General features: G+C 34.8%; 6 protein-coding genes and 2 non-coding genes across 8 annotated transcripts in view; 4 read left to right on the top strand and 4 right to left on the bottom strand.

The window, feature by feature from the left end:
• LOC104233130 (growth-regulating factor 8) overlaps positions 1-1,539 on the bottom strand; it is a 2,599-nt gene extending 1,060 nt beyond the window's left edge. The window contains exons 1-3 of the mRNA XM_009786455.2: positions 969-1,539; positions 684-854; positions 297-576 (exon numbers count right to left, since the gene is read on the bottom strand). Coding sequence (XP_009784757.1) covers positions 297-576; positions 684-854; positions 969-1,239 — 722 coding nt within the window. The 5' untranslated portion in view covers positions 1,240-1,539. The remainder of the gene's footprint in view (positions 1-296; positions 577-683; positions 855-968) is intronic.
• A 15,071-nt stretch (positions 1,540-16,610) lies between these two features.
• On the bottom strand, positions 16,611-18,075 carry LOC104233131 (protein BRANCHLESS TRICHOME). Its single transcript, XM_009786456.2, has one exon. The coding sequence runs from the start codon at positions 17,849-17,851 to the stop codon at positions 16,841-16,843; it is 1,011 nt and encodes a 336-aa protein (XP_009784758.1). The 5' UTR covers positions 17,852-18,075; the 3' UTR covers positions 16,611-16,840.
• Positions 18,076-21,591: 3,516 nt separating this feature from the next.
• On the bottom strand, positions 21,592-24,170 carry LOC104233132 (endoglucanase 1-like). Its single transcript, XM_009786457.2, has 6 exons — positions 23,911-24,170; positions 23,399-23,809; positions 23,217-23,309; positions 22,821-22,982; positions 22,612-22,723; positions 21,592-22,361 (listed from the first exon to the last, which is right to left on the bottom strand). The coding sequence occupies exons 1-6, from the start codon at positions 24,127-24,129 to the stop codon at positions 21,871-21,873; spliced, it is 1,488 nt and encodes a 495-aa protein (XP_009784759.1). The 5' UTR covers positions 24,130-24,170; the 3' UTR covers positions 21,592-21,870.
• Positions 24,171-30,820: 6,650 nt separating this feature from the next.
• Positions 30,821-30,903, top strand: TRNAL-UAA (transfer RNA leucine (anticodon UAA)). The gene has a single exon. It is a non-coding gene; the product is annotated as a tRNA-Leu (tRNA).
• Positions 30,904-31,747: 844 nt separating this feature from the next.
• Positions 31,748-31,820, top strand: TRNAA-AGC (transfer RNA alanine (anticodon AGC)). The gene has a single exon. It is a non-coding gene; the product is annotated as a tRNA-Ala (tRNA).
• A 2,951-nt stretch (positions 31,821-34,771) lies between these two features.
• LOC138876437 (uncharacterized) lies at positions 34,772-35,269 on the bottom strand. The gene has a single exon (XM_070155357.1). The coding sequence runs from the start codon at positions 35,267-35,269 to the stop codon at positions 34,772-34,774; it is 498 nt and encodes a 165-aa protein (XP_070011458.1).
• A 13,851-nt stretch (positions 35,270-49,120) lies between these two features.
• LOC138876438 (secreted RxLR effector protein 161-like) lies at positions 49,121-49,444 on the top strand. Its single transcript, XM_070155358.1, has one exon. The coding sequence runs from the start codon at positions 49,121-49,123 to the stop codon at positions 49,442-49,444; it is 324 nt and encodes a 107-aa protein (XP_070011459.1).
• Positions 49,445-70,890: 21,446 nt separating this feature from the next.
• The window catches only part of LOC104233134 (probable lysophospholipase BODYGUARD 3), a 4,611-nt gene continuing 3,412 nt past the window's right edge, over positions 70,891-72,089 (top strand). The window contains exons 1-2 of the mRNA XM_009786459.2: positions 70,891-71,895; positions 71,989-72,089. The exon at positions 71,989-72,089 is cut by the window's right edge and continues 228 nt beyond it. Coding sequence (XP_009784761.1) covers positions 71,304-71,895; positions 71,989-72,089 — 693 coding nt within the window. The 5' untranslated portion in view covers positions 70,891-71,303. The remainder of the gene's footprint in view (positions 71,896-71,988) is intronic.

Below are 72,089 nucleotides of genomic sequence, written 5' to 3' on the forward strand. Positions count from 1 at the left end.
GATACCCACATAGGAAATTTAAGTATAGTCACATCACATATGAATGAACATGGAAAATTGAAATGTTCGAAGGCAGCCCGGTCTATTAAGCTTTCGCTATGTACGGGTCCGAGAAAAAGCTAGACGACAAGGCATAACTTTACCCTACATTTCTGCAATTTGTACGAGGGACTATTTTCACGGCTCGAATCTGTAACCTCTAAATCACATGACATCAAGTTTACCAATTAAGCCAAGTCTCCCTTCAAGATTGAAATGTAAGATTCAAAGGAAAGATCTTTCAAAAAACTACACACCTGGTTTGTTCAGAGAGTTGCACAGTTGGAAATTGTAAAGAGCGGTGGTGGTTGCGAGTAGTAGGAGGAGGAGGGTGTCGATTATTGGAATTGTTGTTGTTGGTATTGTGAATTTCCACAGGCTTTCTTGAACGGGGTTTGCTTTTATGAGCATGACGCTCACAATATTTCTGATCAGGAGCTACATCCCTTGTGCACCTCCATTTTTTACCGTCTGTTCTCTTACACCTCCATGGCTCTGGATCTGACCCTCTTGAGAACTTCAAATCCAAACCCGATGCTACACATACAAAACAAACATTCGCACCCTTTTAACATACAAATAGTGCAATAAAAAAGGTAAAGAGGATACATTAATATAGACAAATTTAAAAGGACAAGATTTACTGTTAGATTGAGGGAGGTGAGCTGAAGATGGATTATTAGACAAAGGTAGGAGTAGCTGGGGAGGAACAGGAACGGAAGCCATTATGTATTTGCATATTATTGTCTGTCTTTGAAACTCCTGCAGCTGCGACGCTGTAAAAGGAGCTTTTCCAGAAAGAAACATGCTTTCTCCTGCAAAAACAAAATAATCCCAAAACCTCAAATCTTGTTTTTTTCTTCTGCAACTCTTCTTTTTTGGTACCCAAAAAAAAGAGAATATGTAACAGAGAGATTGAAAAAACGTACTAGCAGAACAGCTGAAAGGTTGCAAAGCCCTAGATGAAAGTGCTGCTGCAGCGTAGCTATCGCTCCCCACAAAATCCCCGGGCCCACCGCCGCTTCCTCCGTCATCAGCAAGACAAGTACTATTACTGCTAGTCTCTTTATCAAAAGCAGCCAAGTGAGGATGAGAAGAGGGGGACATGAACATAGTTCTTTTATAAGGGTATGAAGATGGTGATGATTCAGTGGTTTTCATCTTCAAATCCAGAAGCTCAGTGTTTTCGCCGTTCCCCATATTCTCCAGCAAAAGCTCTCTAATTTACTACAGTAAACTCCAAAAAAAAAAGTTGTAGCTAAAAGCCCTGGGATTTTTTAAAGCTAGGTAGAGCCAAAGCTGAAACAAAGTTTTGTTTTCTTATCTAAAAAAGAGACAGAAATTGAGATAAATAAGTACAGATTACAGAGGCGGTTCAAGAGTTGTAAAGATTAGCTTAAGTTGCCGCCATTTTACAGCAGATATTTGCTGCTGCGTTGCTTCCTATAGTTCCAACATTCGAACCCCGTTGTGGTATTACGGGACAAACCCATTAATTGGTCCCCTCGTGCCTCATCCTTCTACCCCAACTATTATTATGTAAGTCATATTCCAAATATAAAAGACAAAATAAAAATATTTTGAAAATAAAGGAGTAAGAAAATAGAAGAATTGCGCGTTGTTGGACTACCAAATACCTTCTTTACTAAATTATGTAAGAGGGGCGGAGCTAACCTATTAGGTGCTGAGTTTGGTCAAATTCAGTCATTTTTGCGCAATCAATATATATTTGTATCGAGAAGTTTATTAAATACATATTAATATTTAATTGTGAATCTATTAACTAAGATGAGCTGTGGGTTTTGTTGGATTTAAAATTTAGATTCGGGTTCAACTAATTAGATTCGAAAGAAATAGAGTCAATCTTAATTAATATGAATATCCAAAAATAAATTAATCGATATTGTAGTTGATAATATATATGTTTGACCGAAAGGCAATAGATGTTGAAGATACTAACAATGTTCAATGACCTAAAAGGTGGAGGATGACATTAAATAGTATTCCCTCTGTTACAGTTTATGTAAACCTATTTCTTTTTTGGTCCGTTCTAAAAAGAATAACCCCTTTCTAAATTTGGTAACAATTTAGCTAAAGGTTACAATTCTATCTTTAATGAGAAACTTTTATAACCACACAAATACTCTAGGCCCCCTTTTGAGTTGTTTAAGACCATAAATTCCAAAAGTCTTTATTTTTTCCTAAACTCCGTGCCCAGTCAAATATGTTCACATAAATTGGAACTGATGGAGTAATAAATAACAATGAATGGCAATCAAGTAAATAAGAACATGCAAATCACCCGAAAAGGTGTGAGATTTGAGGATATTCCTTCTGACAATGATGAATGATTGATGAGCTTTCGAATATTCAAGTAGTTATTGGATTAACTGGAAAATTTATACGAGAATCTTAGTGAAAAAGATATTTCTCGTACCCTTGCAGATAAGCCAGATTCTTCTTTTAAAGTCAATGTGTTTTCTTACAAGTGAATATCCCCCTATCATTGTGTCTCTTTCTATTTATAAGGAACATATTCCTAAAAATCATAATAGTACAGGTGCAGAAAATATCAACTAGAATATTCTTTCTTTTTTTTGTCTTATCCCAAAACTAGCCCTTACAACTCTATCTAAGATGCTCGACTTCGACCTTAATCTATGATGACTCTTCGATCGTTCCCTTCGTCACTTGAGAGACCACTTGGATCTTGGGCAAGTCTTTTTTGAAGTCGAACTGATGATACGTGGCAGTTTGCGAGTGCCTCCTTAATATTAGCATAGTTGGATCATATCAAAGGTAATTTTCGGCCCATACAAGTTCCATAGAAAATTTATAAGCTTCAAATTCTGGGTCTGCTTCTATAAGAAAATAGAAGGAATACGTATTATTGGACTGTCAATTAGTATCTTCTTTTATAGTTTACTATAATTTGAAACTAAAAGGATTTCTCAATATAGAATTGAAAATAGACGCTATTCCACAAGGATTAATTTCTACTTCAAAAATTATTCCAAGCAAAGGAGGAGTTAGAATTTAAACCCTATGGTTTTGTATTTTAGAACAATGATTTCAAATATTAATAACTAAATTTAATATTTGTACATATTTAATAAACTTTTTAAAATAAATACACAGTCTAAACAAAAATTATTGGATTCATTCGAACTCGTTGCGAGACTACTAGCTTCACCCTCCCTTTTGGTTAAGAAAAAATTAGTATCCCCGATGATAATACGACTAATTTAAGTTAGAGGAGTTTTACTTTTCTTATTAACTCCTTTGTTATTGGGATGCGAGTGAGCTCGTGAATATTGAAAGAGGCTTGGGTATTAAAATAGAAAACCTTTATAGAATTGCAACCTTAAGCCTAAATTGTGTAAACTGGAGCTGTCTACTATTCTAATTCCATAAGAAGAATTTTAGGTGCAAATAGAAAATCACATGAACCAGATACCAGATTATCAATTTGGAAGTGGCAAAAAGGGAGATTCCTCAGGCTCACTAGATATTAGTGACGCATAGTTATTGCTATCTCGCAATACAACTGTGTTTTGTGAGACAATTATTAAAAGGGAATTTAAACTTTGTAAACACTTAATGTAGAGAAAGACATTCCATTTGTCCAGAGGCGGATCTAGGATTTAAAGGTGGTGGATGTCAAAATTTTCTTTAATGTACACCTTATAATAACTACTAATATATAGTTTGTTCGGAACGTTTGGCCGGTTCATTTTTTTTAGTTTATTTGGGCAATATAATAAGCACTTTATTTGCAAATATAAAAATTACATCAATTTTCCAGACCCTACTTATAGAATTTCATTGGGTATATATATGTTATTATTGTCGTATGAAAATTACATCCCAGACATTAAGAAGCAAACATAATTAACATTTTAAAGAAGGAATCACACTTTTATTATTAATAATACAAGTAAAATCATTATTTTCACTAGGAACTATATTTTTTTGTATGCTAAAAATAAATTTGCGCAAGTAAAATAAAATCTTTAATAAGGGAACTCCACCGATCAGAATAAGAAAAATAAAAAAAATATCTTCAATAGATAAATTATACCCAATAAGTAAATGCAGAATTAGATAAACTATAAGATCTATAAAAAAAAATCATAAATCTAATGCTTGTGAAATATTCATCATAATTTATTACTAAAGAGATTTAAATTGTATTTAACAATCATAGAATAACACAAATTTTTATGTTATAATTAAAAAATTATAAATTAATTTTGATCTCAATCTAAATACCAAGACTCAAGTTTTTCGATTTTGAAAGAAGAAAACTAAAAGATTCGAGATTAAGAGAAATACTTATATTATGAAATTTTTAAATTTTGGAGCCTTTGTTTTTAGTTTTCTTGCTAAATATCACAGATTACGTAATAGAATAGAGGGAAAAAATAAAAATAATAAACGACAAATATGAAATTGGGGGTAGCCAAAAGGAAAATGACCGGGAGCAAAGAATTAAATAAAAGCACAACGAAATGGGAAAGTAAGAGAAGGTTCAAGATAAATTCGAACTTGAATTTTACACACGAAAAAAGCTTTCAAAAAGATTTATCAATCATGACACATTTGTCTAGTATGTGAATGGGAGTGACAAGATCATATATTTAACCTAATTTAAATTTTTTATACATAAATATATGATAATTTTACCAACCGAGTGGGTGCCCTACCACCCCACCCACAAGGGTGGATCCGCCCCTGCATTTGTCATAAACTTAGAGATTTTAACTAAATAAACTTTTAATAGTATATGACCAAACCTTCCATAAACAAGGTTAGTAAGGGTACACGTTTATGTGTACTCTATCTATAATTGTTAAAAGCTTAAAGTCAATTCACTTGAAAGAACTGTACCCCTGCATTTGAAATTTATTTATGTAATTAATTGACCAAAACAGAGGTAAAAAGAGGAGTAGATTAGACAGGAAACAGAAAGGAAATTACTGTAAAAGTAAAATAGTCAACGCCGAAAAAGAGTAAAATAGATGGAGTAGTTGAAAGCATCGTAGAAAGTGTTAGTAGGAAGAAAAGCAAAGTAGCCGTCGTTGTAACGAGGCGTGGTTTGATTCATTGAGGTGACGGTGATGTGCGTGACAACAAATACGTCCATATTTATTTACAGTAGGGCAATGCATGCCTATTGCTATATTTGGCATTGGGAAACGTAATTTTGGAGGCCCACTGTGCTTAGATGAAGTGGGGACCAAAACCTGTCCACGTCTAAGAGCCCCATGGGTTTGGTTTATTGCATTTAAGCCTCATCCTTTTGATGTTATTACATTTAGCGTCATCCTTTTACAACATTGCACTAACTACAGATATTTTTTGGTACAAAATCAATGAGTGATGCTAAGTAAGCGTTTGAACATAAAAATTATAATATTTTAATAAAATAATATTTGAAGTTAAGTTTAAAAATTATATTTTGACGTATATTTCACTTAAAAAATATTACGTACAATTTTATGAGTGGGAAAAAAAATATCCCGAAAACTGAAAAGTCAATCACTTTTTGATCTTTGAAAAACTCATTTTCGAAAAATCTTCAAAAATTTACAAATTTTCTTAGACAAATATGTCTTTGGAAAAAAAATCCAGAAATAACGCAAAAAAAGTCTATGGAGAAACGGTCCTTAATCGATCGCCATTTGAGGTAGCAGTGCCTATTATCATCCAATCCTTCATTTATAATTTGGTACTTCATCTGTCTCAAATTATCTGTCGTGTTTCTCTTTTATACGTTTCTTAAGAAAATATTAAATAGGAAAGTTTTTTGACTATTTTACCCTTATTTATTTCTTAAAATATAATCTCTCTTCATTTTATACTTACTCATAATTAAGGTATTTATAATCTTCAAGAACAATTAAACGAATAATTTGGGAGTGGTGTTGCATTTGTTAACGAAAATGTCAATTATGTGACCTCGAGACGAGTTACATAGTCAATTAAAACCATAGTAGGTAATGTCATAGGAAGTGGAAGTTAAATTTGATTACGTACTTAGCATTTCAAGTGTAATGCCACATAATCTTTCCAACTGTTTGTGATAATATATACTAGAAATCTCCTCATTGAAGCTGATCACAAGAAACAAATATTTTGTAGTTAGGGTATTACAGTTGTGTGACATTTAAGACTTTCAAATGGCCAATTGAATGGTTAAATACTTGTTATATAAGCTTTAGATGTATTTATTAGGAGTCACATGTTCAATTGTCTAATTAGTTATGTGCACGTGTGAGTTGAGTGATGAGTGTATATATGTATTGTTTCCTCCTTGAATGAAGATATCTGAATTTTATTTTGCATCATCTCTTTTTCCTTCTCTCTTCTCTGCTATCTTCTAGAATGTGTGATGACCTCCAATGGAGGTTCCTTATTCTAACATGGTATCAGAGCAACGAAATACTAAATTGATACTGCTTCTTCTTCACTCAGCCGATTCACAATTATAAGTTATAGAAAAATTTGACATAGGAGATACCTCTATACCTCAAATTGACCATCGTCATCCTCTCTACCTTCAGTCGTCTGATACATCTGGAGAAATTTTGATAAATATCAAGCTCACAGGTCTAGAAAATTATGGATTGTGGAGTAGGTCGATGCATTTGGCTTTATTTGGGAAGAACAAGTTAGGTTTCATAAAAGGAATGTGTGAAGAGCTTGTACAAAGGCGACTTAGCAGATCTGTGAGAGCAATGTAATGTTGTGGTACTTTCGTGGATTGGAAGGAGTGTTTCGCAAGAATTACTGTCGACCATAGTCTATGCATCAGATGCTTCAAAGGTGTGGGCTGAGTTCAAGGAAAGGTTTTGCAAATCGAATTTGACCAGATTCTATCATCTTTGGACTCAAATTGGAACCCTAACTCAAGGTACAGATTTAATTACTACATATTTCACTAGAATGAAGGACCTTTGGGATGAACCAGGCACCTTGATACCAGATCGTAAGTGTAATTGCAAAGAATCAGAACCATTCTTTGAAACATTCTATCAACAATACCTAATGCAATTTGTTCTGGGATTAAATGGGACTTATGCTCATGTTCATAGTGAAATAATATTGAAAACTCATGTACTAACAGTAAACCAAACATATGCCTTAGTAATACAGGAAGAGAGCAATGGGCTCTTGGTGTAGTGGACTTGAATAAGGAACCTATTAGCTGGAAGAGGACAAATGATGAAAGGAAAGAAACCTGGTGTAATTTTATGAACACTGTGGGTATAAGGGATATCAAAAGGAAAATTGTTACAAAATTATGGGGTACCCACCTGATTTCAAAAGTAAAAAGAAACCAATGCAGGGTACTGGTTTTAGAACCTATGTGAACAACACAACAATTGAGGGAACTAACTCTACTGAAGGTCAATCACAAGGCCATTTCCTTACAGAAGAGGAGTATAATCAGGTGGTGAATTTGTTAAACAAATCAGCATCATCTGGTGACTGTAGAGCCAATATGGCAGGTATTGTTTCCCTGCTATCCAAAACCTGTGGAATTGAATGTATTATAGATTTTAAGGCATCTCGTCATATTATTTCCCGTAAAGTAAAACCAGTTGACATTAGGAAACTAGGGAATCTGGAAGGTAGAAAAGTACAGGTGCCAAATGGGAACAAGTCACAGATAACTGATATAGGAGATGCAAAAATTTTAGGAGGTCATAGGATCAAAAAATGTCCTACATGTGCTAGATTTCAAGTTTAATCTGCTTTCAGTAGTCAAGCTAACCAGGTTTAATTCTTTCCGAATTTCTGTCTTCTTCAGGGTCTTTATAGCTGCAAGGTGATGGGGATTGATAGAGAATCTGATGGTCTCTACCTTCTCCAGAAGATACAAAACTAGTATTAGGAGCAGCAGTAATTAAAGGGAGACATGACAAAAAAATGTGGCAATCAAGAGTAGGGTATCCTTCTATGAAGGCAAAGCAACACATATCTGTTTTGAGAAATCTAGCATATGAGTATGTCCAACAGGAGTGTCAAGTATGTCCAATGGAAAGCCAAAATAGATCAATATTACCTGTTAGTAGCAGTAAATCAGAGTGTATATCACGCCCTGAATCATGGTCTGAGCGTAACACGACACTCAGTGCCTTATTGCATGTGACCGAGCGAACCAACTAGATGGATGGATCAACATGTGGTATAAATGTAAGCTGAATATAAACATGCAAGATGTTAATCTACTAAAGAGTTTGACTGAAATATCATAAATACGGAAAGTACTGAAAAGTCTGCAAGTATAAATGAGAAACTGGCAAGGCTAATACATAAAAGACTACTAACATCTGACTGACTAGACTATAGTCTACGAAGCCTCTAAAGAATACTGAAATGCGAATTGTAAACATGGACAAGGTACCCGACATACATTCTTAATTGAAATACTATAAAGACTGAAAAAATGGATAATGCCCTAAAAGACTAGGGGCCACCAATAGTTGATACAAGATGTCCTAGCAAGTAGAATCGTCAACCTATAAATCATTACCTGCATCGCGAGATGCACGATCGGAGCAAAAGGGACGTCAGTATATTTGAATTGTACTGGTATGTAAAACAACTGAAAGAAAGAACTGTAAATACTGAAATTGAAATTTTGAGCTGATAACTGATAAACTAAACTGAACAAAGGAAGTAAGGAAATGAATACTCCCTCTTCTGAATGATGAACTACTTGTTTATCTGAAAAAATAAACTGTGGCCTTAGGCCCAATATATATGTGCACAAACTGCAGCCTCGGTCCCAAGTATACGTATACATAACTGCAGCCTCAAGCCCAAAAATGCATAAAGTATAAACTGCGGCCTCAGGCCCAAAAATGCATAAAGTATAAACTGCGATCTCATGCCCAAATACAAGTGTTCAACATTCAGGATTTAAAATCAGGAACTGAGAATCATACTGCAATACATGGTACTGAAATACCGAATCATACTGAGGTACATGATACTGGAATGCTGAATAGAACTAGACTGAGACATGTACTCATAATAAAATAATTTGTCATACCTGATACTCATAAGATATTGAACGAAATATGCAACTACGACATCTAGAGAATAGAAGTTCTACAACTATTCATAGAACTGAGGCATAATTACTTTTTGAGAAAATCCGTAATAGTCATAAAGAATGAAACGTAGGGAGAATTATAAACATTCCCAAACGTAGAGAGTTAGCCTCACATACCTTAACTTTCTGCTCTTTAGCGTAATACAACGTTTGTCAACCCTTTCAATTTAATATATAGCAGTTCAAGTCAAAGGGATTCCATATTAACAATAATACTCATATTTTGGTCACTTGGGCATTTTATCAAATACTTTGGCAGGTATAAAGCTTTATAGCCCTTATTAATGGTGTTTCTACACCCAACAACCTATTATCTTCCTCCTAGATAAATTCTAAAATCTCAAATGGTTACAATCAACATAATTCTTCATCACCTATAAGATAAACAACACCCTTAACCAACAATCAACAATTAGTAACCCAAACCTATAATTGTTCATGCTTTTCTGTCAAAACCATCAACTCATATCTCATGAACTAGAGTCTATAATAATTAATCCACTACTATAATCAAGTAGAGGGTGAAAATATTACCTTTTTTTATATTCAAACCTCTTGAATTCGAGTTCTATAGTTTCTTTTCTCAACAATGATGTCCCAATCCAAAATCTAATGATTTCAAAGGTTTACCCATGTTAATAAGGTGTTGAAGAATTGAAATTAACTTAGAATCACCATTAGAACTCATCTTGGATGGTGGAGGGACCTTGGGTGAGGTTAGGTTCTTGAGAGCTTCCTTTTCTAGAGCAAGTTTTTGTATTTTGGGGTGTGGGAGATGAAGCAGGGCTTTTAAAATGACCCCTCGGGTGCGTTCCCGCAAAGCTGAAGGCCCAAACGCGCACCTGAATGTGCATTAAGGGATGTAGCACTACTACAAATGGGCGGCCACGCACAAGACCATTTGGGCGCGCACCTGAGCACACATACTGTGGATTATTCAGTAAAACACACATAACTTTTTGCACAGAAGTCTCTTCAGGCTCTATTGTATATCACTGGAAAGATATTTCAAAGGTATACAATGTTTATATTTTAATTATTCTCAAATTCCTAATATATTTACATGAAATTAGGTTGGAACACAGACCTTCCATAAACTTAGTCGATTTTTGTCGAATCTTATGCACCTTACCTTCCGTTTTGATTCCAAAATAACTATTTTCATCCATACTCATCCCAATAGGGCTTCACATGTCTAAAATGTCATACTAATTGTCACACCTCCTTTTTCACCAGCGCCCGCAGGGGCGTAGATGGGAGTTTTTCCATTTAAAGGACAACCGAAACAGGATTTGTTCACTTAATTCAGAGTCGCCACTTGGGAGATTTATGGTGTCACAAGTCACCGGTTGAATCCCGAATCGAGGAAAAGAAATGACTCTGTATTACAGTCCGCGAACCAGAAATCCGGATAAGGAATTCTGTTAACCCGGGAGAAGGTGTTAGGCATTTCCGAGTTCCGTGGTTCTAGCACGGTCGCTCAAATGTCATATTCGGCTTATTTATCTGATTTTAATACATGCTGAACATATGTGCAAATTTTAACTTTTTACCGCTTTTATTATTACTATTTTTAATGAGAATTGCAACGCCGTGAAAACACATCTCGAACCCCGTCACATCAATGCACCTGTGGTTATTGACACATTCTAACTCCGTTGAGATTTGGATTTGGGTCACATAAATGTGCACCCGAGTTTAAGAAAGTACTTTATTAAAAGCGCGCATAAAGTGACTAGCGCGTTATTATTTTGAGGAAAGCTGTGAAATTCATTAGACGGTTCGTCCCGAATCTAAAGTATTTTAACGCAATATTTATTGAGGGCCCCACAACTTCTGCGTTTTATTTGGCGAGGTTCGTCTCATTTATTATTTAAAGGCTAATCCTAAAACGACTATTATTCTTCTATTTATTTGTCTTTAAAGAAATAACAAGGGCCCTAATTAGTCAATATTAGAAAATTCTATAGTCTAGTAATTGAAAATTAGTAGACCAAATGCCATTTCAACTTTTGGGCCCAATGGAACCCAATCCAGGCGATGGACAAGGGTTCTTATTAAATGCGTGGTATTGGGCCTAGGACAGGCCCAAGCTAGATTGGGCGAAATCAGCCGCACAGACGGGGCTAAGGGGGCGAACCCTTGCAGCCGGGCAAGCCAAGGAACAGCTCACAAATGTGCTCCTCATTTAATCAGACATATTTAAACAGTGGATACGTTTTGCTTCGTAATTTATACTTTCTTCCTTCAGCTTCCTGTTATTAGAGCAGATATGAAATGTGGTACTCGACATCCCTTTTTAGGGCTAATTGAAAAGAAAGGTAACTACTGAAGGTTTATATTATTATTGGCTTACTTTTTCAAACATATTTACAACACAAGATGATAGGCAACTAGCTGAAGCTAACCCAACTTATTCTACCAATTTAAATGAATCTAATTACAACTAACACTTAAACTGCAGAAGAAAGCTCATATACATTTGAGACAAAATGATTAACATTCCATGCTAATACAAACAGTTTTTAATTTATTAAAACAATTTTGATCCACCTAGTACAACTCTAAGCAAAGGTCTTAATAACGTTAAGAAGTCAAACGTTCTGATACGTAAACTAGAAAACTAAATTAAGTGGTCTCATGCTTCAATTACAGGTTCATTCTTTGCATTTCAGTTCACAATTACCCAAGATTAAGCTGTGTACCTGGAAATTAGTTACAATGGAAGAAGAAGAGATCAACCACAACAATGCAACAATAGCAGCAATAAACAATAACACCAGCAGGTTGACAATCAACAACAGCAAACAGGGCCAAGCTCAAGACCAAACCACAGTCACAAAGCCCAAGAAGAAAGAAGCTTAACCAAAACACTGAATCTACTAGAAATTAAACTAGGCAGTCATAGGACACCTTTCAGCACTCAGATAATACCCAGCCCCCTCGAGTAAATCACCAAATATCTTCAAATGCCCTGAACATCCAAGCACAGAACAGGAGCAGAAAGATTTGAACTACTTCTGCTCTTGAGATCAATGGAACAGTGTGAGCTGGTTGTCTAAAGCACTCTCTCAAACTCTTAAGATTTCAAAGTGTAGAAGAATTCCACTTTAAAAGCTCTCAAGAAAACTGATTCTCAAACCCTCTCTATGAGTTCTAGTTCTCAGAAACTGATTCAAGAAAGAAGACCCTCTCTCAAAGACTGAAACCCCAGGACTCTGTTAGCAATGCTCTTCCAATACTCTAAAAAAAAAAATCCCCCCATGTTTTTTCCTCTTCCAGCTCTCTGTCCCAAGTCCCTCCACTTATACCCAAACACTGGCCTTACCAGCTCTCAAGAGCACTCAGGCAGAATTTAGAAATTGATTCTGCCCATGATCCTCTTTTAGAACTCCACTAGAGTATGTTTTTTTTCCATTATCCCTTATCTTTTCCTTATTTAAAGTTCAAACAGGTATGGACAACATATTTTAATCAATGCCTTTTAAACATCCCCATACCATTATGTTTTGTTCCCCACTAATACATTAGATTAATGGTTAATTAAGTGTTTTACTGACAACCCACTTAGCAAGACCATTTTGCCAAACCTTTAAACCCCAAATTACCCCTGAAATTACTGTGATTTACTGTCCTAGTCCAATCCCCTTTCAATCTGCACCCAAAACCTATCGGCTATAACTCATTCCCTAATCAAATAACTAAGTTGATTCCTAATTGATCACCAAACTACAACAGGTATAACCAATTTAATTCAAATTCACTTTGCAGTTCGAACTTAAAACTCAGATTAGATCAAATGGTATACAAATGAAGGCCAATGAATCAGGACAAAACATATTTGAACATAACCAGGTTAAAACTTCTAACCATGATTGACACATTACGTGGGAATGATTAACTATATTCACAACTCTAAACTAAACAAAATAAATGAAATACTGTCATATACTGGACGAAAATAAACTGAATTTATATGTAAAATGATGAACAACAAAAAACAAGGAGCCAAACATCACAGAAAATGAGACCATTTGAACTAGTAATACTAGTAACCAATTACAAGACTAGACACAGTTTTTGTACAGGAATATTACGGACACTGACTTTTACAACCAAACTAAAAAACAAACATACTCAAACGATTCAACATATGCCAATCGACCAAGATGAGAAAACTGGACCAGAAAAAGGTCCGAAAGAGGAGGAGGATTAACTGACATAAATGACGAACTAATCAGTCAGAAATAAAACAACAACAAAAAAAAGGCAAACAAAAGAAATACCTCGAAACTTCAAATCAAACCCAATCCGTTTAAGTCTGAACTTTGTCTTGAAACTTTGAAGCCAAAACGGACCTTAATCGAGTGTTCTCGTCTGAAAACACTCGACTAAAGTCGGTTAAGACCTCAAATTTCCTCTTTACTCGGACATGTACCAGGTTTTGGCTCTCTAGGGTTCTTCAATAGATTTAAAATTCGACCAGTTCTAGCAAGATTCGAGCCAGAGTAAGGGTGATTTGGGAATGAGGGAGGTCAGATGGAGCTGGGGTGTGAACTTGAGACTGGTTGGGTAGGTTTAGGGTTTTGCTCGAATCTTCAATTGAAGATTCGAAACAAACCGGGCTGATTCGAGGTTAAAGGGATAGGGATTTGTGTTGAGGGTGGTTAGAAGGTTCAGGGGTGTAAATTTCGTGGTCACCAGCATCGTTGCCGCCGGCTTTCAAGCGAAGAGGTATGAGGGCGGGTAGGGTTTGGTTGGGTCGTTTGGTTCGTCTCTGAAAGAGACGAAAGGGTGAAAATGAGGCGGGTGAAGGGGTTTGGGGTGTTTTGACATATTGAAAACAAGTTGGTTAATCTGGGCCGTTGGATGATGGGAACCAACGGTCCAGATTAATTCACTTAAGACAAACTGGGTCATTTAGTAGTAACGGGGTCGGGGCGGGTACAGGGAATGGGTCAACACGGGTTATGGGAGGGGTGATCTGGACCGTTAGATAAAGTAATATCAATGGTCCAAATTGAAACGCCTGAAACGGCGTCGTTTGGTTGAGGCTGGAGACGAGTCTGGGCTAGTTGGGCCAGTTTCGAATGGGTTTGGACGGTTTTCTCATGGGTTTGGACTGGTTTTGTGTTTGGGCTGGGGATTTTTGGCCCAGATCTTGTTTCCTCTCTTTTATTAATTCTCTCTTTACTTTCTTCCTAAATTATTTTCTAAAATTATAAACCAAGTTAACTTATTAAAAATACTAATTATCGTCTAATAACATTTATCACATATAATTAAATTCCAATTAACAATAAAATCACACAATTCAACATTAAATGCTAAAAAATGCAAAATACATTATTTTTTATGATTTTTCATTTTCGTAAAACAAGTTACTTAATTAATCCTATCTGTAAAAATTAAATCCTAAATGCACATGCAACATATAATTTTTCGTATTTTTTTCATTAATCAAAACAAAATAAACATGCCCATCCAAATACAACAATTAACCAAAAACGCAACGAAAAATTCTCAAAATTGCACAGGTGCTGGTTAGTGTGGTTGTTTAAGACAATTTTTTTGATGTGCTGGTTATGGGCCGTTTTCTCAGCCTTTGGATAATTTATTTTTTGTTGTGCTATTTTTTTGTGGGCTGTTTTCTCAGCCATTAGATAATTCCTATAACTCTCCTGTTTAATGCTTTATATTCTGTTTAGTTCTTAGTTTGTTCCCTTTTTGCTGATGCCAGAAAGGGGGAGAAAAAGTATATATTGTATCTGCACAGGTGCAGTTCGTTGGCAGGAGTCGACTCTAACAATGGACTAGTCAACTGCATGAACTGAGGGGGAGTACCATGGACTAGTCAACTACATACATTAAGGGGGAGTAAAACAGGGAAGTCAACTGGTGTTTACACCTACATATTATTTTGTCATCATCAAAAAGGGGAAGATTGTTAGTCCAGTTTTAATGATGCAAATAATATACCTATGCAGGAAATCAATTACAGAAGGATAAGGAATCAAGAAGATACTACAAGATCGCTGGAGTCAATCTTGATGCTTAAGGAAAGAAATCAATCAGCAAAGATTATAAACCAATCTGCAAATCTAGATGCCTAAGGAAAGAAATCAATCAGCAAAGATTAACGGACAACTGTGAATCAAGCAAGCCTAAACTTAAGGCATGAATCAAGGCCAACATATCCGGAAGATCGAAGATCCTGTAAAGATTGATAAGCGGCTAATTTCGAAAAGACCAACAATCAAGGAGCAAGCCTTCATTATATACAACTGATAAAGGAAGGATATCAAGGAAGAGCAACGACTAGCTATCTTATTCTTGGAAAGAATCAATCTCTTTCCAAGGATCAAATCTCTTGGGTTGTCAAGCCTCGACCTTCACCAAAGTATTTATACCCAGCTTTAAACCTTAGACACATATACTATGATCGAACCAAAAAACCCTCTCTTTGTTCTACTGCAAACAAACATTGTAGTTCACTAAGATCTGCTATGTAACAAGTTAGAGAAAACGGAGAGTATAACACTGGTGAGACATTGTATCAAAAAGAAACGAGTGTTAGAGGAACTATATTATCAAGTCATTTCCACTGTACTCGGAGAAACACATTTACTAAAGAGAACTCTCTTGCAACCCAAGGGGACTGGACTAGGATTCACATTGAATCCGAACCAGTATAAAATTCCGGTGTCTTTAATTCTTGCATTTACTTTCTGCATCTTACTTTCTGTCATTATAATTGTTAGGTTATTACATCTAGTCGACTATTTGATAAACTAGTCAACTAATAACCGATTAAGTTTAAAAATATGCAATCCCCCCTGTACTTTCAGAATACACCTACCATTTTTAAAAATTCCTATTCTAATTCAAATTCATAGGGTAGTATTTACAATCCTTCTTCCCTTAATGAAAAAAAAATCGAACTAGTCAAGAATTGAGTCTAATTGGCGCTAGATGTATCATTTACATCCTAACGAACAATGTACATCCCAAGTACGGTAGTAGTAATAAACTATGCGAGTGATGCAAAATTGACATTATAACGAGTATATGACCTCAACTCTAGTTTTTACCACATTCATCATTAACGGGTAAGTATTTCTTCCTTCTAGAAATTGCACCAACAAAAAGAATAGCGTCGGCAATGATGCTTGGGGCTACTTAAATGATGACACCTTGCTTAATGATGAAACTAACAATTGCTCATCTGGAAATGTCGAAATTTCCCCCGTTTAGAATATATATGCTACTATTACCTCATCAATCATATTCATTCTCTTTATTGTTACTTTTATTTAAATGGCAACAATAAAAAACACAGTTTTTTCTCCACAAGATCCAAGTAAATTATGAGCCATTTTTAGGACATTCAGTTGTAAGATGAATAGTTGAATATGTTAATAATAATATGTGTATGAGTCCATAGTCCGCTCCAATAATGATAGTATGATACCAAGGGTACAACCATGATCATCTAGCTTCCAAGTGAACTATAGATCATACTTCATATAAGATTTTACATTTACATTATAACAAAATCACATAAACTCATATATCACGAAAACAATATATTCTCGCTCTAGGCCTAAGAGAAAATTCAATCAAGACTTAAAGAAGAAAAAAAATGGCACACCAAAGTTACAAACTTTATGCATATTAGCTTGTCATTAGACCATTGGATCGAATAGGACACTTCTGTTTCAGTAATATCCTTAGCTGAGCCTTTTGACACTCCAATTTTGTACCCCAATGTCTGCTCTTAGAACTAATGGCTCGGACAACCTTTGGAAATTCGACAAATCCTTTGATCCCTCGTTTGATATGTGGATTTTCAGGTTCTGGTGATTGGTTTCTTCTATGAATTGTCACTTGGTAATTAAAAGAAGCACTGTTTCCCTGACTTGTACTATTGCAAATGGACTTCTGATCAACTATTTCACACCTTTTCTTTGTTTCTTGATCACATGCAGCTGATGAGATGTTATGGTTCATGTCTTGTTGAATTTTGGCTTCAGTCTTGGCATTAGATGGCAACATTTTTTTAGTTTCTTCCAATTCTAACAACTTCTCTTCTAATAAAAATTTAGCATCATTAAGCTTCATTTGGACTCGTTCCTCTCTCATAACCTCAGCCATTCTTAGCATTTTCCTCTCTTCTTCCGTTTCTTTCCTCAATCGACTGATCTCTGCTCTATCCAACGATATATGATTGGCAAGTTCTTCACAGACTCGCTCCAATGCTTCTCTCCCTTTTCTCTCTTCAGACAACTCTCTTGCAATCTTCTTGTTCATTGATTCCAACTTTCTACGTGCCTTTCGCTCATGTTCTAACTTAGCCTTCAATTCAGCGATTTGGGCTCGAGACATTTCAAGCTCCGAATCCATGAAAGGTCTAATAAAGGTAAGATCCCAAAAAGATGCTGCAATTTTCCTAGCAGATATGGGGAGGTTTAGTCGATGAATTTGCTTATTGTTATGACTTTTGAATAGAGTGTGGTTGGTTTCTTCTTGATGTGGAATTGTGGGGTTGTGACGTTGCTTTTGTGAATTATAGAAAGGGTTCTCGTACAGTTTCCAGGTTGGACATATAGAAGTAGGGATAATGTGATCATCTGAGATACCAAAGGACTTATTTCTGGGATTTTCTTGGTTTCTGATCATCATCATCTTCTCTTCCAATTGGGACTGTATTTTAGCCTTTTAGTAGAAGGTGGGGAGTTTCTTGCTTTTCTATATCACCTTTGCTGCTGTGCACTCCTTGCTTTTTCTAATCCATTTGAGCTAACTTTCTTGCTTTTGCTTTATTACAACCTTTTAATATAATAGGAGTAGGGTCATGATGTTCTATCTTATTGCCCTTTCAGCTGCTAAAAATTGTAAAAAGTGGAAAAAGATGTTCAGCCTCACATGTACCTCTGCTATTTAATGTCACTTATAGAGGTGCCCACTTTCTCACTTAGTCCTCCCCCCCCCACCAACAACCCACCCCACACCCCCTTTACATCACTCTTTCACTCTCTTCGGTTGTATATTTTCTTGATCATATTGTAAATTGAAATGATTTTAATATTTTCATACATAGCTTGTGACATGGAATTTGGTGGTAGCAAATTGTTATGTCTCTTAATTAGAAATGGAGTAAAAGAGACTGCATATTCCAAGAACCATAGGATGCTTCGCTTTGACGATACTATTAAAGCAATGATTTACGTGATTTGCAATCATGTTTCATTATTTAAGAATCTTTCATTCAAATCTGCCTCAACTGTAATTGCATTAGTATTACAAAACAGAACACTCTTATTATTATAAAAAGCTATAATATCATACTTCTGGTCCTGAGGTAGACGCACATAAATAGTTACTTTTTGTGTGATCGTGGGCAAAGTAATGAATTTCTCTAGGGGTGTTCAAACTTGAAAGAAATAAAAAAGAATTCCAATAAATGATGTTCAATGTATGTTATATATCTTTATACGTCAGTGTAATTTTTCAACGACGTGTCAATTGACCATCCTTTAAGACATGTAGCTTCGCTCTTGCGTGCGAGATGAATAAAGAGAGCAGTTTTATCTTGATCAAATGGCATGTAGGATAATTTTGTCTATTACAACTCAGGATGCTCTGTCCTATGGAGCTTTTAGCGAGAAAAGGGTAAAGTCATATGATTATAGTGATAAGAGGATTGAGGGAGGGGTCCAAATAGTTGTCTAATGATTGTACAAATTTTCCACATGGATGGTCTCCCTTTGTGTTTCTTCTGTGTCGTCTTCCTTCATTAGCGTGATTTAACACTTGGTTCAATCACCAATACTTAGGCAATAAACTTGTTAGCATGTGCAGGGCCGTGGTGATGTATTTTGCAAGAATACTTGTCCAGAACACAGCAACTTTGTGGAGGGGCAATAGAAGCAGTTTGTGTTTGACTAATTAATTTGAAAAATACTTCTGAGCAGCAATTAATGTTTGACCAAACTTTTAAAAGTGCTTCTAAGTGTATTTTTCTCAGAAGTGGTTCTCAAAAAAGTTCTTTTGAAAAGAAGTTACTTTTTTCTGCTTATCCAAAATTGATTTTGCTTCTACTCAAAAACACTTTTGTTTTTCTTATAAAAACTTGGCCAAACATTTCAACTTTAAAAAAAATAAAATACTTTTAACTTTAGATAAGCCTAGCGAAACATGCGATTAATCGGAAAGAGACACTCATGATACAATGCACTTGGAGTTAGATTTGGACCGATAAAACTTAGCCGCATATCAAAAGAGAGTAGCAATAAGTGGCGCTAATTAGATTGAAGAAAAAAAATGATTGTTGCATAGTACAAATTCTTCTATTCTACTAAAGTTTTATACATAAAAATGTACCTAGAAATGATATCTATGGTGAAGTTGTTATCGGGGAAATGTAACTCAATTGATGTGTTTTTCGTTATCTTTTTAACTTGATATGATGATGACAGAATGAACCGGAGAAAAATGGAGAAATCAAGAACAAGCTTATAAATAAGAAAGAGGAATAGCCCCTTAAAATGCCACACTCACTAAAGGTCTACAGTAGGGGACTAGGAATATGTTCCATAAACAAGTTCAATGTCCATTAGGGCCAGAGAGGATGTCAATAGCCCCAGCATTACTGGCTTGAAGTCAATAGTCATTCTATACATAAGCACGAGGGAGAAATTCAAAAATAGCCAGATTTACAACGGGTCGTTCAAATATAGCCCAGTTTCAAAAATAATCGAAATTTAGCTACTTTTCATGTAAAGATAAATCTGAGCGAAAACACTGTTCAAAATCCGGAAAATACGCAAGTATATTATACTGGAGTTCCAGCATAAGTATGTTTGAACTCTAGCATAAGTACACTAAAACTCCAGCATAATATACTGGAGTTCCAGCAAGTATAATTGTCCAGTATAATATACTGGAGTTTGGAGCATCGGTGCTCTAGTCTCCAGTATATTATACTGGAGTCAGCAAAGTATACCGGTCCAGCATAATATGCTGGAGTTCATACACAGATGCACCGAACTCCAATATATTATGCTGGATCGATCTCTGTTGCAGCAAAATAGTGGCTACTTTTCATTAACTTCGTAAATGCTAGCTATTTTTGAATGACCAGTCCAAAAACTGGTTATACCATGATATTACCCCTAAGCAGGATATCCACAACCACAAGATCAGAGGCCGATGGAGCATAGCTTTTATACGTCCAAGTAAATTTGTTAAATGGGTCGACCCGATGCGATCTGGATCGTTAACACTTAACCCGTGTGTCTTTAACCGGACTGGTCCGATTCACTTTCTTATAGGGGATCTGAGTTTGACCCATTAATGAGATAATTTTACATAAATACAACTCACACACGTGACTTGCAATATAATAGCCTAGATATCACTTTGCAAATCTATAGCCCAATATCTAATATTTTAAATTGTGTTATACAATTAAGTGCAAATCCTTGAAAAATAAAACTTAGTAGGATAAAAGAGATCAAATCAACGAAAAGCTTACTTTTACTAATTTTTCAAATTTGACTTCTAATTTTTGAATATAAACGTAAATTCTATTTCTTACAAATTGAATTACTTCAAATTTAAAATACTTAAGAACAAAATGAAGCAAACACAGGATCTCATGATTAACAAATGATAAAAATTTAATACTTTATACATATACGAACTGGAAAGTAATATATGAACTCTTGAAATTTATTAGAATAAAAATGAAAGAAAAATTATACTTTATTAACATTAAAATTTGAGTAGCATACGGAATTAGAGAATGGGAAATGGGGGTTGAAGGAATTTAGTTTCTTCTTTTTTTAAATAGGTGTACTTATATAGAAAATTAATGGCTTATCGGGTCGGTCTGGGCCGATTGAACCGCAAGTCAACTATCGGTTATGGTCGTTTCGGTTCAATGAGTTAAAATATTACAGCCCGGCCCAAACCCCCTAGATTAATTGGTTGGTCCAGTTAGGGGTTAGCGGGTCGTAGGCCAGTTGAGGGGTCCATTTTGATGGGTTATTTGGGCCTGCTCATGGGTTGACCCGGCCCATTTGATAGGTCTAGGTCCAAGTGCGTCCAGTATTTTTTTTACATATAATATAAGTATACATGTAAAAATTCACTAAAATAATAACCTTTGAATCAATTGTTTCAAAAGTACAATGAGTTGATACTAAAATACCTCAAATCACCAACCATTATCCATTGAGTTAAAAATGGTGATACTCCATTAGTGTTGAAAACTGTTGGTGCTAGAGTTTACAGTTAAACTAATTTAAATGAACACTTAGGTTCAACCAATGTGGAGTTATGAATTTGGCATCATAAAGGGACAAAACCTAACTTGAGCAAGGAATACCGTTATGAGGCTTGTACATATGACACACAAAGAGTTAGAAAGCCAAACTTAATAATAAGATATCAATTTAGCAGTCATCCGAAAATTCATTTCAAGCATTTTAAGGGTCAAGAATCCCTCTGGAAATCTCATGTTTACATGCTGAATGCATAAAAGTAAAAATAAGAACATAAAATCCGAATATCTAGTGTAACTTTCTTGTCACAATTATCTTGAGCGGCCATAGGACCATATGGATTTCCCGATCCACTTCCTCTGCTACAAGACCAAAGGCTGAACTCCAGTCAACCAAATATGTTATCCAATATACTGCTTAGATAGATTCTGCAGATAAGAAAGCAAGAGCTCCAACTAGTGGTGCATTAATATATGTAGCAGGCTCTGATTGCTCATAATTATTCCTGTCGTCTTCGAAGTTATCTTTACTGTCAGGACCACCTACGATGGCTCCGACAAGAATGTTTGGATTAGGCGAGCCCGAGTTCAAAGACTGGAATCCGTCGTTGCAGCCAATGTGACCAGGATGTGTATGCACTGAAGGTAGAGATGAACCTCTATGGTGCACACGTAGCGGATACCTCTGTCCGAAACCAACCATGTACGATATTCTTGCTGGATTATCTCCTAATATGTAGTCTACTTGTTTTTTTGCGAGTTCAACTAGCTTCTCTGCCGGATATCTTGAAGCTCCACATGAGACAGCTCCTCCATTTGTCTTCAAGTATTTGGCATAGGTTAATAGGAGAAATGATGATGATGTTACGTATTGGAGATTGCTTGCACTTCCTTTAAATAGAAGCCCCCCTGCAGACATTTCTCTCGGACGTTAGTACCCAAAATTTAAGTTAGAGGTAAGATTTACGTACACACTACCCTCATAAGATAGGCGTATGGTCTGCATATACAGTACCCTCCCCAAACCCCCACTTGTAGGATTTCAATGGGTTTGTTGTTGTTATTAGTACCCGAAACTTAAGTAATGTTGATAATTGCTGGCTCTCTACGTGTCCTAAAAAATCATGCCAAAAAGGTGAAGGAAAATGCAACTACTGACCTGGGGTATACTGAGCTTGAAAGCTAGGTGAACCTGGAATTAAAGAGCAGATATAGTTGTCTGAGTGAACTTTGTATGCTTGGAATTCTTGAGTACTCTTTTCCAAGAAGTCCTGTTAAAATTAGCAGGGGAGGGGAAAATGAGTGAGTTTAATTATGGCTGAAAAGTTTAAAGTTGGACTGAGGCTAAAAGAAAATAATTAAAAGAACCTTTGAGAGGACAATTTTGGTTCCAGGTCTCTTGTCATCCCAACTGAAGGAATAATCATCTTCAGTAGCTCCCAAAGTTTGGCCATTTGATTGAATATAAGCAAGATAGGAAGCATCTTGTGAAGCTCTATGAAGCCATGATGCTCCCCACAAAAGTTCATCCTGAATATTTCATAATGTATTTATGGTCAAACATCAATAAGAGTTACATTATGAAATTAATAGGTACGGTATTTACTATACTGCTTATTATCAGTTTCAGTATTCTTATTCTGACATGTAACTACTTACATAAATTATTTGTTGCACTTAAAAATACTTCTCAGCAGTCGATGCTTATCAGCTACTTTTAATAAACGGACTATAACTATAGTATCAACTAATGTTTCATCTTACATGGTATCCAGAGTAAGAGCAATAAAATGGGCAGACCACTGAGCTGAGACTATCACTATAAGAACCTCTATACCTGTCCGCAAAATCAAACACCTGTAACACGCAAGTCAAATCTGTTAGAATATACATATAATGCATAAGAATCACAAAAGAAGAGAAATGTGCAGGACAATGCTAGTTACCTGTTGTGCAGTATGCAATAATTTAGAAGAATAAGAAGGATCAGAATCTTTGAACACAATAGAGGCAGCAGCCAAAGCAGCAGCAGTTTCAGCTGCAACATCAGAACCTGGATTTTGTGGCGATACTTTGTACACATTGCGCGGTGTGTCCATATCCTCAGGTCTTTCCCAACACTTGTGATCTTCGTTTGGATCTCCTACTTGCACGTATAGCGTGTTGGGGCTCGCTGTAGCTGCTTTAAGAAGATAATCAGTACTCCAACGAATCGCTTCTTTAGCATTTTCAAGTTGGCCGTGCATGGAATTTCCAAATTCGATTACACTCCATGCTAGTAGAGTTGTTGTAAATGCCATCGGCAGCCCAAACTTAATATTGTCCCCTGCATCATAATATCCTCCTACTAGGTCAACCTAAAACCAACAAAAGCAGTTAGTAATTAGTCGTGTTATCATTAAAATGTAGTAGAAATTAGTGGACCAATTAATAATGTTAGAATATCTAAGGATTATACATGGTAACCGGAACCATCGGACAAGCCAGAATCACCCCTCCATTTAAGGCGTTGATTTGCAGGCAGCTTTCCCGACCTCTGTCCCTCAAAAAAGCGAATTGATTTCTCAAGAGCAACAGAGTAATCTTGAGAAGTGAAAGCAAAGGCAAAATTATGAGAAAGGTTAAGTAAGAGGAAGAAGGTGAAGCATAAAATCAGCATGTTTATAGGATGGGCCATTTATGTTATACTACTATGGCTAGCTCGAAAGTTTTGAGTTATATTGGAGGGAAGCACCCGTTTATATAGTAATTTAGTTGGTAGTTGAGAGTTCGTTGGTCGTTGTAGAGTTCTTAGAAGGTTTACTTATTTATTTACCTGAAAAGTATGATAAAAGGTTTAAATATACCTTTGTCATAATACTATTTGGTTCAAATATACACATATTCTGTTAAGTTTTTTGAAGGTGGACATCCAATCCTATGTGACACTGATATTTGATGAGGTGAATGCCATGTGACACGCCATCTCAGTGCCCCTAATTCATATATAAAAGACTAAAATTTGAAAGTAGCGGTAATGGTGGCAATAGTGGTGGAAGAAAAGGAAATTTTAGTGGTGGAAAAAAATAGAAGGGAGGGGTAAAATGGGTTAGAGGCGCTTAGATGGCAAGTCATGTTGACATCCACCTCATCAAATATCAATGTCACATAGGATTGGATGTCCACTTTGGACAAACTTAACAGAAAAGGGGTATATTGGAATCAATAATATAACGATAGGCGTATATTTAGATTCAAAGTATAACGAATAATATACTTAAATATTTTCTGATAGTATATGAGTATATTTGACCCTTTTTCCGCTTATTTATTTATTTATTAAATAAGTGGTGGAAGCATAGAGTATCATTCACGGGATCAACTGCGACAAATGAGACGAATTTATTGCAAGAAAAGAGCTAAAAGTAATCAAAAGGTAGCAGTGGAGGGTGAGAAAGCACAAATTTTTTTATATCTGTTTTGGAGTGTTGACATAAAGACAATGACGACAAGAATGGACTACTCAATATTCTTACTGTTAAATCTCGTGTATAACTATTTTTACTCACATTTTTTTCCGCCGTTAGACTTCATTTTCATTGGAGATTAGACCCTATGCATTCACGACCTGATTTAAATATGTTGAAATACTTTATTCCACGATGAATTTAGAAAGAAAAAAAAACCTAATTTGCACAGATAATAATAATGTGCTTTGGCGGAGTAGATGTTAGAAATTATCCTCTTTTCTAGAGACTTTTAATGTGACTCACATATAAGGTAATAAATTATTTACCTTGTCTCCCAAAGAAAATAATATATCAGATAATATTCTTAGTTATGCATATATGGTAGTTTCTTTGATGGAAAGAAATTATCATATATTAAGAATTCCTAGGGTAATTATAATTTATGGAGAAGTCCCTAGGGCTAAAGTATTTGCCTAAGAGTCCCTAGCCTACCTGTAAATACGTCTGTGACTCCATCAGTCTGACATCCTACGATAGAGACAGGCTAGAAGGCTCCTAGGTTTTCTGCAAATGTTTTACGAATGTGATTCCCTACAACACTTGAACAACTATGGCTGAAGGTACGTTCCTTATTTAATTTCCGCTGCGTTGGCTCTGTGTATGTGTTTAAATTACGACAGTAGAAAGTTAGGCTTAAAAATTTGGTCTTGTTAGACTTAGTCTCTTTGTAGTTGGACCTTAAATGGTTTGGCAACTAAAATACATTCATCTACGAACAAAAATCACATTGATTCAGAACTTGCCATCTGAGCTAAGTAATTTTTAACATGTTGAAGACCGTAGTGGGCTAAAGTCTCATAAGGTCATGAGGAGACTTTCGTCACATATACACTTTAATTTATATGCCCAAAATGTACTCTTTGTACCTTGGATTTATCCTATTATCAGGGACATTTTGTTTAAATTTTCTTTTATGTATTAAATGAATAAGTTATATGATATATTGGCGTTCTATAACTAAGTAATTTAGTACTCTTATATAACTATGAGGCACTATTATTACTTGTTATTAGTACTTCTTTCTGATGGATTATAATAAACAGCGGAAGCAATCCCAGTATCAAAATCACGTGTAATCTAGACAATTAGTATATACGGAGTTTACGGGTTACCTCTTGAAGCGTGAACATATCTCTTCTATCACGTGAGTCTTCAGTTCCATAACTTCTCAATGGAATCTCCATCACCCGCACAATCGTGATCCTCGAACGTTCCACGGTCTTCTACTGTGTTACCCAAATAATACCGGAAATAGAAATTTCGTGTGGGCGAAATTTCTAGGAAAGCTTGGCTCAAAAATTTCAGCCACCATGTACAACTGCTTCTAGGTGGAAAAACTTATGTATTTATAGCACAAGTTTTAAGGGTTAAGACCCTTTTCCAAAACCTGTTGGGTTTTCTTTTCCACCAGAAAAATGATTCCTTTATTTCCTATTATTTAGGCACAGTAGGGACCACATAATTTAATTAACAAAGCTTCAATTATGGAATTAATTTCTAATTTTCGAAATTAATATCTACCATAATTAATTATGAATTATTCCACTAAAAATTCGTAATTGCACTCCTTATCCAATTTCGAAATTCATCCATTAAATCTTATTTAACTCCCCATATTAAGATTCAGATACTAATCAAGTAAATTAAATTACTGATGATTTAATTTATTGATTATTTCCTTTAGACTTTCGCTTAACTTATTTTATGTGTCGGATATAAAATCCACCGGCCGGGTTTACACATGAAAACTTATAAGCTTTCATAAAGGTGTATCATCAATCTCTAAACCGAGACATGGATTCCATCAACTAGCTATTACTTCACCAATGTACATTATTATTATCCAATTTACCAGGCATATTGACCCACGAAAGAATCTCGCCTTTTAATAAATTAAAACAATAATAATATACACAGCTAATAATAATTATATCAAGATTAAGAGTATAAGTACATTTAATGGCTAGAGAGTTTATTCTTTTAAATCAGTATAAAATACTTATCTCTACCTGGTTCGTTCAATACATACAAAATGTATTAGCACAAGAAGTTGGAATTAAACCATTCCCATAATCAAGATAAATTATATTTAATCTTGTGCTACAATCATTCCTGATGGTTTGTCCAATTCCATCATTAGATTATGAACTCAAACTTTATACTTATAAGAACCGATGATTTAATCTTCCGTATATAAGCTAAACTATATACACTAAATCATCTACTATATAAGCAAAAGATACAGACTAATATATGATCTATTTAAAACTTTATTAAAACTGAATAAACAATTATTTCGTAATAAATACTATATCTAAATCAAACTCATGGTTAATAGTATATATCCCAACACTTTCATCTTCTTTTTTGCTATTTTGGATTTAGTTTTCTAAATATCTTGTATGGTTATTACTGGATATCAGTGCTTCTTCCATCTTTACTTTAGTCGAGGGTCTATCAGAAACAATTTCTCTACCGTTTTAGGATAGGGGTAAGGCTGCGTATATCCTACCCCCTCAAATCCTATTTGTGAGAATACACTGGGTTGTTGTTGTTGTTGTTTATATAACTACGAGAATCCGCAACCAAAGATGGAATTAGCGGAGTTGTGAAAAGGGCAAAAGCAAATGGTTAATTAGGATTAATCATTTGTTAGCGTCAAATTAATGTAAACACATGCTAGAACTAGTTGAAGCGTGATTTGGTAAATGTGGGAAGAAAATAAAGAAGCGTAATAAAGGGGTTGGAAAGTAGTAACAAAATAGCGACTTTGTCAGAAAGAAACTTGGAATGTTGTTTTGGCGTTAGTGTTTGTATGTTTCCTGTCCACATTAAGTCACGAGACTATGTTTCCATTCACGTGTATTCCCAAATTAATGTAGACATACAATATCCCTACAAAGTATAGAGGTGAGCACAGGACTAGAAGCCATCACTTTGGAACAAAAAAGATATAAAAGTTTGGCTCCCTAACCTGTTTACTCAATATATTCATGTGATTGAAACCAATCCTTACTGACACCGTAACCATAGTCCTTAAAACTACTCTCTCTCTTGGTTATCGGATGTTTACACCATATGAAACAAAACATATGTGTATACATTCATTTTTATTACATAACCATGGTTAATTAATTGATATTTTTACTTTGTTAAAGTCTTCAAAGCGTTAGGCACTTTTATCTTTCAAATATCAACTAATATTAGTATTATCATTTTATTCTTAATAACATGATTGTTGCCTAACATACTCTTGATATAAAAGTTCATTCCTTTTTAAGGAGAAAGAGAATGAAAAAACATGTAAATTCTAGTTAACCATCACTGATTCAAAATGATAATTTTGGTACTTTACATATATTTGACTTAAAAGTCATTTTCTATTTTTTAATTTTCATGCTCAAGTAAATATATCCACATCAAGTGGAACGGATGGAAATTTTAAATATATCCACATTAACTAAAGTCGTTGTATGCAAAACCGTTAATATTATAATACCATATGGAGTAGTACTTAGCTCCTATTTGGACAATGATATTTTTTACTTTCTTTTCAAAATCTTGTTGAAATCATTAATTGGGGGCATTTGCATCTATACTCGTTTTTTGTGTCACGTTTTAACTTGTGTCCGTATTACCAAAAAAATTGCAAGTGTACCCGCTTTTTCGCATAACTTCAGCATACGGGGCTGAAATAGCAAAGACAATCACGCAAAACTTTAGCATTCTAGTAGCCGGGCCTGAAATTCAGCTCTAGAGCTGAAGTTTTTGTTTTGTAACTGTCGAACTTCAGCTCTATAGCTGAAGTTTTTGTTTGTAAGCTTCAGCTCTAGAGCTGAAGTTTTTGTTTGTAACTGGCTTTTTGTTTGTAAGCTTCAACTCTAGAGCTGAAGTTTTTGTTTTGTAACTGTCGTTTTTATTTGTAACTGGCTTTTTGTTTGTAACCTTCAGCTCTAGAGCTGAAGTTTTTGTTTTGTAACTGTCGAACTTCAGCTCTAGAGCTGAAGTTTTTGTTTGCACTAATATTTTACTTGGCTAATAATGCAGACAAAGCATCCTAGACACCATCATTTGCTATTACAAGTATTCTTCCAGCTGATGATAACTGTTTGAACAAAAAAAATATTAAAAGAAAGCTTGTGTAGCATTAAAACATTAAAAGATTCAGACACATTTAGAGGCTTTCATTCAAAGAAAAGAATTTCTTCACAATATTAGGAGATTTCAGAGGCTCTGGGAAGCAAGAAAATGAATTGTTTCAATTAAAATAACTTTTTGTTTACAAATATTACCTAAAAATTTACTTTGATTCAGCAATCATGCACTATATGAACAATTTCAGCTCCGTCTTCTCTCACTATGAGTAATTAAAAATGGAAAGTATAACTCGACTATCATAATTTGCTATAACTTTTTCAATACAGAGGTTCAAAAAGATATTAGGTCATTCTGGGACTCTTGCTCCAGTGGTTTAGTTCCTGCCTTATTTCTTCTAGGTCTAGGGATCAATCCTCCTTAGTAATTCTTTTTTGGCTATTTTTGAAGCTTATTTTGTTTGGAAAAAAAAGTAGGTTGCGCAGGATTTGAACTCTTGATCCTTTAAACAAAAAATTCTTATAACCAGTGGAATAATGGCCAATCTATTTTTTACTGTGGAGAAAATAAATAATAAGTAATTAGGCTATTTGTTCCTTCTTTAAATATGACATCGCTTGCAAAAAGTTCTGCGTACGCCCCTGGGGTGACCAAATAGGGCGCCCCATGCAATTTTTACCATTAATTGTTCATGGAATTTGATCAGTTTATTTAAAAAATTAATAAAAAAATTTCAAGTTTCAAAAATTGATTTGGGCTAGTTTTTGGGTGAAATTTTTTCTTCCACTCACAAAACTTCAACTTTTTTTCAAGAAAACTGCATATCCAAACACAATTTTAACTTTCAAAAATTATTTTCAACACAACTTTAAAAACTATTTTTTGTTTAAGATTCCAAACGCCTACTTAATTTTTAAACTGATCAAAGGTCAGAAATTCTCATCATTCCATAGAGTGGCTATCTGAAAAATCGTTTCCATTTCCTTCATCTTAATCTCTTTCACAAGAACGTTTTCGGCGAGAAATCATGAGAGCATGTGTCTTTTTGACTTATTTGTCAACTAAAACATGAATAAACAGGAAAATTGGAGGCGCATAGACACACTAATTCTAATCTTTTGGATTTACTATGGACTTACTTGTTGAATTAGGCAAAGAAAGAAGAAAATAAGTAATGTAGCATGTGTTAGCCCTGTGCTTTAATTAAGACAGACTTGTGCGGCTTGATTTCTGCAGCTTTTTCAGATGTTCTACCAAATTAGACAAAGACCAATTATAGTTCTTTACTCTTCTCTTGCTTCAACCTTATAGCATAGACTTCGTTCATCTAAAAATCGTAACAGGTCTAAAGTAACAAACAGTATCAGTCTTTTAATTTGAACAAAATCCCCGCGCTAATCATGCATAGAGTAGCTAAGGAACAAACTATATATCTCAATTTCCTTCACATAAAAAATATTTGTCTCTTTCATGGCTACTTATATTCATTATTTGCTCATCTTCAACGTACCTTTATGTATCATATCAAACGAGTTAAATTTTGCAGTTCAATTTGTAGTCCAAATAAGAGTATAACATAATTAACAAGCTAGAAAAGCTCCTATATTTGTTCCATTCCAGTTAATACGAGCAGCAAATATCATTTTCAATGTTATTATAAAGAAAACGGGTTGATTATCTTTTATTTTTATTTTTATTCCTGACATAAACAGGAGTTTGATTGTTATTGTTATATTAATATACTACCAGATGATGGCTACATAAGCTGGTTTGCTCGAGAGGTTAAGGGGGAAGACTTAAGATCTTCTGCACATAAGTGCGCATGGGTTCGAACCCCATAGCCAGCATATAATTAAATAAAGTTTTTCCCAATCTTAGGATGACAGAACTTTTTTCTTTTAATTTTTTCCCCCTCCCAATACTTTAGGATTATCTGCACTATGACATCTATGTGGGTTTTTCTATGTCATCCATGGCTTTAACTTCAAGGAATTACCAATCAATAACTGAAATAAAGCTTTCTAGCACGACTTTTTGACTTATCTAAGTTGTTTGATAAATTATAAAAGTGCTTTTAAGTCAAAACTAGTTAGTCACTTCTAACTTGTGATTTTTCAACTTATAAGCATTTTTGTAGTTTCTTTCATTTTTGATTAGCTTAGGAGAAGTTTTGCATGTTTGTGAAGATAAATTCTTGTCACTCAATTTTCAAAGCGAAGCCAAATGATTCAATGGTTTCCGTCTCTTCGTATAATTCGAACAAGACCTTTCTCAAACTTAGTAGGCTTTGGACATAAGAATTGTAAAATTCCAAAAAATGGTGAAAATGGTATTTGAAATTTAGAGTTGTGTTTGGACATAAATTTTAGTTTTGGTTGTTTTTGAAGTTTTGTGAGTCATTTGAGTGAAAATTTTGAAAAACAGCTTTTTGCAGTTTTTCAAATTTTCGAAAATTTTCAAAATGCATCTTCAAGTGAAAATTGGAAATTTTATGAACAAACGCTAATTTAGAAAAAAAGTGAATTTTTTTTAAAAAAAATGTTACATCAAATTTTATGTCCAAATAGGCACTTAGTTTCTTTAACTTTTATTCTCGGGTTATATAGATCCACCGGTCTCGGTAATTCTTACGCACATAGATAGACAGCTTTTGACATAATTCCAATTTGTTTAAAGTTAATCATATAAGCAGGGGATGTAGCTCAGATGGTAGAGCGCTCGCTTAGCATGCGAGAGGTACGGGGATCGATACCCCGCATCTCCATTCAATTTATTGTGATTTTCTTTTCTGGGCAAATGCTGCTGGCTGCTGAACCTTTGCATTTCAAAAATGTTGCACACAACTATGTACAGTACAGGCATACCTTTACATTAGGAATTGGCGTACTGAAACATGAAGATTGCTTGTTTTCCTTTTTTTTGGCGTAAATATTGTAATCTGAGGTTTCTAACCTCGAATTCAGTAACATGGATGATTAAGCTACCATAATAAGGGGAAGAGAGCAGCTCAGAAAGCCAAGTTACAACACATGGTAGCAGATTAAGTTACAAGCCCTCTTTGTAATTTGTAATAGGACTCCAAGAAGAAAAAAGTAGACAGCAGTAATTAATCTTACATCCATATTATACTTTCTCATCTCCTTTATTCAAGAAACCTTCAATCCAAAACGTGTCGCATCACATCTCCTTTTTTTTCCGTTTGGTAAATAGGTTTCATAACTTCTTATACCACAGAAATCAGAAGGCACTTATTTAGGACCTTAACCCCTTTTGCTAATTTGTTTCCTCCGAAAGCTCTCATAAGCTAGAGTCTTGATTGCTCGGTATGACCAACTATTGTGCTTAAACCTAAAGACATGCTAAAATATTGAAATTGCAGTTTTGCTTCCTAAGAAGCTCGGGCATGGTTTAAACCACATTGGTGTTGCAAAGAAAGATGAATAACCAGAGGAACAACCTAGGGGCCTTAACTGATGGTACATTTATCCAGGCATCAATAACCCGGAACCATCCCATAGTGAAACAATCTATTAGCAACAGAAACGGGTCAGAAGAAGCATCAGATGTTAAGAGGTACAAGTTTATCACCTCCACTTTCTGAATAATGAATTGACAATGGAAGACAAAACTCAGCAAATACTTAAAGAAATATTTATCAAAACAGAACTGCCAAGTGCGATTCAAGGTATATCCAGAATCACCAATAATGATCATTTTAGCCTATGATCATCCAAATAATAGCTAGCTGAGGAATTCGTTGTTCAAGCTTTAATCTTATTGTAAAGAAGGGCAGTAGTACATTTCATAGGTTCAGAAACGCAAAGAATCAAAATTGACTTCAAGTTCACATTACCGCTTCCAGAAAACCGTGCCTTTTGACCCATCATACAGCAAAACAAAAGAAAAAGCTCAACTTTATGTAGTAGATCAAATACATCATAATGGAGTCAGAAGCAACTACATCCTATGGAATCTATTTTGATGTCTCAACAGGACAAGTATCCATCGGGAACCACATAGAACTTCTACTCAGTAGCTTCCCCGTGTTTTGCAGCATCAGCTTCTTTCAGCCTTTCCAAAGCGGAAATGCGTCCATTCAGAGATTCATAAACATCATTCATCTGGAATTTAGAAAAAAGTGAATATCATGTAGACAGAAGAGATTTAGTCCAGCTGGGGCAACATACTTTACTTAACCAAGGCTACGTGATATGTCTCCTCAATCTAATTTGCATCTCTTAAGATTAAATTGCTTAGTCTATTAGGTGTGGATTCACCTCTTTTACCATCAATGCTGCACTTATTTTGGACGTTAAACCCCCAAAATGCTCATGACCACTGAAATGATCCTTATAAGACTACTAATGGTAGAAATAGAGAAGAATAAAACTGTGCTAAGAAGATAAGAACTGGTTTTTAACTTTGGGGAAAGGAAAGTGAAATTGAGAAAACAAGCACAAAACTTTGAAAACAAGTTATAAAATTATTTGTGCACTGACTGCAGTCCAACATTAGTGGTTCTAAAAGAGAATAACAACAACAACGACCCAGTAAAATCTCACAAGTGGGGTCTGGGGAGGGTAGGGTGTACGCAGACCTTACCCCTACCCGATAAAGTAGAGAGGTTGTTTCCGATAGACCACCGAGTCAAGATTGTTCTAAAAGAGAATGGTGAAAGGAATTCAAGTAGTGGTCACATTTGTAAATAATTAGGCCAAATACAAGACAACCTCCTAAAGTTGGCACATAATTTCATTTTGACACCTCAACTGAGTCTGTTTCCTACTAGACACCTAACGCATGTCCAAGATGTACCTATTGAACAACACATTAACAACCAATCAAAAAACTAAAATGCGTTTAATTCACACGGGATGATGTGGCAAAGTTACGAACGAAACAAGGACATGCAACATTTAGACCCACATAATTATTTTAAAACGAGGCTTGAGAAGAAAAAAAAAGGAAAAAGAAAATCTATTTCAACATAAATTCCCCCGCTGTTCCTTCGTCCTAGCCAGATCCCTCTTCCGTTTCCACACCACCGCTCCACCATACACCTTCCACTATAGTCACCATCAACGCCATCTTCTCCACCTAAAACCATCGTATTCTTATTCCATCCAAGAATAATATGCTCCAGGCCACTAGCTATCTTACATCAACACGTTCGTCTTGCAAACACTAAAGAGGCTAACAACAACAACAACAACAACAACAACCACCCAGTATAATCTCAGAAGTGGGGTCTGGAGAGGGTAGTATATACGCAGACCTTACCCCTACCCTGGGGGCAGGGAGGTTGTTTCCGAATAGATCCTCGGCACAAGAAGATGAGATGCGATAATAGAATAATAACAACAACATAACCAGAAAGATAGTACCAGCGAGCCACGAGTCAGAAAATATACCTGAAAGCACAATATCAATAATCAATGCAGTGACAAGGTCCTAGAAAATAATACGAGCACAACACGAACCTCTAGCATACTAAAACACGACACTGACCGACTAGACTTACACACAGAACAGTGTAGAAAAACGGTCAACTACCTACTTACCTTCAACCCTAATAATCTCCCTCCATACTTTTCTATCAAGGGCCATGTCCTCGGTGAGCTCAAGTTGCGTCATGTCCTGCCTGATCACCTCTCCCCAATACTTCTTTGGATGCCCTTTACCTCTCCTCATACTTGTCAGAGCCAACGACTCGCATCACCTAACCGGGGCATCTAGGCTTCTCCTCTGCACGTGCCTGAACCATCTAAGCCTCAGTTCCCGCATTTTGTCTTCCATGGGAGCCACGCCCACCCTTGCTCGAATATCTTCATTCCTAATCTTATCCAACCTCGTGTGCCCGCACATACATCTCAACATTCTCATTTCTGCTACTTTCATCTTCTGAATATGGGCAAGCTTAACTGGCCAATATTCTGGCCTATACAATATGGTCGGTCTAACCACCGCTCTGTAAAACTTGCCTTTAAGTCCCCGGAGCACCTTTTTGTCACACAAAATGCCAGATGTTAACCTCCATTTCATCCAACCTGCCCCTATACGGTGTGTGACATCCTCATAGATCTCAAGAGTCTGTCTCCAAACCTCCAGCCTCTCGTCAACACCTCCTCGTGTCTCATCAATCAGAACTATATCATCAGCAAATAACATACCCCATGGCACCTCCCCTTGAATATGGTGTGTCAGTGTGTCCATTGCCAGAACAAATAAGAAAGAGTTGAGCGCAGATCCTTGGTGTAACCCCATAACCACCGGAAAATGCTCCGAGTCTCCTCATAGTGTCCTAACCTGAGTCTTGTCTCCATCATACATGTCCTTAATCACACTAATGTAAGCTAGCGGGACACTTTTTACCTCCAAGCATCTCCAAAGAACCTCCCTTGGTACCTTGTCGTACGCTTTCTCTAGGTCAATAAACACTATGTGCAAATCCTTCCTCCTATCCCTGTACCCCGGATAAGATGAATAGCTTCCGTAGTTGAACGACCCGACATGAATCCAAATTGGTTCTCAGATATAGACACCGACCTCCTCACCCTCGCTTCCACCACCCTCTCCCACAGTTTCATCGTATGGCATTAAAGAGGCTAACCAGAGTGGATTTAAAAGCTTAATATATTTGCTGGGAATTTAGCCAACAGTTACTACATCTTAAAACCCTCAGCCGAGATTTATTTTTCCTAATTTGTTTTGAAATGGTTATGTTTCCCTAATTTGTTTCAAATTAAGCACAGTAGTCTGTTATTTCAATCAAGCCCCAGACTTTGGTTCAGCGACAAATGTAGTACACTCAGGAATCAGGATATGTAGAAAATTCGAAGCTATTTACTTATATTTTCAAAAGAAACATTAAAAGTTTGAATCTTTGCTGGTGAACCAATTGCAATTTAAGTAGAGAAGGGTTAAAGGTAACGGGCAGCCCATAGGCTTTATCCACCATATTTTGAAATTGGAAAACAGCACATTTCTCAGTTAATAAAAAAAATGTTATTTCAATCAATCAACATAATTCAATTGACTCCACCTTAATCCGAAACTAGTCGAGATCAGCTATATAAAACCTCCGTATTCATTTCACTTTATTCAGGCCCATTTCATTACAAAATTAAACAAAACACGGTACTTTAAATATATATAAAAAAAAAAAGCATATCAGAAAGGAGAGAAAGTGGATTGAAAGTCAAAAGAACCTGTTGAGTGAGGGAGTGGTGGGCGGTTTGATAATCCTTGTGGAGCACGTAGAGACCAACGGCCGACGCCACCGCAGCACCGGCGAAAAACGATGCAAATCTCACCCTTAGCACGTATCCCATTTTTTTCTGAATTGAGAACCTACACAAGCTGTCTTTTTTTTTTTTGGGTATTTAGGGAAGGAAGGGGAAGAACTGAAATTAGAAAGTGAAAAGATGTACCCGAATTCTTCTATTGTCTCGATTTATACCTTGTATGCACTAACCAATTAAAAAGTACTCCTCTGTTTCATTTTATTTGAATTTTTAATTGTTTTAATTAACAATAAAATGATATTGTTAACTTTAATTTAATTATTAAAAATATAACAAATACTACTAGATTCTTTACTCAAAGGGCAACTTTGTAAAAATTTCTTTATTATATATAATAAAATTAAATATTGTGAAACACAAGAAAAATATCAAAAATTCAATTAAAATGGACCGGAGAGAGTATTTATAAGATCATTTAGTAGAAATTACAGGTAAACTTTTAATAATATTTATTGCTGATTTATTAAAAATCATGGTGTAAAAGTAGTTTTACACTATTAGTGCATATACAAAATTAGGTGATAAACTTGTCCATAATACACAAAACTAAGAAATAAAAATAAAATACAAGTAAAAGTTGTGCATTAATGAATAGGTAATTTTCTTAAAAATCTTTTTGTTGGTTTTACCCCCTTTATTTTTCGTTAGCTTTTGGCTCTAAATTGATAGTTTCATTTTTGTCTTAGACTATTCGATAGAAATAATGAAAAATATAAAAATTTGGCTGTGGGTGTTTTGGCACAACAAAGGTTTCATCAAGTCGAATTAAGCACACTATCAAAGGATGTGGTGCAGTGAATGAGACTGCTATATAGTCGGGTTCTAATGCAAGCACCGAACAGCGGGTGGGAAATCAAAAAAAAAGTTTTATTAAGCACAATTTAGAATTGGATAATATAGGCCATAGTAAATGCGAGACAATAAGTAATTAATCTGTAGGTTTTGTTTGTTGAAATGGATCGGATTTGCTGCTTTAGAACGTTCACGGTTTTCTTTACAACTTGGGCCTTCGGGGAATTCAGCCCACTCTGACCATGTACAATGTTTTGGATTTGGACATGCAAGGCCCAGTTGAAACAGGTCTTTCCGGTCGAAGCGCACAAATAGCCTTTTTAAGACCCCTATTTAAAGAATAATCAATATTTGTAAAGAATAATCAATGTTTTGGATTAATATTTGTATTTAACCATCTCACAATCAACTTCAAATATATAAATTATTGAAGCTGCAAGTCTGAAGTTTCAAATTCAGACTTATGGGGAAGTTGGGCTCTGCCAACGCCTAACTTCAAGCCTCGAGTCTCTTGAAGTAATGAAGTTAGGCTTTAACGGAGCCCGACTTCTGACCTCAAGCTCTAAATTTGAACTTTAAATTTTAAAACTTCAAACCTTGAGGTATAAAAGTTAGGCTCTGACAAAGCCTAACTTCATACCCAAAGGACGGGAGGTCCAATTTGAAATTTGCTAAAACCGAATAAATTTTAAATTATTATAAAACAATAAAAGAAGAATATTGTAAAGAAAGAGAGAATTCTTATGGCTTTGAGATTAATTATAATGGAATAAGACCCCTCTATTTATAGGGAAAGAATGACTTAATCACAAAGTAAAATTCTTAAAATCTCTGTAAAATATCGACATTCATCTTAAATAAAACTCTATTTATAACATAAATAACTATTAAAAACTAGTATATTTTTAATAGACGTGTTTACAAGCGGATACCTAGCTAGTGTCATTTCTATGGTCATTTCTTCACATTTATTATCCGGAGCCCGGTTGATCCAGGTCAAAAGCCAAACTAATGTATAGTACATAGTTGAAAAAGATAAAAAAGAAGGCAACTACATTCTTTTTCATCATTTGGAGAGAGGATAAGGCAGAATGGAAGTTCACAAAGAGAAAAAATTTGATAAACAAGACTGGATTTCTGGTAACAACTTCAAGTTAAGTATAGTGGTGGAGTCAGGATTTTCATTAAGGGAAGTCAAAATATAAAGAAAGAAACTCACCAAGAAATTAATAATGGGTGTCATTATATAATATTTATACATATTTTAAAGAAATTACCAAACTATACAGTGTAAGTTTTCGGCGAAGGAGTGTCAATTAACACCTTATTGGTGCATGTAGCTCCGCCACTGGTTACACATGGCAGCTGGAACTCCATTAATACGAGTCAGCAAGTGGTTGACTTATAGTATCTTGCTATACAGTTGACCATGCAAAGGAATTAAAGAGAGAGGCTCGATCTCCACCCAACAGCCAACCACTTTGGTTTTCCCTTTGGGCTTTCTGATATATCTCTTAAGTCTAGCTTACAAAAATAATGGAATAATAATTGTAATAAGGGTTAATGTTTAAAGCGCGTTTGGCCAAGCTGTAAAAATTAAAGTTTTTTTTTCAAAAGTACTTTTGGTTAGAAACAGTTTATGGTTGACTAATTAGTTTGAAAAGCACTTCTGAGCAGCAATTAGTGTTTGGTCAAGCTTTAAAAAACTGCTTCTAAGTGTATTTTTCTCAAAAGTGCTTCTCAAAAAAGTGTTTTTGGAGAGAAGCTACTTTTTTCTGATTCTCCAAAACAAAAACACTTTTTTTCCTTTCAAAAACTTGGCCAAACACCTCAATTTTTTGCCAAAAGTGCTTTTGGCAAAAAAGAAGAAGAAAAAACAACATTTTTGGCCAAAAGAAGCTTGGCGAAATATGCTATTATACACTAAGAAAGATTGCAACTATCAACTATTTATAAGTAAGTACAACTAACTGTCTACCTCACACCTTAGGGATGCAACCTTTTATCGAACCCTACGTGAATGCGGGATATTTTGTCCACCGAACTATCCTTTTTACAAGTAAATAACTGTTTATACTAAGCGGTGATTGATGACTTAAAAAATGGATAGATGACCTGCTAAAACTGTTAAATTATATTGGTATTGTGAAATTAAATTATTTTTAAAACGCACACTTGAATAGCGGCAACTTCCCATTGAAACACATATCGGAATGGCACATAAATGGTGCTTGGGAGAAACCAACTCAGTATTATTCATACCTTAGCTCATTGGTTCTTGAATTAATGAACAGTTTATATATATAAAAAGAATGAATTAGGTTGTTTGAAATAGTCAGATCTGGGCAGAGAAACATGATATAACCACGCTAGCTCATGCATCGGCTTTAGCATTGGCAACCTCCAACAGCTCATCTTCATCCTCAATTTCTTATCAAAATTTCCCCAACTATTCTATTCAATGCAGCTTCTCCTTCATTTAAGACGACACTTCTCTTCATTCTTCTTTTGTTTTTTCTCTTTTCTTTTTTCTACTTCTTTATTTATCTGTACATGTAATGTTATGAGTGTGAAGCTTTGGGAAGACAAAAGCTGCGCTGTTTCAATCATTTTTTTTCTTTTCTGAGACATATTAAAAAATATGAACTATTAAAACAATTGTGATGGTCCTATAGCTAGTTCTTGCAAGAGAAAACAAGAACTAAAAACCCTTTTCTAATAATCTCTGATACTCTTCTGGGAAAGTGGCGTAAAATCGATCAATTTAATTCATGAGAGTTGACTTGCTATCATTTTAATTATTATGCCAGAAACTTTTGCCTTTTGACTTCTCACTGTAGCTCTCATATATATCTGCATTTACTTCTGTGCTTTTTAAAAAAAAAAAATCATTTGTTTTTTTTTATTTCTTTTCTAGTGGGATGGGTGAGGAATTGTAGCATAGATTATGCATTAAAGGATTCAGCAGCAGCATATTCATATACGGAGTAGTAAATTTTGAACGTGGCATTAATTCATTGCTCCGATCCATAGGAACCATGCATATAGGTGAAGCTGCCGAAAGTTAATAAGAAAAATTAAAGTTATTTCATCATTGAGCAACTAGAACATTAGGTGCTAGATGATAGGCGTACCAAAACACATTCTTTTCTTCATCATAACAAATCACTGTGTTTGTATTCAAATCATCTATTATATGTGGCATTAGAATACAGAGTATCAGGATTCAGGATGTGGGATAGATATTCCTGTTTATAATCCCAGAATTGCCTGGTTTTGAACCAAAGGATCCTAAAGGTTTTATAACCAAGATACATAATTGCCAGGCTCTTTTAGCCAATCTAATTAAATAACATACGGACAAATAAAGATTTATCAGCTACTTTGTGGAATTGGAAAAATTAACTGAGTTGGTACGATAACATGAAATCTTTTAATAGCTAGACTTGTATGGGAAGGTAATCCGGAGCGTGCGCAGAACTTTTGTAAGTGATGTCGAAATTTATATGAGAACGAGAATAATAAATAACTTTAATTATCATACTTCTAGACAATAAATAACATTAATCCATTAGTTTTGTTTAGTCTTAAGTTAGAAACGGTCTTGAGTTCATTTCTACTTAATCACAATTTTTAATTGCAAAGGCTCTCTCAAATATTTGCAAACAATATGTGCAAGTTAAAGTTCAAACCTCAAACCTCTTAGAGCAAAATCAAATACATAATCAACACATCAGTAGACAAACTGTACCAAATGGTGTCAACTTTTCCTAGTTATCCATTACGTACCTCATAATATTACGGATTCCGAATTTAAAACAACAAATTCTTATAGCAACTTCAAGTTGATATATAATAATAATAATAATAATAATAATAATAATAATAATAATAATTGGATTTACAAACAAATCGTCTCCGACAAATTAGATATATTACTTTTCTTGCAAGTTAATATTCGGAAAGATAGATTAACCTCGTCGTAAATGAATTCATGACATCAGACACATCAATTTTAATAAATATGCTACAAATATTTTGTAGATTCTACATTAAACATCAGTGATTATTGATTAGACAAGCACCGAAAGATTAGAGAAGCCCCAAAAGATGGTGAAATTTAACAAGCCACATGATCGATCAATGATCCCTCGCCACCTATTAAAACAAAGAAAAAGAGAAGTCAAGAAAGTCCAAATCCACGAGCTTGGTATTATAGCAGTGGGCGATTCAAGAAAAGGAGTAGCAAACATCGCACTCACTATACTAATAGTAATAGTCGCTGCCTAGCAAGTAGCTATGCACAGGCATTGTTGCAAACTGCAGACCACATGGTCATGGAGAAAAACACAACACATTTCCACAAGTTCTGGAAAATTCACACCCACCCACATGAGCTTATCCAAGAATTGACGGTAGTGGATCACATGAGTGAGTACTGTTCAACCAGTGCCCCATCGAACATTAATAATCTTGAAAGTTTCAAGCAAAATATATATATAATCATTTTCAATATATATGCACATAGTACATATTTAGAATTTTTGTCAATGTTAACATGGTCGGCTAACCCCTCTTCCTTCATTACATATTGCATTCAATTTTTTGATCATTTTATACAAGTATAAGAATGGCAAAAAGCCTAAAATTTTGATTTACTATGTTACATTAGCATGTGACACAAAGATGTAATTAAATCGAAGAAAGATGATAATTGGTAAGGGCATTTTCCCTCCTTAATTTGGTTATTATCCACCTCAAAAAAGCTCAAAACAAAATTTAATCAAATCAAATGAGATCATAAGCATAACCTCTACGCCTAGATTTTTCAATTTGTAGGTTAAAAACGGAAAGGAGATCAAGGAATAGCACGGGATTTTCGTGAAATTATTCACTTGTACCACAGTACCAGTCGTAACTTTTGTTCTTTTTGTTGCTTCGTTTATTTTTCATGAATCACGCTTAATGCTAGAGCGACTCTAACTTGTAGCCTAGGCAGCTAGGCTAATACACCATTTACCTTTGCTGGCCAGCTAGATATTACTTATAAGACTAAGGCTCTTTTTATTAATTTATAGAGATTAGATGTTGAATTCCCTAATTTATTCACATTTTTTTTAAAGGGATGACAAGATGCGAAAAGTTCTTCGACATGGCGTTTTAGCTTGAAAAAGCGGATGCGGATATAGTGTTTCGACTATGAGTTCATCCAAACGCATAACTTTGGATACAAAGTATAAATATATGTATAAAAAATTACTAAAATCTAAAATACTATTAGATTTAAACACATAGTTTTAACAATATAATGAGTTTTGTACAAAAATTTTTAAAAAAGGGCAGGCCGGTGCACCAAGTGTTAGGGATATATTAGATATGCCCTAGATCCAATCTCATGTTTGATGATTTGAACATATTTTTCATGAATGTTATTTCATATAAAATATATATATGGCATTTGATATTCTTTTATCATTATTATTAATTGCTTGATTATTTTGATAAGGTCCTTGATTAAATTTTGAGACTTGTCATCATGATTGAGATCATGATAATGAGAGTAAAGTTTCTTATAATTTAATATAAATTTAGTTCTTGATCATACGATTATTAATTTGGACATTAATAATCCGGTTAGATCATTATCTATGTGATCGTCTTTATAGGATAAAGATTGGTTGATCTCATTAACTGAATCACATAGATAGATAATGCATATAGAGATATGATCATTGAACCAACTCATTGTATAATTCCTAATGGTTAGAATTACCATAAGCTGTCAATAGGATATTCTCTTGAAGAATGTGATGTAAAAGTTTCCATTGACCTGAGATCGTCATGGTAATTGACAAGTTATTTATTGTGCTTTGATACTAGACATCTATGGCCTTAGGGCGATAGTTGAAAGGATATTGGGTACGATTAAATACTTGTAGAATTAGTGATTGATCCAAGATGAAATCTGTCAACTCTTGGTAATGAGTTTAAGCTTCATGTTGTCATGAATTATAAACGACCAAACTAAGACTTTGGCCATGGCAATTGAATGAAAGAAGAAATGGGTTTCATAGGTCATTCAATGGTCGATTATATTTAACATGAACACATAGTTGGTCGCCTATTTGGATTTGACAGCTGAACCATATCCTAAGGTGATCCAAAGCTATAAGGACAGAAGGAATTACTACATTATTCTTCTACTGGTTCTTGAGAGTAAATTGTATACTTCATTCTATCGAGTTGTTAAGGAGTGTTGTTAGACGCCACCCTTGATTAGTATATTGATGCAATCAATTTACTACCGGCTTAGTGTTGAACCTATGGGGTCGCTCACTAACGAGTGTTTTGATCATTGCTAAAGGATTAATTACTTTATTATTTGATAATTAAATTAAGGAATTTAATTAGTCAAATAAATTTAGTTATTAGTCCAAATGAAATATTATTATATTATTTGTTAACACAGACAACAACAACAACAACAACAACAACAACAACAACCCAGTATGATCCCACACGTGGGGTCTGGGGAGGGTAATATGTACGCAGACCTTACCCCTACCCCGAAGGGTAGAGAGGCCAATATAATTGAAGTTTAACAACACAGAGAATATAATTAATATTGTGAATAAATTGAAGTTTCTATTTGGATAAAAAATTAAATTGTATCTCTTGGTTGAAATATATATATGTGATATATATAATTAATATTTGATTATATAAGGTGTATATATATAATATTAATGAAGAACACTTGGTCCAATTTTGATTGGACATGGAATTCCATGAAGGAATTCCTACGGCAGAATTTCAATTCAAACTCTTCAAGATCTTGGAAGATTCATCCCATTAGAATGAGATATTTTTCAATGGAAAACTTTTATAAAGTTAATAAAGGAAGTTTGTCATAATCATCCCACTTAGAATGGGATATATTTTTCAATAGAAAACTTTTATAAAGTTAATAAAGGAAGTTTGTCATAATCATCCCACTTAGAATGGGATATATTTTTTAATGAATTCAATTTTTATATTAAAAGACTTACTCTTGATTGAGAATCGGATGACATTCAATTGCAGTAGCAAAAACTCTCTATTCTTCCCCTTTTTTAGCTTCTATTTTTGAAGTGAAAATAACAGGTTTGAGAAGCCATAAAAATCAAGAGACAAACATTTTTGACAATAACAATTCTTGTCGTGTAACATTGAGTTACAATAGTTTGTTCAATTTTGTTCACGGGTTTCATTGATCAAAGAGTTGATAGCAAGGATCGGTCTCGGCGTGGATACGCATAGAGTTTTCGCACAATCGAAGAAATTTTTTGAAACAAGACTCTCTTCACCAGGTATGTCTTAGATCCGATCTTTGACATGTAAATAAATTTTAAACACGAAAAGTTCTGCCTAGGATTGTTATTGCCTTCCGCTGCGTGTTATGAACACCTATATGCGATCCTACAATGGTATCAGATCCTTGGTTTCTCGTGTCTAAAATTTATTTATGAAATATTTTTTCATTTGAAAAGTTCAAACCATAATACATGTATCTTGTGCAATAGACAAATTCTTTGAATATATTGATTAATATTATTTTATTGTGAATAAAATATGTATTTATATAAGTTAAACTACTAAGATAGTTCGTAACTTAAAGTTTGAAATTTCGTATAAGATACGACGATAATCTGTAATAGGTTATTAGGTTATACAGTTGTTTTAATTGTTATTAATTTATAAGGTATTAACTAATAATAATTTTCTGGCATGTATTATTTTATGTGATATATAAGATAAACATGTTAGAAGTATGTTGAATTTCATTTTTATGTCACATGCTTGTTCGGCATATGATTTTGAATTATTTATCACATGTAATGTAAATTAATTTTGGACTAAGCATGTAGACAACTTGAATTAAATTCATATTCTATAAAGATTTGATCTTCATGTTATTAAAATTTATTTTTGTAACAATTCCCTCCTATTAAAATTTGAGTTCTTAAATAATAAATATAAGATATTTTATTGTAGAGCTATCCATCAAAGTAAATAATTTTACTTATTTCTTGTTTATAAGGAGCGGTATGACTACCAGGAGACTTATAGTTTGAGAATATGTTAAAATTATTTATTGCATGAGATGCATAGATTGAAAGAATTATTTAATTTTACATTAGACGCCTGGATTACCTGGGGAGTATAAAATTTAATAAATTCTTTGCTATCATGATGGTTGAACTCAACTATGCCAATAGGATCGACCTGACTACCAAGGGACTAATTGACATAGAGTTATTTAAGGAAATTGTATGGGGATACAATTGGTAAGTGTACCTACCTTTAAAATATATGTGAGAAACGATTTGACTTCCAAGTGGCTCATACATATTGTTGAAGGTTTCTTTTACTCCACTAATAGAAATAAAGATTTCTTAAATTTTAATGAGGGTAAACAGTTTAAAATAATGAGTGAAAATATTATTTAGATAAAAGTCCATGTCTTTATGATATATTTAAATATGTTCTTATAATAATGTCTTTTCTTTTCTAATTTTAGATTTCTCAATATGTCTGTTATATCACTGCGTGGAATACTTGAGACCAACAAGTTGGTAGGACCAAACTTCGATGATTGGTACAAAAATTTGAGAATTGTTCTCGTGCATGAAAAACTTATTGATGTGATCGATAAGCCTGCCAAGGAAGTCCCAGATGAGAATGATGATGATTCCACCAAGATTTATCAGAAATACTTGGAAAAATGTCTTACTACCAAATGCATCCTTCTCGCTTCTATGAGTTCTGAGCTCTAGAGGAAACATCAGGATATGGATCCAACTGCAATCATTGAACATCTTAAGAAGATGTTTGGTACCAAAAGCAGGACATCAAGATATCAGCTATCTAAGGCTTTATTTGGATCCAAATTGACTGGAAACTCTCGAGTTGGACCCTATGTCAATCGTATGATTGATCTTCTTGAAGAACTTGAAAAGTTGGGGTGCAAATTGGGTAAAGAGCTTTCTCAAGATTTGATCTTGCAGTCACTCTCTGAATCTTTTTCACAATTTGTTATTAATTTTAATATGTATAAAATGGAGTGTGATCTTCATGAGATGCTTAATATGCTGATTAATTATGAGAATCAACTTGCATCTGAGAAGAAGAGAGAAACTGTCATGTTGGTTGGAAACTCTTCTAAGAAGAAGGGTAAGGGTAAAAATAAACCCAAGAAGAAACCTACTGCGCCTAAGGGTGGTGTGACCAAACCCAAAGGTAAAAGAGGAAAAGCGGACCAATCTGATGTTGAATGTTTCTACTGTAAGAAGATAGTACATTGGAAGAGAAACTGCCCAGAGTATCTTGCAACTCTAAATGATAAGAAACAAGTTAAGACTCAATTGAAAAATGATTTTAAAGTTTCTTTAACTACTATTGATGTTTCATTGCGGGTATTAGATACTGGCAGTGGTTATAACATCTGCAATATATTGCAGGGTTTCCAAATAAGTAGAAGGTTAAAGAAAGGAGAAGTTAATCTACAAGTTGGAAATGGTGCAAAAGTTGCGACCGTAGTTGTAGGATCAATTTCTTTAATAATGCCTACGGGAAAAGTACTTATGTTGGATGATTGTTATTACGTTCCTAAATTTGTTTCGAACATTATTTCAACTTCTATGTTAGACAAACGTGGTTTTCGCATTAATATAGGCAATGGTATTTGCTCTATTTATTATAGTGATAATTTATATGTGAATGGCTATCTCCAACATGATGTTTATGTCTTACCTAATGTGAATGCTAATTTGATTATGCATGTTTCAAGTCTTAAGAGGAAAAAATATGATCAAGTAAATCATACATATCTTTGGCATTGTAGGCTTGGTCATATTGGAGAGAAAAGAATTAACAAGTTGTACAAGGAAGGGTACCTTGACAAATATGATTTTGAATCATATCCAACTTGTGAATCTTGTCTCAAAGGAAAAATGACCAAATCTCCATTTACTGGAAGTGGAGAAAGAGCTTCTGAATTTTTGGGACTAATTCATACAGATGTTTGTGGTCCCATGAAAATTAAAGTTAAAGGTGGATATTCTTACTTCATAACCTTCACTGATGATATGTCAAGATATAGATTTGTGTATTTTATGAAACACAAGTCTGAATCTTTTGAAATGTTCAAAAGGTTCCATAGTGAAGTTGAGAAGTAGACTGGTAAAATATCAAAGTACTAAGGTTTGATAGAGGTGGAGAATATCTTAGTGAAAATTTTAACAGACATCTCAAAGAGTATGAGATTCTCTCACAGTGGACACCTCCAGGAACACCACAACACAATGCTATGTCTGAAAGGAGAAATCGAACCTTATTAGATATAGTAAGATCTATGATGGAGTTCACTAATCTTCCAATAAATTTATGGGGATATGCTTTAAAAGCATCAACATACTTACTTAATAAAGTTCCCACTAAGTTAGTCTCTACAACACCATATGAGATATGGAAAGGATGTAAGCCTAACCTTAAACATATTAAAGTTTGGGGTTGTCCAGCTTATGTTAGGAGACTACAGTCTGATAAACTTGACTCAAAATCTGATAAATGTAGGTTCATTTGGTATCCCAAGGAAACAATGGGATATTATTTCTATCATCTTTCTGACCATAAAGTGTTTGTAGCCAGAGGAGCAACCTTTTTGGAAAGGAAATTTCTTTTAGAAGGAAATTATAATGGAGAAATAGAACTTAATGAAGTTCAAGAAACTAATAAATCAACGCAATATAAAGATCATGATACCCAAGTTGAAGAACCGTTATTGGATGTTTTGAAGTTGCCAAGGAAGTTTCCATCTTCAACGGTTAAAGTTCAAGAACTAAATGAAGTTCAAGAACAGGTTAATGAACCAGTTCCAAACCAAATTGAACAACAACCAAATCTAGCACAAGGTGAACAGATTAAATTTAATGGTACAAGATGATGTATCAAATGAGGTTCATCATAATGATGATGACCCTAAGACCTATGAAGAGGCTATACAAAATTCTGATTATGAGAAGTGACAACAGGCCATGGAATCCAAAATGGAATCTATGAAGGAAAATAAAGTATGGACTTTAGTTGAACCTTCAACGGATATAAAACCTATAGGTTGTAAATGGATTTTTAAGAAAAAGATTGGAGCAGACGGAAAGGTGGAGACCTACAAAGCCCGTCTTGTTGCCAAGGGATATTGTCAGAAAGAAGGAGTCGACTATGACGAAACTTTCTCTCCCGTGGCAATGCTCAAATCAATTTGGATTTTGCTTGCTATAGCAGCTTACTATGATTATGAAATATGACAAATGAATGTGAAAACATCTTTCCTTAATGGTGAGCTAGAAGAGGATGTGCACATGACACAACCTGAAGGTTTCACATCTTCATCTGATCATAATAAAATTTGCAAACTACAAAGATCTATTTATGTACTAAAGCAAGCTTCTCGATGTTGGAATATTCGCTTTAACAAGACAATTGATAAGTTCAATTTTGTTAGATGCGAAGAAGAACCTTGTGTGTACAAAAAGGTTAATGGGAGCACAATTATATTCTTAGTGTTGTATGTTGATGATATATTGTTCATAGGGAATGACATACCAACATTACAAAGTACCAAGATTTGTCTATCTGAACAGTTCTCCATGAAAGACTTGGGAGAAACAGCTTATATATTAGGAATAAAGATCTATAGAGATAGATCTAGGAAGCTGCTTGGACTTTCCCAGTTTTTGTACATTGATACCATCTTAAAGAGGTATAACATGGATAATTCCAAAAGAGGCTATCTACCAATTGGCATTGTAATTACTCTCGGTAGGGAGGATTGTCCGAAAACACCTGAAGAGAGAGAACACATGAGTAGGATCCCATACGCTAGTGCAGTAGAAGCTATCATGTATACCATCACATTACACGTCCTGATATGGCTTATGCACTTGGAGTGACTAGCCGATATAAAGCAAATCCTGGTAAGGAATATTGGAAGGTGGTGAAGACCATTCTTAACTACTTAAGAAGGACTAAAGACCAATTCCTCATCTATGGCGATTCTGAGTTGAAACTTGAAGGTTATACTGATGCAAGTTTCTCTTCAAATAAAGATGATAGCAAGTCTATTTCTGGTTATGTATTCACTTTAAATGGTAGTGCAGTCAGTTGGAAAAGTTCCAAACAAGCTACAGTAGTTGATTCAGTGAATGAAGCAGAATATATAGCAGCTAGTGAAGCAGCTAAGGAAGCTGTATGAATGAAAAAGTTCTTAACTGAACTTGGTGTGGTTCCTTAAATAGAGGGTGCAGTTCCATTGTTGTGTTATAATACTGGAGCCATTGCTCAAGCAAAAGAACCAAGATCACACTAAAAATCCAAACACGTTCTGCGAAGGTATCACTTAATAAGAGAAATTATTGGACGTGGCGACATCGAGCTTCAAAAGGTTGATGGAAAGGAAACTGCTGCAGACCCATTCACTAAAGTTCTTATAGCAAAAGAGTTTGACAAGCACAAGTGGAAATTGGAAATGAAGTACAAGAGCGATTGGCTCTAGTACAAGTGGGAGATTGTTAGGGATATATTAGATATGTCCTAGATCCAATCTCATGTTTGATGATTTGTACATATTTTTCATGAATGTTATTTCATATAATATATATATATATATATATATATATATATGGCATTTGATATTCTTTTATCATTATTATTAATTGCTTGATTATTTTGATAAGGTCCTTGATTTAATTTTGAGACTTGTCATCGTGATTGAGATTATGATAATGAGAGTAAAGTTTCTTATAATTTAATATAAGTTTAGTTCTTGGTCAGAGGATTATTAATTTGGACATTAATAATCCGGTTAGATCAATATCTATGTGATCGTCTTTATAGGATAAAGATTGGTTGATCTCATTAACTGAATCACATAGATAGATGATGCATATAGAGATATGATCATTGAACCGACTCATTGGATAATTCCTAATGGTTAGAATTACCATAAATTGTCAATAGAATATTCTCTTGAAGAATGTGATGTAAGAGTTTTCATTGATCTGAGATCGTCATAGTAATTGACAAGTTATTTACTGTACTTTGATACTAGACACTTATGGCCCTAGGGCGATAGTTGAAAAGATATTGGGTACGATTAAATACTTGTAGAATTAGTGATTGATCCAAGATGGAATCTGTCAACTTTTGGTAATGAGTTTAAGCTTCATGTTGTCATGAATTATAAACGACCAAATTAAAACCTTCGCCAGGGCAATTGAATGAAAGAAGAAATGAGTTTCTTAGGTCATTCAATGGTCGATTATATTTGACATGAACACATAGTTGGTCGCCTATTTGGATTTGACAGTTGAACCATATCCTAGGGTGATCTAGATCTATAAGGACAGAAGGAATTATTAGATTATTCTTCTACTGGTTCTTGAGAGTAAATTGTATACTTCATTCTATCCGGTCATTAAGGAGTGTTGCTAGACGTCACCCTTTATTAGTATATTGATGCAATCAATTTACTACCGGCTTAGTATTGAACCTATGGGGTCGCTCACTAACGAGTGTTCTGATCATTGCTAAAGGATTAATTACTTTATTATTTGATAATTAAATTAAGGAATTTAATTAGTCAAATAAATTTAGTTATTAGTCCAAATAAAATATTATTATATTCTTTTCTAGCACAGATATTATAATTAATATTGTGAATAAATTGAAGTTTCTATTTGGACAAAAAATTAAATTGTATCTCTTGGTTGAAATATATATGTCACACCTCCTTTTTACCTACACCCCCCGGAAGGATGTATGTATAAGGGAGTTTTTTCCAATTTAAGTGACAATCGAAACGGGATTATTTATTTAAAATTCAGAGTTATCACTTGGGATAATTTATGGTGTCCCAAGTCACCGGTTCAAATCCTGAATCGAGGAAAAGATTGACTCTGTTTAACAGTCCGCGAACCAGAAAATTCGAGTAAGAAATTCTGTTAACCCGGGAGAAGGTGTTAGGCACTCCCGAGTTCCGTGGTTCTAGCATGGTAGCTCAACTGTTATATTCGGCTTAATTATCTGATTTTAAACAATTATGAACCTATGTGCAGATTTTAACTTTTATAACCTCTTTTGTTCAATTAATTTTAAGAAAAAATTCAACGTTATCAAAAATACGTCTTGAACCACGTCACATAAATGTACCCATGATCCGCAACATATTTTATCTAAAATTTTTGAGACTTGGATTTGGGTCACAAAAATGCACACCCGAATTAGGATTACGTATCACAACTACGTCACGGGAACCGTACCCGTAGCTATGATAATTTTATTATAATGCGCCTAAAACAACTAGCACATCTAAATTATTTTCCTAATCTTTGAGATTGTTGGGATGCCAAATTTATGAACAAGATATTATTGGGGAAAAGGGCTAGCTAACATGATCTATTACTTGGCCCAAATTCATTATGGTTCAAGACCCACCTTATGATCCATTTTTATTCCTTGTCAAGAAAGAAACAACTCCAATTTTTCATCTACCCAATTAAAAGCAATTATTCAAGAACCAAGATTATGCACATCACAATCGAAATACAAACTAATTAAAATAATTTAATTGAAAACTAAGACATGCCACTCAAACAACGTAGAAACAAAAATCAACCAACACGTGCACCGAGCTATCATAGCACAATAAAATGATAATGAAAATTGAGGAATGAACCTTTTATTGATGAACCAATCTGAAAATTGCAAGTCAATAGGGCTAAACAAAGCAACAATCCTTGAACCGAAACACCGAAATTATAAACCGAAACCTCGAATCGACGTCGGAATCAACCTCGGCGTGCGACTGAACACTGACGTCGAACCTCAGACCAAGTAAACTTTACATCATCGCCTATCTGAAATTTCCAACTTCGACGACAATGGCCTTACAACAAATTATGCAAATTTCACCATTGTATAAAACAAGATTGTGTGAACCTGTGCCAGTGAGAATCTCTACAAACAAATAGCTCTCATTAAATAGCTCACTCTAGTTCCTTTCCCTAGGTGTATGCATGAGTCTATTTTTGTGGATGGTAAAAATTTTGCAGCAATTGAAGTTGAACTTTCTTGGTATTCAGGGAAATGAATTTCAAATCTTGATGTAGGATTTGGAATTTATTTTAGGTCGGTATGGATTTTGAAATCCGAGATGTGATTGCATGTCAGGAATTCGCCGCTTTCATTGGAGTGTAGGTCTTAGGCGTAGGTCTCTTTCCCTTTTCTTTGTAATTTTTTTCTGATTTGATGAAGAACGAAGAAGAGGAGCTGTTTGCTTCTCTGATGAAAGGGGTCTATGGCACCATTTTTCTTTTTGTGTAGTCTAGGTATTGGAGATGAAAACTTAGGGTAGGGCTTATATAATTGGGTATTTTATATGGAAGTGGGAAAGGATGATGGTCATTCGATTAGAAGGAAATAGATGGCTAGGATTAAATCTTGCACCTAAATGGGCTAATGGGTTGGGAAGAATGGGCTAAGGGTAATTGGGTTGGACCATATCTTTTTGTGTCTCAATTTGGGCTAAGAAGACTCCAAAAATTATTATTTAAAACCATAGCTAAATTTCCTTAATATAAAATAACTATACTACATGATCCAAAAACAAATTCTAATTAATTAAACTAAACTATATTAGAACATGAAACTATTATATATATTCTTTTTGTATTTTTTTCAAGATTAAATAATGGTAAAAATAAGGTACTATTTTTGTATTTTTTTTACTTTATAAAAGGTACATAAAATAAAATATTTTTTGTAATTTTCATTTTCTTGTAATAAAATAAAGTAAAAGAGTAAAAATGAGTTGAAATAGCTATATTAGGCCTAAATTAAATATTCATATGCTAAAATATGAAAAATCTTGGGGAGGGTCAAAAATCACATGTCTACAGCTGCCCCTCTTTGACTCGAAAGACAAAGTATTTTCAGACAAAGAACGACTAGACAAGTTTTTTAACTCGGCCCTTATTTGGAGAGACTAAAACTAAGAGAGAGGGGAATGTGACCGAGATCTGATATCTGAGCTGCCTACATATCCTTGGCTATAAAGGAATTAGGCCACGTGTTGTTCAGAGATGAGTGAGATAACAGAGTATGCCGAGGTGGAGATCCGGTCGAGGTGTCGTTCTGCCAAGGTTCCGGTCCGCGGTTCCTGTTATTACATCAAAAGTCAAATGAAAAAGACTAACTAAACCTGTCAACTACGAGTTACAAGATTCCTATCTATAAGTTTTCTGAAGCTTGATCTTGAGTCTTGAATGGTTCTTCATGCAGACTTTTAGATTTGAACCTTGGCGCTTGTTAGCTGCAGGTGCTAGCTCGTTCTTCTACAGCTTTTTGGATCAAGACCAGACATGTAGTGCTTGTGACTTCCACCATGTCTTAAGCAGTTCACATCTTCCATCAACTTCTGCATTTGGATTCACTTCTTGCCCTTCTCCATTTTGTTTATTGTGACTAACTTCTGTTGATTACCTCGGATTGTTGACTCGCATTTTTGCCACGAGCTCCTTTGTTGCTGACTTGAATTGTAATTTGAGATGCTTTCCTTTCTCTAGGTGGATATTGATTGCTGAACTTGAATTGTACTTTGAGATGCTTTCCCTTTCTCCAAGTGGACGCCTGACTGCTAAAGTTGAACTGTATTCCCCTCCTCTCCTGGTGGGCGCCTGATTGCATGAACTTGAATTGTATTCCCTTGCTCTCCAGGTGGGAGCCTGACTTCAACAAAATAGACAAAACAAAGAAAATTTTTCAGCCCCAGTTTGGGTACCTGGACACATATGTAAGTGTAAAACGAACCACATTACCAAATATCAATAAGAACTTGAAAGTTAAAACTTGAGTTATACTCCTTTGTTCTCCAGGTGGGCTCCTGATTGCTGACTTGAAATGTATTTCCTGCTTTTCAGGCGGGCTCCTGATTGCTGACTTGAAATGTATTCCCTGCTCTCCAGGCGGGCTCCTGACTGCTGACTTGAAATATATTCCCTGCTCTCCAGGCGGGCTCCTGACTGCTGACTTGAAATGTATTCCCTGCTCTCCAAGCAGGCTCCTGATTGCTGAACTTGAAATGTATTCCCTGCTCTCCAAGCGGGCTTCTGACTGCTGACATGAAATGTATTCTCTGCTCTCCAGACGGGCTCCTGGCTGCTGACTTGAAATGTATTCCCTGCTCTCCAGGCGGTCTCCTGACTGCTAAACTTGAAATGTATTCCCTGCTCTCCAGGCGGGCCTTTGATTGCTGACTTGAAATGTATTCTCTGCTCTCCAGGCGGGCTCCTGATTGCTGACTTGAAATGTATTCCTTGCTCTCCAGGCGGGCTCCTGACTTCAACAAAATAGACAAAACAAAGAAAATTTTCTGCCCCAGTTTGGTGGTTGGGCACAGATGTGACTGTAAAACTAAATCATGTTACCAAATATCAATAAGAACTTGAAAGCTAAAACTTGAATTGTACTCCCTTGTTCTCCAGGTGGGCTCCTGATTGTTGACTTGAAATGTATTCCCTACTCTCCAGGCGGGCTCCTGACTGCCGACTTGAAATATATTCCCTGCTCTCCAGGCGGGCTCCTGATTGCTAAACTTAAATTTCTTCTCTCTGTTCTCCAAGTGGGTACCTGATTTCAACAAAATAGACAAACAAAGAAAATTTTCTGCCCCAGTTTGGTAGCTGGGCACATATGTCAGTGTTAAACTGAATCATATTACCATATATTACTAAGAATTTGAAAGCTAGGTCCCATTATCTGGGGGGGGGTCCTGACAATTCTTACCTAAACGACAATTTTAAATCTAAGTTATATCTTCTAAAGGTGTGACTTCCGCTAAATCTTGTTATCTAAGAGAGTCTTAAAGCTATATCCCATTATCCAGGAGGGTCCTGAAAACTCCTAATTACATCCTATCTTAAATATGCAAACTTTGAAACCAACTTATATTTCTTGGGGTACATTTATGCTACGTATGATTGTTTCGATTTTTAAACTAGGTCCCATTTTACAGGAGGGTCCTGAAACCTCCTAATTGAATCCTATCTTAAACATGCAAACTTTGAAACCAACTTATATTCCTTTGTGGTACATTTATTCTAGATTATGCTACTCATGATTGTTTTGAATTTTAAACTAGGCCACATTTTCCAGGAAGGTCCTGAGAGTTTACAGTCAAACCTGTCTGGTGCTTGCTTTTCCTTGCGGAGGGTTTCTCCAAAAACAAACGAAATTTTCTGCCCATGTTTCAATCAAAGAAAAATCTTGTCAGTTTGAAATGCGGTGGTTGGTTTGTGGCCTTGACTTTTGAGGGCGATTGCTCCTCCACTTCCCATGATAACTTTGACTTCCAACCGAAGACCTTGCTAACCACTTTCTCTGTCATCCTTATCACAGAAAATACCTCTTCTCCGTTCAGACCCAATACCTTTTATCTGTTGCATTGCTTCATGAACTAACATTTACCAACCTTTGTATTTTACCGAAAATACCTTTGATCCGTCCACCTAACACCCTCCATCTATTGCATCGTGCTCTTGTGTTGACATGTACTGCACCTTTGTATTTCTCATGAATTCCAAAGCTCGTTAATTGACATCCACTTAGTGCGCATGCTATTTTTTCCCTGACTTAAATCACTAGCCTTGGCCTTGAAGTCTACTATTCCCTCACTTGTCACGATAACTTTGATTTCTGCTTGGAAGACCTCGCTTGTCACTGGTTAACCACTTTCTTTGTTGATCTTATCACAGAGAATACCTTTGACCCGTTCACGCAACATCCACTATCTGTTGCCCTGTTCACGAATTGAAATATACCAAACCTTTGTATTTCTCATGGACCCCAAAGCATATTGATTGTTACCAACTCAGTGCGTTTGTTGTTCTTTCTTGACTTATGACACTGATGTGCTGGCCAGATCCTGTTTTGTGCAATTGGAAAGCTGGTGGCAAATTTTGAAGTCATTTCTCACTTATTTTGACCAAACAGACTCAGGAAGAGGAGGTAAATAAGACAAAAGGAATAGAGTAAAGGACAAAGGAAAGAGGTGATTCCTAACAAGAAAACTACAAAGTAGAAACCTATCAGATGTGGATACCAACTATAATGACCATGCCATGCACCTGTGGCCTATTCTATTAGCAAGTCTGATGTTCAACACATGTTATACCCTAAAACCATGAAACTGAGCTTTAATTCTCCGATTATCCAATCTGATTCACAATCCTTATTCGACTTGTGGTGCCCGAAGGGTTTTCACCATCAAGCCTCTCTCATTTTGATTCTTTCTCTCCACTTACAATCGCCTTATGGTGCCCGCGGGGGTTTTCACCAATAAGAATCTCTCATTTTTGATTTCTCTCAGTTCTCATTGCCTTACGGTGCCCATGAGGGTTTTCACCAATAAGACTCTCTCATTTCCATTATTTTTCTGCTTGGACCAGAGTGTTGCCCCTGATATGAATTACCTCTCCTTGCTTGTTTTTTCATCTCTTGAAGACTGATCGGAAGGACTTTCTTTGGATCGTAATGTGGGCTTTTGGATGGGGTTAGAAAGAAAGGGTATCAAAAGGTTCAAAACAACTTATCATGGGTTCAAAATTATAACTTTCAGAACCAGATTTCTTACAGCTACCACAACTTCTGCCTCAGTTTCTTGCTTGGGGACTTTTGGATTTTTATTTTGATGGGACCGAACAGTGAGGTTGCCTACGTATCCTTAAAAGGAATCAGGTCGAACGTAATTCATGTCATAGGAATTGCTTTATTGTTGTGATTTTTCTTTTCTCTTTCTCTTTCTCTTTTCTTTTCTTTTCTTTTCTTTCTTCCTTTTTCTCTTTTTGTTGTTTTGTTGTTTTTTCTTTCTTCTTTTTCCTTTTGTTTTCTTTTTTTTTTCTTCAATTTTCATCTATTCTTTTCTCTCTTTTCCTTTACTTATCTTTCGCGCTTGCGTTTCTGATCTTTGCTACTGATTCCAAAAGAGGGGTATAAAAGGAAGTAAATAAGGTTCAAAGGGGGTAACAAAAGATAAAGTGTTTAGATAGCAGAACAAAATGTCTTCCTCATTCCAAACTTCAAGGCATGCCAGATGCAAACGGCACAATTAAACAAACCAAGGAAAATCACACCTAATATCTTTTGATTACATCAGAATTGATAGTCATATCCACACATTTTCCTTCTACATCTATTAAGTACAAAGCACCATTGGACAACACTCTCACTCTCATTACCACGAACGGCTCCTATCAATTTGGGAAACTTGCCTTTAGCTTCAATTCGATGCAGCATGATGCATTTCAATAGGGGTTCTTTATGTTCTATCTGCCCTAGTTTCACACAATTCAGGCTCGAAGTGATATTAAAATGCCTTTACTTATTTCTCTCAAACGTCCCTACATCTTCAACATTGTTTCATTGCTTTGTGATTAAACTAACTTTTAAAACCAGGCTGAGAATTACGCGTGCATGTCATGTCACTAGAGTCAACAGGAAAGGAACTATAAAAAGAAAAGAGAATTAAACGAAAGTGACTAGAAACCACAGAAAATAGAAAATTGCATTAGACAGACGGTGTAAGGGTTTGGACAACAAAACAAACAGACTAAACTGGGGTTACAAACCTAGAACAAACCTAGATAACACTAAACAGGCTACTATGACTAAACAAATTAGGCAAAATAAAAGGATAGAAGGGTTTGAGTCACAAGACAATATCTGGATTACAACCCTGAAATATCCCGGACAATAGAAATGACAACAAAATAAACCACCAAAACTCCTCCCTGACTAACCAAGAAATGAGCGTCTTTCCAATTGTCAAGCTCGACATCTTAGCCACTGAATTCCGCATCAACATTACTAGGACCCTCAAAAACCTCCATCACATTGTTCTTAATAAATTGCTTTTGGGTTCCCTTTGCTGGCTCGTTCTTAAGATCAACCTCTGATAGCACTAAAAACTTTGCAGCGCGTGGACCTTCGAGGATCTCAGAAGAATTCTCATATTTCTTTTCAAAACAATTCATACTCACCATATGCATCTCATTATGAACAAGCGATGGACTTTGGCTAGTGTCTGATGCATCTGGATTTTGCACGACAATGTCACCTGCATCAATAAGCTTCTGAATTGTTTTCTTCATATTCCAACACTTCTCTATGACATGCCCCTGGGCATCTGAGCAATATGCAAACCTTTGAGAAAAATCAAACTTCTTTGACAGAGGGTTTGACATTTTTATATGAATCGGCTTCAACATGTCCAATTGCTTCAACTTTTGGAACAAACTGGCGTGTGATTCCCCAATAGGGGTGAAAGCCTTTTCTTTTTTCAGCAACCTCTCATTCTTAAATGGTTGATTGGATCGGAAACCTAATTTAGGAGGTTTTCGATAGGCTCGTGGGGGTGGATAGGCATTTTGTGGAGCTGGGTACTGGGAAAGTGATGTACGAATTTGGGAGTTCCGTGGAGAGAAGTGGCATTGGGGAGGCTCATCTGGTGCATAAGGATATCCACGGGGACGATGTCGAGGCTGGAAGTGCTTATCGAGAAGGCCCATTGGATCATCTTTTCTTTTTCTCTTTCTTCCACCCAAGCTTACTGGGGTGTTCTGAATGTCTTTCGAACAACTCATGATTTTGCCTGACTTGATTCCCTCTTCCACTAGCTCCTCTATTTTTAACACATCTTTGAAAGGCTTTACAAGGCCGGGATCAAATTATTGAAGTAGGTGGGCCCCTGGGCTTGTAGGAAAAATTCAACCATTTCTTCTTCACTAATCGGGGTATTGACTCGAGTAGCTTGCTCCCTCCATCTAAGCCCAAACTCCCTAAAGCTTTCCTCCGGATTCTTTTCCATTTAGATAGGGAGGAGCGGTCTAGGGTAACACCTGATCTGTATTAAAAGTATCGAACAAAATCTTGAGTCATGTCACCCAATGTGGGCCACTTACCAACATCTTGACGATTATGCCATTCCAAAGCTGCCCGGTCAGGCTCTCACTGAAGTACGCCATCAACAAATCATCTTTCTCGCCAACACTTCTCATTTCACTGCAATAATCCCTCAAATGGGCAACTGGATCTCCACACCCATCATATAAGTTAAATCTTGGCACTTTGAATCCCACGGGCAGGAGAATGTCAGGGGACACAGACAGTTCTTTGTAAGCCACGCTACCCTGGTCTCCCCTTCCCTGTTTGTTCTTTAAGGATTGTTCTATGCCTTTCAGCCTCCTAGGTATCCCATCTCGCCCTTTTCTTCCTGTGAACTCTTCATTTGAAACATAAAGCCCATCCTGCGGACCCTGCTTGTATGAGTTGGGAACCTTGTGGGCAACCTCTGAGGGGTAATATTGGGCATCATGAGCTTTGAGTGGGTGTTCATTGTTGGGGATGGTGGATAAGACCGGAGGGCAATTCTTTGGGAAAGGTAATTGGAAGATGAGTGATTAAGCTACTAGGGTGGTTGAGAAAGCCATGATAAACGGGTGGATCTGGAGAGTATAGGGGATCATCTGGCACTGTGACCGGTATTTGAGTAAGGGTAACATTTAGGAAGCTAGGTGGTGGCGGGGGTGGTGCCTTCCCAGTCATCCAGGCCTGATACATATCCGCTATGTGTTGCCTTAACATCCTCACCTCTTCAACCAACCCATAGTCGTGTTCAAACAATTGCTTTTAGGCACCTGTATCAACCAACTCAGTTTTGTTGTTGTCTGCCATTGCCTTTTGACTTTATGTTGTGGAGAGGAGTTACTACTCCGAGGACCACAAACCAACCACCTTTCTGCTATAAAGATATCAAAAGGAACAAAATGGGGTCATCCTGTTAGCGTTAGGGCATTTAACACCAGAAATATCACATTGCGTGCAATGCACCTAGCAACAATTAATGGTTCTAGAATGACTTCGAGGGTCATAAGGTCACTTGGCCCTCCCATAATTTCACCATCTTTTTTTTCTTTTTTCCCTTTTTTTTCTTTTTTTTTCTTTTAATAAATAAAAAATAATTCGATCGAACCCTATGTAGGTTGCCTACGTATCATGACGCCGCATGAATCAGATCTTTGCGTAGTTCGGGAAGATCGGGAATAAAGTAAACAAACTAATGTTCTCATTTTTTTTCTCCTTTTTTTTTACCTTAATGATACTCTGATGAGCAAAGAGAAATAAAAGAAGCAAATCTTTTTTCTTTTTTGAATTTTGTAGACTAAATGCTCTATAACCTATTCTAAACTCAAGCTTAATGAGCATGTTTTTTTTTGAAACAAATACTCTATTAAGGAAAATCCTATAAGAGAAAACCCCCTTTTTTTCATTTTTATGAAGAAAATCTAAAGAATAAACCACAGAAAATTATTTGAATTTTCATTTGATATCCTGATGCAAGATTTCGAAACAAGTAATAAACAAAATAAAACGAAATATTTTTGGATTTCAATTTTGATTGCCTAAAGGAAAAATTCTAATGATAGACAAAGACAAAGTATGTTATGTTTTTTATGTACAATATCCTAAAGTTCTAATGAAAATAAAAAGATTTTTTTTTATTTTTCACTAATTTCCCCAAGAAACTCCTCAAAAGAAAATCTTTTTGGATTTTTGGAATTAACACCTTAAAGAAAGCTTTTTAAAGAAAAAAAAATTCTTTTTTCTTTTGAATTTTGGTCCTAATATACTAAAGGAAACATAAAAACAATTCATTTTAAGTCCTAGTTATTAATTGCCTAAAGGAAAAACAACCTCAAAATTATTTTTCATTTCTAGAATTAGTATTCTAAAGAAAACTTATAACAAAAATATAAAATGCAACATCTTTTTTTTTGGGGGTTTTTAAGTTACAACATATTTTTTTAAATATAAAGCAGAAAATACAATAACAAAAAACTTGTCATTACTGTACAAAACTAGAAAGTAAAAGACGACATAAAATGAAGGATAAAACAAATCTCCTTAAGCAACTCCTGACTGGATGGTCACGGGGTGTCTATCATGCTCAAACTTCGATAAATAAATCTACACCTGTATGAGAAAACTTTAAATCAACACTATGTGAGACAATAACACTCCCTACTAGACACATGGAAGACGTGGTTGAGGCTATTTTTGTAAACTGGCTTATTTGGCTAAAAGGTGGCTAGAAGTGCAAAATCTGGCTATGACTCTGCAAAGCCAAGAACCTAAGATTTATTAGGAAGACCGGACCCTATGTGGGTTGCCTACGTATCAGGCCCCGAAAGACGAGAATCAGGTATGCGTAGTTCGGGCAGATTGGATACGGGCGAGAATAATAAAAAAACAATTGACATATAGAAAACACATTTTTTTTTTTCGAAAAATGATGAAACATATAAAATCTTTTTGGATTTTCTTTTCTTTTTTTTTCGATTTTTTTTATTTTTGAAAAATGATAAAAAATGCAAAATCTTTTTGAAGTTTCCATGCTCTTTTTTTCTTAATAAAATATAACAAAAATATAATTGGGCCCTACTCGCTTCATCCTCACACTTCAGCCTCTCTTTTTTTTCTCTTTTTTTTTTCATTAGTCCTCAATTATCATTGGTCCGCCAAATAACTCTTTTACCCTTGAAGAAATGCAACATGTAGCACATAGGATGCATCAAGATGATCTGTTATTTTGGGTACACCTGACCTTGACGGATCCAACCTCTGTGTTGAGTTCCCAAAGTCAGATGCACATGATGCAAACAAACGTTCCTACTAGAGATCCAGCATGAGGCTGAGTTATTCTAGGTTCAAAAACTTGGGTATGTGTTCTAGACTGTGTACCCGAGCGGACAACTCGAGCCGAGGAAGGGGCTACGTACCGGGAACCAAAAGGCCATCCGGCTTAGTAACTTATCCGAGCCTCTTTCTTATTTCAAGGTATGACACTAACAGAATAGGGAGTCTCGACCAGCGAGCACATCCCCGAAGATGAAAAGAGAAGGATTTCGTAGCAGTTTATATACAGTTCCAGCTAATATCAAAGCGGTAAAAACAACATTTTGCACATTAGACCCAACACATGTAATAAAATCAGATAATAAACAAAGATAATTATAACAATTATTCTAAGCTCGAATTCTTGAACCCTGAACCAGAAGTTCTGGGTTCTTTTCCCCAACAGAGTCGCCAGAGCTGTCACACCTCCTTTTTACCTACACCCCCCGGAAGGATGTATGTATAAGGGAGTTTTTTCCAATTTAAGTGACAATCGAAACAGGATTATTTATTTAAAATTCAGAGTCGCCACTTGGGATAATTTATAGTGTCCCAAGTCACCGGTTCAAATCCCGAATCGAGGAAAAGATTGACTCTGTTTAACAGTCCGCGAACCAAAAATCCTAGTAAGGAATTCTGTTAACCCGGGAGAAGGTGTTAGTCACTCCCGAGTTCCATGGCTCTAGCACGGTCGCTCAACTGTTATATTCGACTTAATTATCTGATTTTAAACAATTATGAACCTATGCGCAAATTTTAACTTTTATAACCGCTTTTGTTCCATTAATTTTAAGAAAAAATTCAACGTTATCAAAAATACGTCTTGAACCACGTCACATAAATACACCCATGGTCCGCAACATATTTTATCTAACATTGTTGAGACTTGGATTTGGGTCACATAAATGCGCACTCGAATTAGGATTACGTATCACAACTATGTCACGGGAACCGTACCCGTAGCTATGATAGTTTTATTATAATGCGCCTAAAACAACTAGCGCATCTAAATTATTTTCCTAATCTTTGAGATTGTTGGGATTCAAAATTTATGAACAAGATATTATTGGGGCAAAGGGCTAGCTAACATGATCTATTACTTGGCCCAAATTCCTTATGGTTCAAGACCCACCTTATGACCCATTTTTATTCCTTGCCAAGAAAGAAACAACTCCAATTTTCCATCTACCCAATTAAAAGCAATTATTCAAGAACCAAGATTATGCACATCACAATCGAAATACAAACTAATTAAAACAATTTAATTGAAAACTAAGACATGCCACTCAAACAACGTAGAAACAAAAATCAAACAACACGCGCACCGAGCTATCATAGCACAATAAAATGCGAATGGAAATTGAGGAATGAACCTTTTATTGATGAACCAATCTGAAAATTGCAAGTCAATTGGGCTAAACAAAGCAACAATTCTTGAACCGAAATACCGAAATTACAAACCGGAACCTCGAATCGATGTCAGAATCAACCTCAGTGTGCGACTGAACACTGACGCCATACCTCAGACCAAGTAAACTTTACATCATCGCCTATCTGAAACTTCCAACTTCGACGACAATGGCCTTACAACAAATTATGCAAATTTCACCATTGTATAGAACAAGATTATATGAACCTGTGCCAGTGAGAATCTCTACAAACAAATAGCTCTCATTAAACAGCTCACTCTAGTTCCTTTCTCTAGGTGTATGCGTGAGTCTATTTTTGTGGATGGTAAAATTTTTGCAGCAATTGAAGTTGAACTTTCTTGGTATTCAGGGAAATGAATTTCGAATCTTGATGTAGGACTTGGAATCTTTTTTAGGTCGGTATGGATTTTGAAATCCGAGATGTGATTGCATGTCAGGAATTCGCCGCTTTCATTGGAGTGTAGGTCTTAGGCGTAGGTCTCTTTCCTTTTTCTTTGTAATTTTTTTCTGATTTGATGAAGAACGAAAAAGAGGAGCTGTTTGCTTCTCTGATGAAAAGGGTCTATGGCGCCGTTTTTCTTTTTGTGTAGTCTAGGTATTGGAGATGAAAACTTAGGGTAGAGCTTCTATAATTGGGTATTTTATATGGAAGTGGAAAATGATGATGGCCATTGGATTAGAAGGAAATAGATGACTAGGATTAAATCTTGCACCTAAATGGGCTAATGGGTTGGGAAGAATGGGCTAAGGGTAATTGGGTTGGACCATGTCTTTTTGTGTCTCAATTTAGGCTAAGAAGACTCCAAAAATTATTATTTAAAACCATAGCTAAATTCCCATAATATAAAATAACTATACTACATGATCCAAAAATAAATTCTAATTAATTAAACTAAACTATATTAGAACATGAAACTATTATATATATTCTTTTTGTATTTTTTTCAAGATTAAATAATGGTAAAATTAAGGTACTATTTTTGTATTTTTTTTTACTTTATGAAAGGTACATAAAATAAAATATTTTTTGTAATTTTCATTTTTTTGTAATAAAATAAAGTAAAATAGTAAAAATGAGTTGAAATAGCTATATTAGGCCTAAATTAAATATTTATATGCTAAAATATGAAAAATCTTGGGGAGGGTCAAAAATCACATGTCTACAATATATATATATATATATATATATATATATATATGTGTGTGTGTGTGTGTGTGTGTGTGTGTGTGTGTGTGTGTGATATATATATAATTAATATTTGCTTATATAAGGTGTATATATATAATATTAATGAAGAACACTTGATCCAATTTTGATTGGACATGGAATTCCATGAAGGAATTCCTACGGCAAAATTTCAATTCAAACTCTTCAAGATCTTGGAAGATTCATCCCATTAGAATGAGATATATTTTTTAATGGAAAACTTTTATAAAGTTAATAAAGGAAGTTTGTCATAATCATCCCACTTAGAATGAGATATATTTTTCAATGGAAAACTTTTATAAAGTTAATAAAGGAAGTTAGAATGGGATATATTTTTCAATGGATTCAATTTTTATATTAAAAGACTTACTCTTGATTTAGAATCGGATGACATTCAATTGTAGTAGCAAAAACTTTCCATTCTTCCCCCTTTTTAGCTTCCATTTTTGAAGTGAAAATAACAGGTTTGAGAAGCCATAAAATCAAGAGACAAACATTCTTGACAATAAGAGTTCTTGTCGTGTAACATTGAGTTGAGATTTTTGAGAAAAATTTCAACACAATATTTTGTTCACGGGTTTCATTGATCAAAGAGTTGATAGCAAAGATCGGTCTCGGCGTTGATACGCATAGAGTCTTCGCAGAATCGAAGAAATTTTTTGAAACAAGGCTCTCTTCACCGGGTACGTCTTAGATCCGATCTTTGACATGTAAATAAATTTTAAACACGAAAAGTTCTGCCTAGGATTGTTATTGTCTTCCGTTGCGTGTTATGAACACCTATATGCGATCCTACACTAAGCTCCCGGCACAGGGTTTGGGGAAGGGTCGGACCACAAGGGTCTATTGTATGCAGCCTTACTGTGCATTTCTGCAAGAGGTTGTTCGACTTGAATCCGTGATGTCTTGGTCACATGGCAACAACTTATTCAGTTACGCCAAGGCTCCCCTGAAGTTTTGTACAAAATTGAATCCATTAAATTTGAATCTTGAATTGAATCCATTAAATTTAAATCTTGAATTCAACTCTGCTCGAAAGGATGGTTCATGTACGACAGTGCGAGTATTATCTAGTCAATTGGATGATTGCTCGAGGGAGGTCGTTAGTCAAGAAACTATTCGTTCCAATCAATTGTTGGCGAGGACGCACTCAGAATCCGACTCAAGAAACTATGCGACAATATTAGTCATTGCAATATTTAAGTAGTCCCAATAGCTGCCAAAATATCACCAAGTAAATCGCTAGCCTGTCAACTGGGATAACAATCTTCAATTTGAATCGCCCCCATCTCCTCAAAGAATGAAGTAAAAAAGACAAAACAGAAAAACGAAACAAAAAGAAAAGAGAAAGCCCTTCTAACTTCGGTGCTGACCCACCTTATATCATTTAATGGTTCACTCCTTTTCTTTTTTCTAGTTGGCACATCCATAGATCTCACATGACTTCTAAAAATTGTCTAAGGACCTATTAATGACGAATATCATACATTTAAAACATAATTATAATTGGCGCAATTAAATTGCCGGGGACCAAATTACAATTCGATTATAAATTAAGGATCGAGACGTGATTTACTCTTAACATTTTCCATGAGGGTCGGCCGGCCTTTAAAAAGAAGGGAAAAGAGGATAAAATTATAAATTGTTATTTCGTGCGATCAACATGAGGTTTCAGGATCAACTCCTAATGGAAGCAAAAAGATTTTGATAGTTTTTTTCTTATTCGTTCAAGCTTTGATAAATAAAGTTATTGATACATGTGTTGGTGGGAGATAACATATACCCGTTAAAATTATCTGAGATGTGCATAAATCAACCCTAACACTATGCTTATAAAATAAATTATGTTTGATCAAGTCAATATTCCGAAGAAGATATAGAGGTACATTAATAAGGAGGAGGGTCGGTGGTGAAAGGAGTTGGCTTTCTAGTTTGTAGGTGATGGGTGGTCATGGGGTAATAAATACAAGGAGGTATCTTTAAGTGCTCCTTCATTTGAAATTTTTTACTCACATAAATTATACTTTCACTACCTTGTATTGACCTTGAGTGATGTATGATGAAGCACGAAACCTCTCTAATTTGTGACATAAAAATTGGAAATCCTTCATTTATCTCCTTTTTGTTTTTGCCTAACATCAGCTTGTCCCTCTAAAACTTGGAAAATGCACATGTAGATATAGACCCCGTCTAAATTTCCTCAATTTCACGCTCATTACTATATTAAATGAAGAATATTTACTGGCTTAATTAGCATCTATATGATATGACAATTATCCATTAATTCACTACAGATTGCATCTAAAAGAACTAGATTCAGGATATCCGAAATTTAAATTTAGGCTTCCCCGTCACGTAAAGATTGTTCCAGAATTTTAAATAAGTGAGTGTAAGTACACTATACCACCTTTGTCACAATGAATGCATATATAAATATATACACGACAAAAAAAAACTAGAAATAGCTATGAACTTCGTAGCTAACAGAAATTTTTGATATTTTGGCGTTAAATCGGATTAGTTACGATTTTTTTTTATATTTAGCTATAGAATTTATCCATCATTAATTTATTAGTAGTGATATCTTATAAAAAATAAAACTATATATGTAATTTGAGGTAATGATAGACTTAGGGGTGTACAAAGGAAACCGATAAACCGCACCAACCCAATCCGAGTCAAACCGAGAAAAAAAACCCGACTATGGGTTGGTTTGATTTGGTTTGGTGTTGGAAAAAAAAATCCGACCATAATTAGTTTGGTTTGATTTTTACTAAAGAAAGTCAAACCGAAACCAAACCAACCCGACATTACATATAAAGAAATTTTAGATATATTTAATATATAAATATACTTATTGTGATGTAATTTATAAATATTTCTTAAAAGATTTCATAATTTTATTTTTTGAGGTATTATTTCAAAGTTGGACTTAGAACTTTTGAATGTTCCAATAAGTTTTATAGCCATTAACATTAGTAAATTAAATAAAATAGTGCTAACAAAAGCTCAAACCAAAATCAAATCAATACTAATGCTAACAAAAGAAATTTAATTCAATACTACGAACGGGAATGTATTGAATATCTATTTTTTGTTTTGCAATAATTTAGATAAAATGTATAACCTATTTTTAGTTTTTCTTTAGCATTTAGTCATGTATTTATTACTCCCTTATTAGTCTACTTATTTTAGCATGACTTAGTACTCTTAGATTATGTTTATTTTTATTATGGTCTTTTAATTAGCAATATTTATATTACATAATTTTATTGTTGAATATTTTAGGATAATGTCATGACATATCTCATATTTTGTATTATTTTCTTGGAAAATACTTTATATAGTTGTATCTTACTAGGACTAAAGAAATATTTTGAGCATAATTTATATGTTTTGTTCTACGAAGATTTTACCAGAAAAAACCCGAAAACCCGAGAAAACCCGAGAAAAACCGAGAGTGAAAAACCCGAGTTTTATTGGTTTGGTTTGGTCTTTAGATTTAATAATCCGATACAATTGGTTTGGTTTGGTAATTGTAAAATCCGAACCAACTCGACTCATGTACACCCTTATGATAGTGAATGCAGTCGGCTGTAAAAGATTCAAAAAAATCTCTCTCTATACACTGTGTTTAGACTAATTTAATAAATTGAAGCAAAAAATAAATAAAAAATAGAAACATTAGTTGTCACATAAAAAGCAGAAGCAGAATCAGTTGAAATATTAAAGAGAACATTGCATCTTCATTAAAGCTAAATGAAGGAGCCTGCAAAAACACCTAATCCACCAATACAGCTATGCTTCCATAACAATATATATATATATATATATATATATATATATATATATATATATATATATATATATATATATGGAGGCTTAGTCGAAACATCGGCTGGAATGTTTTTAGTTTTGCAAAAAAAAAAAAAAAAGAATTAAATGACTAATTCATTCTTCTTTTTCTTCATTTTGCAGGTCAGGTTCAAATTCATCTCTTGACTACTTCAGGGACCTTATTTCTGAAATCTGGAAAGTAAATAGTTTATTACTCCCTCCGGTCCACCATAAGGGTCTGTTTGGAAAGTCATCGGGTAATTGAAATTGGTGTGATTACTAGGGTAGTAATTACACAACCTAATAATTACTCAGTTGTGTAATTACGACAACCTGTTTATTTGTCATAGTAACAGTGTAATTACAAGTTTACTATTTGGTTGCACAAGTATAATTACGCAATTAGATTAAATTTTAAATGAAGTAATTATCAAAACTAAAAGTTAATATAATAAATATATGCCTATACATTTTTATAAGTATAAATGATATTATATTTGGTATTTAAGATATATATTTTTTCGTGAATATACATTAATTAGTAATCATATATTTATAACTAATATTGTAAAAATAATTTATATATGTTCCAACTTAATAATATTTAGTTTAGATACTTACAAAAACTAAAAACATATTTTATAAGAACATCATGGAATTCATGTTTGATCAAATAAATTAATATTTATAAATATAATGTCATAACATTATTCAAATGTTTGACAAAACTAATTTATCAATTCTAACTAAAAAAATAAACAAAATGCGATGTGAGTCAATACTACTAAAACAAGTAAATTGAAATCATGAATATGACACAATTTAAAAATTCAAAAAAAAAAATAGTTTAACATATGTCAAATTCCAACATAATAATGGTAAACTCCGCTACAACTTAAGATTAGGAAACATAATAAGTTTATAACCACATTCAACAAAGAAATTCCACTTTAATTGCATCACTCATTATATGCCAAGTTTGTTAATGACTCATTAGTCCTAATATTAGCAGGTGTAGTTTCAAGAAATAGAATAATAAAATAAATAATAAATAAAAATAAGCAATTAATGGAATCATAAGAAGTAAAGATAGATAAATAATATACAAAGAAAAATAAATTTTAAAATTTCAAAAGAATTTAAAAAGTAAAAGTAAGATAATAGAAATAAAAAGTTATAAAGAAAAGAAATTAAAATAAAAACAAAAAGAAAAGAAACTAAAAAGCAACCCTGTAATTACACAGTGTAATTATCATCAATTCTCACATCCCCGTGAGAATTGGAGAGTGTAATTGCATTCCTCCAATTATACCCAATTCCATATTGACCAAGTAATTAGTTGGCCAAACAAACATGCCAAACTGTGTAATTACATACAATTACACCCAAATCCAATTCCGAGATGGCTTTCCAAACAGGCTCTAAGTGACCAATTTGCCTTGGGCACACCCGTTAAGGAAATACTAAAATCTAGACAAAAATTGTTAGTCTGACTAAACTACCCTTAATTAAATGTTGCATCATAATTTAATGTTAGGAGTAAAAGACTTTTTAGGGATACATACATAAGGGTAAGTTTGGAAAAACAATTGAATTTTTTCTTGATTATATAAATGGACACTTATTTTGGACCAAAATAAAAAGGCAAATTGATCACTTATTGTGGACCGGAGAAAGTAAGAGCTAATTAATTTTGTTATACCAGAAACTTTCTAGAATTTAAGATACGCAAAATCTTATGGTATGTTATATGCAATTGGCTACATTGAATCTTATTGTTACAATATAATTCAGAAAAGGAGTAGGTCAAATCATCTCTTTCGTGTGTAGCAAAAATTATATGCTACATTCTCTAGCTCATGAACTGTGTAAAAGATAGTTTCATAAAATTTGGTGCTTCTCCTAGATTAAAGGTGAGTATTCTGATGGGTAAGCGAAGCTCATAAGTTAATAATGATTACAACTAACAGCCTGTTTGGATGGTTGTTACCTATTATATTATGTTATTGTTACATAAATTTTATTGTATTATATCGTTAAATCCGTCGTTACGTAACGAAGAAATGCGTCACTTTATGTAACGATTGATTTGGTGTGGTTGCGTTATGGTCGTGTATTATCATGAAACAACAGCAAACGATACAAACATCCAAACAAAGCTATAAGGGAATGAATTTTTCCAGAATCAATTTACTTCAATCTAACTAACAAAATTCCAACAACAGATATTTTCCAAATATTACATATTTTTAGGTATACTTACATTAGAGAAGAATAAATCCTGTTTCTTTTTTAATTGTTTGATTCGAAGAGGTGGTTATATATGCAGATTTAGTGGTTGCATTTTTCAATCGGTGGTGTACGTTCACTTAGCCAAAATTTTGGGGTTTCAACAATTTTTTAGCTATAAATAGGAAGCCAAATTCTATGGAGTAAAACAAGGGTTGAAGAAAAATAATAAAAGTTTACTAAGAGGTTCAACCACCACCCAACTTTTCTTCTTATTTTCAGAGTCTCGGGGGGCAATGTTTTTAATGTAACAATGAATTCATTGATCTGTTACCAGTAATTACGTGTCTAGATCCTCAGCCTCTTTATTTATCTATCTTCCTATTCTCTCCCACCAAATTTTGAGAAAAAAAAGAAGCCATTCTCACACGCTTTCCTCAAATAATCCTCTAGTCAAAAACTCAATCTCATTGGTCTTTTTCTTTTTCATTAGCCATAGCCATTTGGAAATAATCAAAATCCAAGAACAAAGGAGAACAAGCTCAAGATTTTAGTGGCATTGGCACTTTGGGTGCCTCGCCATTGTAAAAACACAGGCTAACGACAATCTTAAAATTAAACTCATGGCCGCGTTTAAAGAAAATGCTAGATCAAGCCTTATACTAGCAGGGAAAGTGTTAAATGAAGCCATCAGTTTCCTTGTTTTCACTGTTCTCGACATTCTTGATTTCCTTCTCTGTTACACATACAAAGTCATTGATTTCATTATTGAAGCAGAGTGGAAGCCTTGTTATTGTTCTTCAACAAAAGAAGCTATAACGAGCAGTGGTACAATCTTGGTGTCTGAACAAGGAGAATCAAAGATTGTGTGCCTGACTTCTTCTAGCAAGCTGCATCTTGAAGAAATTTCAGACACTCTTTACACTCGGCCTTCGTTAGTATCCGAAGTGTCGAAATCTACAGTGAATGAGCTAAAGCGACGTAAATTGGACAATGCTGCTGTTATACAACAGTCTTGTGAGAGGTTGAAAAATGGAAGTGTACGTTCAACTTTCACTGTTAATTCCACCATTGTGGAAATGCTTCAAGGCAAAATTGGTGGGCAGAAATCTCATGATCTTAATCCTAGATGGTCGGATTGTGATTGTAAAACTTGTAATTCTTGGTCATCTTCTAGCAAAGATTCACTTTTTGTCCGAGTTGATGGTTCCAAAGGTATACCAAAATAAGTTTACAGCTTCTATTTCTTAATTTTTATTCATGTTTTTGTTTTGTTTGGTTTAATTAACACCTTTTGAATATAATCAGAGAACGTGCAAGAGGATGTAATCTTCATTCATGGGTTCATATCATCATCGGCATTTTGGACAGAGACACTATTTCCAAACTTTTCAAAGGCAGCAAAATCA

Source organism: Nicotiana sylvestris, chromosome 8 (assembly GCF_000393655.2).
Source record: "Nicotiana sylvestris chromosome 8, ASM39365v2, whole genome shotgun sequence".
NCBI classification, from domain to species: Eukaryota; Viridiplantae; Streptophyta; class Magnoliopsida; order Solanales; family Solanaceae; genus Nicotiana; species Nicotiana sylvestris.

Coding starts and splice junctions, on each gene's coding strand:
- LOC104233131 (XM_009786456.2), bottom strand. CDS start 17,851: ATGATGATGATCAGAAACCAAGAAAATCCCAGAAATAAGTCCTTTGGT.
- LOC104233132 (XM_009786457.2), bottom strand. CDS start 24,129: ATGGCCCATCCTATAAACATGCTGATTTTATGCTTCACCTTCTTCCTC. Junction 22,983..23,216: donor GCTCTTACTCTGGATACCAT/GTAAGATGAAAC, acceptor TGAAATATTCAG/GATGAACTTTTGTGGGGAGC. Junction 22,362..22,611: donor TCAAGCTCAGTATACCCCAG/GTCAGTAGTTGC, acceptor AAATGTCTGCAG/GGGGGCTTCTATTTAAAGGA.
- LOC138876437 (XM_070155357.1), bottom strand. CDS start 35,269: ATGGACACACTGACACACCATATTCAAGGGGAGGTGCCATGGGGTATG.
- LOC138876438 (XM_070155358.1), top strand. CDS start 49,121: ATGGCTTATGCACTTGGAGTGACTAGCCGATATAAAGCAAATCCTGGT.